This window comes from Onychomys torridus, chromosome 1, assembly GCF_903995425.1.
Source record: "Onychomys torridus chromosome 1, mOncTor1.1, whole genome shotgun sequence".
NCBI lineage: Eukaryota > Metazoa > Chordata > Mammalia > Rodentia > Cricetidae > Onychomys > Onychomys torridus.
This window is the reverse complement of record NC_050443.1, coordinates 1,398,238-1,469,108: the sequence shown is the minus strand read 5'-3', so window position 1 is coordinate 1,469,108 and position 70,871 is coordinate 1,398,238. Positions and strand designations below refer to the sequence as shown.

The 70,871-nt window shown below is 41.7% G+C and overlaps 2 pseudogenes; both read left to right on the top strand.

The window, feature by feature from the left end:
• The first annotated feature begins 10,493 nt into the window (after nucleotides 1-10,493).
• Nucleotides 10,494-25,981, top strand: LOC118590511 (annotated as a pseudogene).
• Nucleotides 25,982-26,065: 84 nt separating this feature from the next.
• Nucleotides 26,066-54,708, top strand: LOC118590421 (annotated as a pseudogene).
• Nucleotides 54,709-70,871: the final 16,163 nt, after the last annotated feature.

The following is a 70,871-nucleotide window of genomic DNA, read 5'->3' as shown; positions in this document are numbered from 1 at the left end:
CAGGAGTCAATAGCTCATGATCAGAGACCCATGAGTCCTTACCTGACCCATAATGGACTGTTGAGAGGGCCAGTATTTTATACATCCAGTGCAGGCTATGTTATTCCTGGAAGTCATTACTTGGTGGCCATTCTCCAAATTTTCTGGTTCTTATAGTCTTTCTTTTTCCTCTTCCATGATGTTAATATACAGCAATATCCACTGCAAATCTACACATCCATGTCATCACTTATCAGGCCAGTTATCCCACCAACAACCTCTATGTTTTGCTTTGTCTTGTCTTCTTATGAGTCCTCCCAATAGAAAGCAAATTCAAACTTTTTTCTTTGAATTCATAGACTTTGTCCAACTCTGATACATTTACTATATGGCTCACAGAGATAAGAAATATTCATTGTTGATGAGGGGTTAGTTCTTATGATTCTTTTAAAATATGTTTTTAATTAAAATAGAATTATATCACTTTTCACTTTCCTCTAGCCCCTCCCAGATACCACTACTCCAACCTCTACCATGATCCCCACTGTCAAGTTGATGACCTTTTTTTATTATTGTTACATATATACACATCATTCCACGTCTATATGAACATGTATGTGCGCAAATACATAAACAAAATCTACTGAGTCAGTCTGATTTTATTTTTTGTATATATATCTATATCTATATATCTATCTATATCTATATCTATATCTATCTATATATAAATAGTTTCAGAGTATTAATTCTGCCTCAAAAAAACCTCTCTTTACAACCAATGGTGATCATCACAGAAATCAACAAGTGGACACAATTCAGTGATCAACAGATCATGGGAGTCCAGCCCCAACAGATATATCTATAACCCACCTCTGGCATCTGGGCCCAGGGAACACCATAGAAAGATTATAAGAGCCAGGAAGTCTTCAGGGAAACAGTTTTTCCTAGAACTATCTAGAGAAATGGTTTGTTTCTAGACTTGAAATAAATATGATCTAAAAAATGCAGTATCAATGAATGTATTCACATGGAAGGAAGAAATTTTCATGGGGTCCAATGCTGAGGCAGAGAACTACAGGAAGAAAGTGACCACTATAAGGAGAATTAGCCTCTCAGTCATGAGCCTCCTTGTTGGCATGAGCACTCCACTACAGAGTGCTCAGTCCTGTAATTCCTCAGACATTACCATCCTATAAATTAGTCATTGTCTTACAATTTCAAGAAAAGACATTCACTCTGAACTCACTCAATTGTATCACCAGTGAAATATTATGTTTTCTCGGTTTATTTCTGGTTTTAAAACAATGGACAAATTAACAGATAGGTGTAATTCTCACCCCGCCATCAAGGAAGCTTCACTTTGCAGGAGCCAGAGACCATTAGAGAAATCTACAGCTGGTCACATTGCAGGTAAAACTGATGGGCCTGCTCAGCCTCAACTGACACATCTGCACCTAAGGTTCTGTGAACACTGAGGAAGCGGAGACAGGAAGACTGTAAGTGCCATAAGAACCAGGCATGGTCTCTGTTCTGGGAGACTGTATCACCTAGGAATGACAGAGAAACTACAGCCATGATGTCCCAACACTATGACTGCCTAAACAAGAGCTGAGCATGCGCAGCACCAGTAGCTATGCTAATGGGTAAGGAGGAAATATCACAGGGCACCTCCCCTAGACAAAGAACAACAGGTAACTAAGGAATGCTAAGAGAGAGAGAATCAGTCTTTCCCCAGAATGGCCTTCAGTTTATCACCAAATGGTGAGCCCTGAAGTCATGTTCAAACAAGCAACACCAAATGGACTCAGTAGGCTGTGTTTATATATTTATGCATACACACACACACACACACACACACACACACACACACACACATAAATAAGTAAAAGAGCCATCAATTTGAGAGGGAGATGGGAGTCATTGGAGGAAGGAAAGTGGATAGGAACAATATCATTATATTAAACTTTGAAAAGTTTCTATTCTATAGGTAGTATTATAATTAGATAAAATAGTTCACAATTAAACTAAAATTTGCAATTAAACAATATTATGCAAATAAAATATGAGGTCTTATAGAATGGTACAATAAAAAAGGAAAGCAAAAAACCCTCTTCCTAATCTTAGATGAAACATGGCTAAATAGAAGTGTATGTGTTTGAGATGTGCAATTTGATGATTTTATACACATCTACCTTATAGATACACTGTCATAATCAATCTAACTAACATGACCATCAACATAGTTTTCCCTTCTGTTCATTTATTTCTTGTAGCAAAAGCATTTATCCCACATCCTCTCTCCAGTGGATTTCACATTTGTGATGTACAGAAAGGGAAGGGTACTGCCTACAGGGGAAACAGTGCTGCTGTGTTGAAGGATGCAATCGCAAAAACTGCACTCCACCATTTCTATAGTTCATAGACCTTGCAGTGCAGGTGTTGGAGGGTCATTTGGGCTTCGGTTAGAGGTGAGTTGAACTGCGAGTCTCATGTGACAGCTTCACCTAGCCCCTATGCCTACCTTTTTGGACTGAATAAAATTTGTGCAGTCAGCAAAACCTGGGACTGTTACCAAGTGTGAACTGGGACTGTGGTGACTACATCCTAGGGTCACATGTTCTAGTAACACCCTACTTATTTGCCAGTTCTCCTCAGCTCTTGCAAGACATCCGAGAAAAACAACAATAACAACAACAACAAAAACAAACAGAAAACCCCCAAACCCAACCAAAAACAACTACTCAGAACAAGCCCTCCTTGAGCACTTGGTCCCCCTAGCACAGACATGTCCTATTAAAAATGTTGAAGAGTCGTCACCTTCATCTGTGAGTCCTGCTGTGGAATCTTCAACAATTCACAAGTTCTGTATTCTCAGCAAGGCTGTTCTAGCTGATGATGCCCACACCTCTTGCTGTGTGCAGCACACAGTGAATGCTTCGAACTGTAGTCACAGCTATTTTGACTGTGATTCATAATTCCTAATGAGTCTGTACCCTGAAGGCCAAGAGTAGATCCTGGGGAAGGTATATGCCACAGTGCTTAAAAAAAAGGGGGGGGGTTGAATCAGATGCTTGAACTCAGTTCATGCCTGTTTTTCTAGTCACTAAAGTCATAAAAAATCAGTATATTAACCAAGCGATCAGGCTTTACTTTCTCATGAAATCTCACCAGCCTTCCTCTCCATTGGCATTTTCCTCTGTGTTCCTGTGATGATTAAACTCAACTGTTGGGAGAATTCCTGCAGAGCTGCAGCTGATTTGACTTCAGAGTGTTAGTACCAGACCTCAATCTGACTTTTGTGATTCCTACTTTTGTTTCTGGGAACCTTCAACGTGAATCTTGTCTGAGAGTCTTCTGAAGGTGCAAAGCCTGCACAAATTTGGTTAAAGAAGAACTCAGAACTTAGTCGATATCTACAGAACATTCCACCCAAACAAAAAGGAATATACCTTCTTCTCAGCACCCCATGGAACCTTGTCTAAAATCGACCACATACTTAACCACAAAGCAAATCTCAACAGATACAAAACAATTGGTATAACCTCCTGTGTTCTATCGGACCACCATGGTTTAAAGTTAGATTTCAACAACAACAACAACAAAAACTACAGAAAACCTACAATCTCATGGAAACTGAATAATGCTCAACTGAATCACCAATGGGTTAAGGAAGAAATAAAGAAAAAAATTAAAGACTTCCTAGAGATCAATGAAAATGAATACACCACATACCCAAACAATGGGACACTATGAAAGCAGTGCTAAGAGGGAAATTTATAGCACTAAATGCCCACATAAAGAAGTTGGAGAAATCTTCTGAAGGTGCAAAGCCTATACAAATTTGGTTAAAGAACTCAGAACACAGCAGGTATTCTTCAGTCCAGAATTTGCATTTGGTATTGTCCCTTTGGGAAGCTTAGGTGACAGGTGTTGGAGTATGAAGATTAACTTGCTAAAAGGTGTAAATTGGAGAAAAATCAAAGGGCCCTTTGCTAAGCTCAGTAGACCAGTCCCTAGAGGTGGATCACCCCCTGCAGCCTGCAGCTGTGAAAGGCTTGAAGTGCCTCTGTCTCTTGATTCCATGGACCCTAGTGAACACCCATACCCTATATACAACACTTGATGTCTAACTTAATTGGAGCTGGAATTGAATAAGAGATTCCTGAGGGCAATTTTGCAAATGCTTTGTTTGTTTGTTTGTTTGTTTGTATGAGACAGGGTTTCTTTGTGTTGTGTTGGCAGTCAGGCTGGCCTTGAACTGGAGGAGATCCACCTGCCTCTGCCTCCCAAGTACTGGGAATTAAGGCTCTCTGCAAGTGCATTTTAATTAAGGAAGAATTAAGCGACACATTTCCCTAGAATTTTCAGCACCTCCATGCAGTGTCTCAGCTGTAAATATGTCGGATGGCAAAGCAGTGCGGATTTTGTTGGTCCACCTTCAGTCCTTGCTGCTGAGTACATACATTCTTTCTGTTTCTTCTTCCTCCTTGTCTCCCTCCTTCCCCTTTTCCCTTTGATCTCCCTCCTCCCCTTCCTCCTCCCATCTTTCTCTCCCATTAAAACCTCCATTCTTCAGCCTTCCCACATGGAGTAAAGATCAGTCACTTTACAAAAGTCACCCAGGCCTTCTGTACCAGACTACAAATGCTGAGACATTCAGCCTCATGAACTGAACAGCTATTGGAATCTCAGTTTCTCATGCATGGAAACAGACATTTGGACTGCCCAGCCTAAGTCATGTAAGCTAATCCAATAAACACCCTTTCTAATATAAGTCACTTTTTCTGTTCTGTTCCTTTACTTAGCTCTTAATAATACAGTTTCCATTTTTATGTATTTTTATTAAACACTGAAGTGATAAGTGCAGAATGAATACTCATAATATACTCTTTAGAACCCCAGAGCCCTTAGCAGGTACCAAGCTATCCTACAACCCATTACTGTTGTGTAGCCATTTCAGGCTGTGCCCCAGATTCACACCCTCATTGTTATTATATTGCTCTTTCTAGTTGCTCAAGTGACTGTAAGAAGCCTAACATACCTTCTCAGGAACATACTAGGGAGTCAACCAGAGGCCATGCCCCTAAAAAACCAGACTGTCTGTCTCCAAAAAGCTATCAGTTGCCAGCATTGCCTCGGCTGTGGGTGAGCCTTCATGCCCAACTACCCTCTCTATGCTCGTATTTGGCCCGACGCGAGCTTGTAAGGGGCTTTACATGCTGCCACCACTGCTGTGAGTTCAGACATGCAGCTGCCTTGCTGTGTTCAGAAAACACTGCCTCCTTGTAGTCATCCACCATTTGTGGCATGGCCCTTGGGCACCAACAAGCCCAGGCTCCTGTGTGGCCTTTGGTGGCAACATGGACCATGAACTTTAACACAGACCCTAGCTTCAGTAGGACCACGTGCCCAGACATGACCTTCAACAGTAGCCTAGGGGGTCATCTGGGCCCCAGGTGGCAGAGCAAACCTCTCTGATCAGTATGGCATAGCTACACTATGGCTTTTGGACACCAACATGGCCTCAGGTTGCAGGCCAGAACCCAGACACCCCCACAGCTTTTGGTGGTAACAGAAGCCAAAGGCATCACCAAAGACCCTGATGGCAATAGGGCCCAGACATCACCATGGCACTAGGTGGCAGTACAGGCCACTCAGGTCAGTATGGCCCATATTCTGGCATGGCTCTCAGAGGCTGGGCATCCTTATGGCCTTTGGTGGCAACGTGGGCCATGAATGCCAACACAGACCCTGGCAGTGGTAGGGCCACAGACAAAAACATGACTCTTGGCAGCAGTCTGGGACCAGATTTCACCATGGCCTTAGGTGTCAAGTAGGCCACCAATATCAGGCTGCTCCTCACTGCCTTCAATTCTTCTGCCTTCTTCCACAACACATGCACCATTCTGCTTCTCTTTCTCTCTCATTTCTCCACCGCACATGTGCTCATCATAATGGCACCCACTCATTTGGTACAACGAGGTGCCAGGTGGGCTGGTTGATGTCTTCAGCTATTCCTGGCTTTGAGGACGCAGGCTGGCCTGTGAGTAGCTTCTATCCACCTGTGACATATGGCATCAGACAGGCCTGAGGATGTCTTCAGCCAGTCCAGACCTTGAGGGCCCAGGCTGGTTAGTGTGGAGTTATTAGAGTTTTCCCAGGGGCCTGCCATGAGAAAATCCTTTCTAGAGTTCTAGGGAAGATGCTACATCCAGCATGGGGTTATCTGAGGGAAAATAATCTATGTACACTAGTTTCTTATGTCCATTTACTTTATTTTTCTCTAACAAACTTCTATCTACACAGGTTCAGTTCCTTTATGACATTCAGTTCCTCTCTGTCCCTCTTTTTCTGTCCTTTCATAGCTCTAGAAATAAATCAGTTCTTATGCTCTTGACCTCATCTTTGTCCTCTGTTCCTTCATTCCCCATCTTTCCTTCTCCTCATCCCCTGACCTGATTCAAATCCACCTACAGTCTGTAAAACTTTTCCTTGCTCCTTACTCCTTCACCTGAGCCAGTGTGCCTGACCATCTACAGAAACTCTGCCTTGTTCCCTTCTCTCTAGCCACATGAATTCTGTCCCAGTCCTTACTGCACCTGGTTATGAAAAACAACAACAACAACAACAACAACAAACCAAACCAAACCAAAACAAAACAAAAAAACAAAAACAAAACCCAAAACAAAACAAAACAAAACAAAACAAAACAACAAAAAAACCCAAACAAAAACCAAAACCAAAAAACTCTTTTTGTCTTGAGCTCTGGCATGCCACTAGGGCTGAAGGAAAGGGATGGTCTGAGCTTCATTTGCACAAGAAACAAAGCTATGCATCTACAGTCTGCCTGTCTCCTTCACTGCCTGTAGGGTGTTACCTAGTAGATTAGCAGTATATCTGAGAAGCTTATACTGTTTGCCATATGGTCTAGTAGCATATGAGCACACAAGAAATTCATAGCAGAAGACAGCTGATATATTAAAGGCTGGATAATACTAAATATTCCCTGATAAATGACTTCTCTCTGGAAAGATTCCTTGACCTTTCTAGGTACAGCTCTATTATATACAGCTGAATCTCTATAATATATTCTGGAGGCTTGCAGCAGGGAGTATCTGCATACCAAAGCAGAATGGTATCAGGCAGTTCTAGGATGTTTTCCCACCAGCCCAAGCCTTAAGGGCCCAAGCTGGCCCATGGGTGGCCAGTATCCACCTGAGTGGAATGGCATCAGGAGGCACATGGTGTCTTCCTGCCAGCTCAGGCCTTGAGTGGCCTCTGTCTTCTTAAAAATTTGCTTTATTTTAAACTATATGTGTAGATGTGATGCATATATGAATGCAGGTGTCCAGAGGCATCTGATCCCCCTAGAGCTGGAGTTATAGCAAACTGTGAGCCATCTGACATGGGTGCTTGGAATTGAACTCAGGTCCCATAGACAAGTGTGTGTACTCTTAATCACAAAGACATCTCTCTATCCTCAAGATCTTTGTCTTTTTTTTTGGCCTGGGTTACTTCACTCAGTATATTTTTTAAAAAAATTTTTCCCTGATGATCATAAACATTTTGAGCAAAGAAGTCACACAATAGACTCCCCAAAAGATATAACACATTATATCAGAAATAACACAAAATGCTCATGGTGGATGCTAGGAACTGAATCTGTGCATTAGTCAAACACATTAAAGACAGCCTCTGAAGAAGGGGGGTCTGTCATTGGTACATAAAATGAATAAAACCACCAGGTTTAAATGAATCCCCAGGGGAATCTTGGCTCTAGAGGAGATAGGAATGGAGGGGAGGGGATGGGGGGAAGGTGAGGACGGGGGCAGGAGGGGGGGAGGAGAGGGGAACCCATGGCTGATTTGTAAAATTAAAACACAAATATAATAAAATAATCTTAATTAAAAAAAGATATGTATCTCAGAAGCATCACCAAAATGTGTCAGTGCTGCGTTAAGGAAGGAAACATTTTTTTCTTAGATTGATTTGACCAAGATGGAGACCAGATTTGAATTCTCTACTTCTCTGCCTGCTCCTTCTGTCTATCTGCAATCATGGTCTCTAACTAGTCTGTCATTCTGTTGTGTGTCTGGCTATGCCTTTGTAGTATCTGATAGTCCTTAACAAAAGGCTTGTTTCTGCATGTATTGAACAACAAAGAAAGCATCACATTAAGAAGGAATAAGGGGTAGTCCACAGAGATTTTATCAGAGTTTCATAAGGGATTATTAATTCACTTATTCTGACTGACCCCAAAGAATTCAGTCCTTCAGTATATGCTTATGAAGTAATATCTGTATGCTGTTTTAAGCAATTATGGTGGGTATTTGTTGTAGAAGATATATTACTCTGGGTTTTGAGAATGTGGAGATTAACTAATCTAAAATTAAAGTTATGAATTAGCATAAATTATAGAAGCTTATTTTGTGGGAAATCCAAGGCAAGAAAGGTCTGTTGATACATTGTCCTCTTAAAGGTTCTCTTAAAGGCATGTTAAACAGGGTGAATAGGAGGCAGGTTATTAAATCTTAAATGACCTCAAAGTGTATTATGAGCTCTAGCTCTGAGGTTCAGTAAAAGATCCTGTCTTTTTGAATGTATAGGATATTTTCATCAAATATCCTCTATAAATAGACAACAAATCAATGTCCTCTATGAGAGTGTTCTTAACTGCTGACCTATCTCCCCAGTCTCTCATTAATGTTTTTTTATTAATTAAATTTGTTCTTTTATCATTTAGTCGTGTACAAAGTACATTCTAAGTGTGCTCTCCCCTCTGCTCTCTGTTGTCTCTTTCATAACCCTCTCAAATCAAATTCTTCCCTATAAATCCTTTTTTACATTCTTTTCTTTCTGTTTTGTTTTGTGACTCTCAGGGTTTAACCAGAGGCATCTATGTCTACACAGGTTTAGAACCCTCCATGGTGAGTTCACTAATGGGTCCACAACTGAAGAAAAAACTCTGCACTTCCTAGAATACGTCAATAGCCAATAGATCAGCAGGAGAGCACATGGTCCTATGAGACCTGCACCCCCATCTTTGGTTGGTTGTTGACGGTCTTATGCTGTGTCAGAACAAGTGACCACAGCTGTTCTAGCTTCATGCTTATAATAGCTGTACCATTCCCAGATGACTGCATTTCACAACCATCCTCCCTATCTTTGGGTACTTGCATCTTTTCTGCTCTTCTTCCCATGGTGTCCCTTGTGGTGCTATAGATGTCTTGTTTATGGCTGATCACCTAACCATTATTTATTCTCAGCATCTTGTGCATCCACAAGGCAAACACCATTTCTGTAAGAAGTGAATACAGGGTCTTGAAGCTGTCCTGGTTAGAGCTCTAGGGAAATGAGAACCAGGCATCTAGGGAGTGAAATGCCCTATCTGGTGGGGCTGTTGTAGTGACAACCACATGACAAGTAGCACCGGCCTCCACCAGCCACATCCTGTGTGCCTGTCCATCCATCCAAGCCTTGTGGCCTCTTGGAGATGTTATGCCTTTACCTTCACAGCCCTGCTCTGTCTCGGTGAGATGTGAAGGTGGGAGGGAACTTTGTGGTCTGGGCGATAAAATAACCCATCAGAAACTGTAGGGGATCCAGGAAGCTCTTGAGAAAAACAAAACTGATCTGCACTTTAGGGACAAACCACTCATAGGACACCCTATTCCAGGGTCGAGTCTGGACTCTGGACCCTGCTACTAATGAGTGAGTGTGTTTCTGGCTGTCCTAGGTTGCTCTTTGCTAACTGGTAACCATGAGCCCCTCCTGGGTAGTTGAGATGGTGGTTAGCAGGTATGGGTTGATCCTGAGAGGCAAGGAAGATCCTTAGGCTGAGGGTTGGCAGGGACCTTCTCTAAACCCATGCTCATAGCTGAGCCAAGCTCTGTGGTTCTCTGGGGGACTCGATTGACAATCATGGAGAGGGCAATAGGATCTCAGGAATGCCATCTCTGTAAAGATGGAAGCCCAGATCCATGGTGCAGACAGACCCTACTGGAACCCAGTAGCAATGCTGAATTTCCTATTCTATCTATTGAATGGCACCATGTAGGGAGATAGCTCTGTGACTATTAGACCTGTACTAGCTGGTCCATGCTCAGTCATTCCCTGGATCTGGTGGTGACGGGTGAGAGAGCACCCATGGTTCCCAGCCCCAGCATCTACCTTTAGAGAAAGGGTCTTCTCTGAGGAGTGTCCAACTATCACATCCTAACACTGACTGGCAATGTATAAGATGCATGCCCATTTAACCCACTGTCTCTTTTCCTCTTATGTATCTACTACAGAGAACTCAGCATGTCAGCCCTTTTTAGCTTTGCTGTGACTACAAGAGGGAATGTGTTTCTTTACCGTGCCTCACAATAAGCACATGATAATTCATTCAAAACAAGAAAGGAAAACAGGAGTTCTCCTGGACCCTGAACTCACAGTATTTATACACTAGGGAGTCCAGGAGCCTATTCCCTACAGGGCTGTGATCCTCAGCCAGAGATGAACATTCAGATGTTATGGCTAATGCAGGAGAAACCCGTAAGTATGGTCAGAGCCCAGTGAGATCCTATAGCTCCTGGTGTCAGGTAAGGAAGCCGAAGCATTTTTGTAAATAATGGTGAGCCTTATGCAAGTTTTCAGTGCATGGCAGGTGAGGGGAGCCAGACTCCTAAGCGTATTGACTTGGAGCATGAGAAACCATTGAACACAAGATACAGAAATTAAAGTATGGCTTTGAAATGAGACCCTGGGATATTCTGGAGAAAATAGATCTGCTAGTCAAAATCAGGTTACATGTCTTCTCTGAGTGTAGCCTTCTCTGTGCCACTGTGTTGTTTGAGTCTTAAACAGTCTTATTAATAGTTAAAAAAAAAACCTGAGTCAGATATTGGGGTAAAAGCTGAAAGATCATAGAAGCAAAGCAAGCCACAGCCAACCTCACCTTGCCAACTCCTCAGCTGATCCTGAAAGCCTCTGAGTCCTCACCTGAAAGGCCTCAGCCAAAAAGAGCCTTTAGTTCCTGTCTCCTCATACCTTATGTACCTTGCCATATTACTTCCTGGGATTAAAGGCATGTGTGCTTCCTAAGCAAAGGCAAGAAATCTCAAGTGCTGGGATTAAAGATGTGTGCCACCACTGCCTGACCTCTATGTCTAATCTATTGGCTGGCTCTGTCCTCTGACCCTCAGGCAAGCTTTATTAAGGTACACAATATATTACCACAGCACTGTTCAAACACACCAACCTCCTTACCTGCTTGCTTTCAGATATCCTTCCCATACCCACCATCACGGCTGAGCCAGGCTCTGTGATCAGCTCAGGGAATCCAGTGGCAATATAGTGTCAGGGGACCATGGAAACCCAAATATATAATCTGCAACAAGAGGTAAAACCAGAACCTTGGGACAGATAGACTCCACTGGAAATCAGGAACAAGGCCAGGTTCTCTATAACATCTATGACATGTCAGCAAACAGGAAAATATCACTGTTACTTTTATAGCCCTGATGGCTGGTCAGAGTACAGTGACACCCTGGAGCTGGTGGTGACATGTGAGAACACCCTCAGGGATCCCAGCCCAAGACTTTTCCCTCAGAAATGGGTCTTCTGTTAGTGATGTTCCCTTCTCACAGACAGCCCTGAGGGACAAGTGGGCTATGTGACCCTACTGAACATATTCTCACCTCCTCTCCTCGGATTCTGCAGCATACATAGCCTATCAATCCAGCAAATCCCTGTGGTGAGTAATGGAGATGATATGATACAACAGCATTTCTCACAGCTGAGGCAATGATGGAATTTCTCCGATGAAGGAAAGAGAACAGGAGACCTCTTCAGCCTTAGACTCACAGGAGACATCCTTTGGGTAGTTCCAGGCCCTGTTTTCTATAGGCTTTGTGACACCCTTAGTTGTCTGGGAACATTCAATTGTTGTGACTACTGCAAGAGAAACCCACAGGTATGGTCAGAATCCAGTTAACCCTCCCCCCAATATACATCTATGGTGAGGAAGCCCCATCATTCACTATCATTTTCTGAGTTGTTTAAACCCTTTCAATGAGCTTTGTTCGCAGTGTCCAGGTAAGTATGTGGCAGAGGGGAGTTCCAACCCTGAGCTAGAGAGTGCCAGAGTGTGAGAGGAAATGACACCTGCAGGCTGAATAGGAAAGGACAGAAATTTGGAAGGAACAATGTCTTCAACAGACAGCCCGACTTCCCTCTAGGATTGTGCAAAAAGTCACTGGAGAGCAGCTGACCCTTCAATATTGATATTACATCAGCTGTGATAGATTCACTCTGCTCAAACAAAAAAGATATGTCCTTTTCCAGAGACCCAACTGACAGCTTCAAATCAGATTCTCTAATACCGACTTGGTCATGAGCCCTATGAGTGGCTCTTATATTGACCAATACAAATGCTAAGGTGTTCATGCCTCTCCTGTAAGTGACTGGTTCCCAGTGACCAGCAGGAGCAGTTACAGGAGAGAAGCCCAAGAGTTCCAGTCAAGGACCCAGCCTCTTCAACGCCCTGTTGTCAGAAGGCAGGGCTTGTGATGACCATTTCATCCGTACACAAGGAGAGGAGCGCAGAGAAAGAGTAGAGGAGCTGGACCTTGCCCATGTCTTCAGGATAGGCCCTGTGAGGTGTCAGCTCAGAACAAAGTTGGCATCCTTCACCTGCGCTCTCTAGAGATACCTGAATATCTTTAGGCATGTTACCTAGCTGCTCCAGTAATGGAATCTGGTAGATACTACCTCTGTCCAAAGAGGAAGCATCTGATCCTCATTTCATCTAAGAGCAGAATACTAAACTCTGCTTATGAGGCTGAGATGTAGGACCTCAAAGGGACCAACATACACTATATATAGTTTTCAAGGTTCACCCCCAAACTGACTTTCATATCCTAGTTCCACGGTGTCTTAGTCAGGGCTTACGTTACTGTGAATAGACATCATGACCATGGCAACTCTTTAAAAAGCCATTTCATTGGGGTGGGTCACTCACAGTTCCAAAGGTTCAGTTCATTATCATCATGGAGGGGAGCATGCAGGCAGACATAGTGCTGAAGAAGTGGCCCAGTCCCACGTCTTGCAGGCAACACAAAATGGTCTGAGACACTGGTGAGTATCTTGAGTATAGCAAACCTCAAAATTCTCCCCACAGTGACACACTTCCTGCAACAAGGCCCTACCTGCTCCAATAAAGCCGTACCTTCTAATAGTGTCACTCCTTATGAGATTATGAAGGCCAGCTGCATCCAGACTAGCACTACACAAAGCTAATTGTGTCTCAAAAAGTTCCTTGTCTTGCCCTTTCTGAACTCAGTATTCTTCCCACAGAGAAATTTTCTTCACGAGTGAGTGAATGATACTCTCTAAGGAGTGGTATTCACCCTTCACGGAAGTAGAGGCCCAAAATGTTGCCTTCAGAAATACTCTTTCCAACCCCTACACTTTGATCCAGAAAATTCCAGGTGACTATTGTTTGGAGCACAAAAGTCCTTGCTCTTACAGATTGCATTAGATAAACCAGGTATGTTGTACATGCAGGGTTGTCTTTTCAAGAAAAAAAGATGAATAACCTGTTTTTCCACCCAGAATGCTGGGGATGGAGGTGGATAATAACCTGGTGATTTATGCTATTTGTGGTCAGGCCATGTCAAGCTCCCACAGGCTGGACTGAGGTGGCTAATAGTCCAGGTGACCTTTGTGTTGTCTGAATAGGCAGTGGCACCCCAAAATCCCACAACTAAGACCCAAGGTGGCTAATAATTCAAGTGATCTCTGTATTATCTGTATGACTGAGTCCACACCAGATCCTTCCCTAGGCATTAAGATAATACATTTACCCTATCTCTAGAACCTATCTTCTTAGAAGAAGTGATTTGTACTTTGAATTGAGTTCCAACATAGTTATGCTTTCTTTTGTACAGGAGATTATATTATACCAGACAAATTTTTTTCAATTTGTACTGTGCTTAAATATGTTTACAATAAATTGCTCAGGCTCAGATTCCAGAAGTTTGAACCAACACTGGATACCCAAACCTTGCTAATCCAGATTTCCTTCTTACCTCATGACAATTGATCAGAGAAGGACCCTATTTGGAGTTAGAGGTGAACAGAAGAGAGAGCAGTAGACCCTTTATGGTGACAGAGGCTGAGAAATAAATCTGAGTATCTCATGTGTTTCTGTTAGAAAATATAGTACCTGTATTAGGGAATTGTTGTCAAAGAGTATCCAGACAGTAGATGTGTTTGTACAAGGTCCATCTTCTAATAGTCAGTGAACAGAGAAGTAAATCACAATGACCAAGTATTCTAGATTTAAATTGCACAGCAGTGTACTCTCACATACACCAGGCATACACTTATAGACACGAAGTTGTATAACTAAATATATTTTAAATTACACATAAAACTGAAGGAAATGGTTAAATTAAAGGCCAAAATAAAAATTCTGCTACAAAAATTTCTGAATAATTTATAATTTAAATCTTTATCACCATAAAGAAATTTTTTGAGAAAGGTAGACATAAGGTAACAACATTAGCATAAATGATAATTTGGAGAAAAAGGAAAACATTGTGGTTCTTAGAGTTACAGAACTTACACAATAGATTTCTTCTTCTATCTCTGTCTCTGTTTCTCTCTGTGTGTCTGTGTTTCTGTCTGTCTCTCTCTGTGTGTGTGTGTGTGTGTCTGTCTGTCTGTCTCTCTCTCTCTCTCTCTCTCTCTCTCTATATATATATATATATATATATATATATATATATATATTATATGTATATTTGAATTTATTGGAATGACTTACAGGCTGCATGCAGTACAGCTAATCTAATGGCTATTTGTGAACAGAATGTCCAAGGATCTAGTAGTTGCTCAGTCCCACAAAGCTCTGTGTTTCATCTTGTCTTCTGTCTTTGCTAGAATCCTGAAGAAGTAGACTTCAATGCCAGTGAAGAAAATGGATGTCCTGACAAGGTGAGGGCAAGCACGCAAAGAACAAACACAACTCTTATTTCTTCTTTATCTTTCTAGCAGAAGTTGTGGCCCAGATTAAAGGTGTGTCATTCAGCCTCAAGATCCTGATAAAAGGCATGTTGTCTTCTTGCTTCAAGATCCAGCAATCCATTTCTGGATTATAGTTCATTCCACATATAGTCAAGTTGACAACCAAGAATAGCTGTCACACATTATTTATCTATAAAATTTGTACTTGAAAACATAGTAAAAAAATTAATGCCTAAAGATGAGTGTTGTGTGCAGATATTGATTCCCTGCACTTGGCTGATGAAACAAGGGGATTCTGAGTTTGTGGCCAACCTGGACTATGTGAGGAATTTCAGGGCAGCCTGTGGGACAAAGAGAGTTCAGATCAGCTTATGGAACTCAGAGAGACCTTGTGCCAAATAAAATTTTAAAACAGTTTGTGGATACAGTGTAAAGAAAGTATGGAAAGACATGACCAATGTCCTCTATGAATATGTGGAATTCTTATAGTGATTTCTATTCATTTGCACACCAAAGAGGTCTTAATTATAATAATGGTGGTGTGGCGGTTTGAAAGAAAATGGCCCCCAAAGAGAGTAGCACTTTTGGAGGCATGGCTTTGTTGGACTGAGTACAGCCTTGTTAGAGGATATGTGTTACTATGCAGGTGGGTTTTGAGGTTTCCTATGCTCTGGATAACACCTAATGTCTCATTTGACTTTCTGTTGCCTGCAAGATGTAGGCCTCTTAGGTACTAGTCCAGCACCATACCTGGCTGCATGCTGCCATGCTCCCCACCATGATGATAATGGACTGAACCTCTGAAACTGTAAGCCAGCCCCAATTAAATGCTCTCCTTTATAAGAGTTGCCAAGTTGGTCATGATATCTCTTCATAGCAATAAAAACCCTAATTAAGATAAAAGATTATGTAACGCTGGTAATGTTTATCAGAAAAAGACAAACTGAAAGGAAACATATTATCTCAGGACCAAAAGACGAATTTCTCAGATGAAGTTCTCAGCACAAAGGAGATTTATTTTCCCCAGAGGGACAGAGGGCAGGGATAATGGACAAAGACAGGAGATAGAGGATGAGGGAAAGGGGGAAGGGAGATTTATCCTGGAGGAAGAGGACTGCCTCCCGATATGGAGAGGACACAGATGTGGCACATAGGAAAATGGTAGTTTATAAAGATACAGAGGAAACCCTTGAGGTGGTTAATTTTAACTGGGCATGTTAATTAGGTGAGCCAAAGGGGGCTTTTGATTGCTGGATTTTAATACTTTGATAGCTGGACTTTGGTAGTCAGCCCCAGGATGAGGGATTAGCCAAATAAGGAAAAGGACCTTGGTGGCTTGCTCTAGGAATGTAATCTAACAGGTTTTAGCAAGGCAGAGGAAACTGGGGAGAAGGGCAAGGCCAGCCTGAGCCACATGCACCTGTGGGCTAGTGTCCCTTCACCCCCAACTTTTTGTTTTATTTTTGGGTGGCCGGGTGTTGGGTAAGTGGGCATCATTCTCTCTGGCTGCTTCCTGCTGGCATTGAGGCGGCATACTTTTTATTGGACTCAAGGAAGCTGGAGCATTGTTTAAGACTGGGAGGAGCATGATGTCCAGGTTCTGTCGGGGATCTGAGTATGGGAAGTATAGTACACGAGGCTGGACCAGGATATAGATTCCTAGGAGACAGCTGAAGTTAGTGCTGGAATTTTTGGAGCAGTCTGTAGTTGACTTGAAATGTTTGGGACAGAAGACTAGGTATAGAGGTGAAGTTAAGGAGTTTAGAAAAAACTTGTTCATGGATGTATATTTGAAACTGTTAGGTTTAAATGTTACTGTTCATGGTCCTGGTAGTTGTGAAGAAGAGTCCAAATACCAGGGCAAGTGGAAGAGATCTCATCTTTAGGAATAGGCAATGCAGGAAAACTTTGGGTATTAGTTGACAGAAGTATTTGTCTGGAGTCAGTCTGCAAGTTCTTGAGAGGAGCCAGGAAAATTTAGATTGGCTATATAAGGTTAATTTGAGAAAGATTGCTATATGAAAGCAGGGTGTGGCTGTGTTGGGGAGAGGGCCAGTGTGTAAAAGGTTTGGGGGGTTGCTCTGGGAAACTTGAGAGAACATAGCTTTGGTTTCCAAAAGGGGAGTTGGGTGGTGAAGGGGACAAGCAGTCAGTAGTGTGGATGGGGCGTTGGCAGCTGGAGCATTGGTGGTGAGAGGGTTTGTGATTAACTCAGGGTACTGAAGAGAGGTGAAAGGAAAACAGTGAGAGGCACTGAAGTAGGTATCAGGGAAGTTTGCATGACCTTGACCAAGGGACGGTTTGCCATGAATGGGTGTGTGTGTGTGTGTGTGTGTGTGTGTGTGTGTGTGTGTGTGTATGTGTTGGAGAGGATATAGCTTGGGTTTAGTTATGTTTTGTAATTGGGAATGTAGGATTTGTTCAGTGTTTGATGTCTGGACAGTTAAAGAATTTAGGGGAGTCAGTTGGTGGTGGAGGCTTAGCAATCATTTGGACAGAGGAGAAGTAGGAATATGAGAGGAGAGATGAGATTTGTGGAGAGTGGGTGATCTTGAGGGAATAGGAAATGGAGGATGAACGTGAATACACTAAGCAGGAGTTGCCAGTGTCCTGTGCTGAAGGAGGGCCGGGTATTTGGATTATCTCATTATCTTGGTTATGTAGTAAGAGGGAAGTGGGTGAGTCATGAATGTAGAGTGAATTGTAAAAATGGGGTGGCGGCTTGACAGGCTGTCATTTTGGTTGTGGCTATTGTCTTTACTGATAATGGAGGGGTCAATCTGATGTGGCCAACTGACAGGAAGGAGCTGCTATCCACGTAAGAAGCATAAGCAGAAATGTAGGCTTGAAGACCTTCTTGTGTATGAAAGGGATGGAGTAGGAGATTTTGAGATCTTTGGACAGGAGTGTACAGAAACTGGAGAATGTGAGGCAAAGGGACAAGTATGGAGGGATTGAGGGGGGACAAGTAAGGAATGTGAATGATGAATTTTTGATAAAAGAAGTTTGGAGAGATTGAATCCAAGATAGTGGAAAAGATGTAGGAGTTGAGGGGGATATTGGTGTGAATAGATTGTGATAGGGAATCAATAGATTGTGAGAAGGGATCCCACAGTAAACTTGTTAGATTCATACAAGGAGGTCAGCCATGAATGGTGTTATATAGTTCTGGAGGGGTGGGTGGCAGGGGCAAAGGTCAGTTAGGAAGTGTAGGATGTAAAGGTTTGCATAGATCTGGGAGGTGGAGAGCTGGAATAGAAAGGAGAACATTTAAAGTTTAAGTAGTTTTTTTGTGGATGGGAGGAAGGAGGATGTGTAGGAGCAGCTTTGTACAGGGAATGTACCAGGGTTATCCAGAATTATGAGTGCAAGATACTGGCTATAAAGGCCAGAAATAAGGAGTGGAAATGGGCAAGGTGATTTAAAGTGAGGTGTCTAGAGCTTGGCATGAGAGAGGATTTAAGATAGGTGACTTTGGGGAGTTGAGCTTTGGAAGGTGAAAAACAGTAACTTCTGGAACTGAGTAAACTGAGAAGTGAAACAATGTCAGATTGTCTATCACAGAGGGAAGAATTGTAAAGGGGGAAGTTATCTATATAATGAAGTGGGTGGGAGAGAAAAAAGGGGAGGGAGGTCAAGTCTGTAGTGGGTGTCTGGCCAAAAAGGATGGGAACTGTCTTTGAATCCCCAGGGAAGGACAGTCCAGACCAGTTGTTGAGATTGCTGAGAATCAGGGACCCTCTATGTGAAGACAAAACAGTCTTGGGAGTGGACACCCAGGAGTACTGAGAGAAAGTGTCTAAGATTTTGAACTGAAAAATGAGTGACGTTGTCATGGATAATAAAGATGACAACTTATGAGTTAGAGACTTAAGGGTGTACATGGACAATAGTTAATGAAGTGAAGGTCCTTGGACTAGGTGGAAGGTTCCTTTGAAGTTTTTTGACTGTTACTAGAAGAGTATTATTGGGAGAGAAAATGTGGTATAAAACTGATAGGTTTCAGGTCCAGGTATAGGCTGGTTAGGGGAGGGAGTATTGGGGTTTGGAGGTATAGGCAGAAGGGGTTTTAAGTGTACTAGAGAGAGATGTATAATGTGCAGCAAAAGAATCAGAGATGGTACCTCATACAGTGAGATGGACTAGAGAAGGAGGCAAAGGACATGAGAGGTTTGGGGATTTTTGAGGAAAGGAAGAGGAGGGATGCAGGAGTATCATGGGAGTGGTTGTCAGGGTGAAAGGCAAAATATAAATCAATCCTGGAAAGGACACCCTTTTCCAGTAAGGCAATAGGACATGAGGGATTAAGGAGAAAAAAATAAAACCTTGAAAGGAGCAAGAGAGGAATATGGATGGAGGACTTATTGTATATTCTGACTGGGTGAGGGAGAGGGGTTAGCATAGAGACAAGGAAAGAAACCTGAAACAACTTCTTATGCATCTTAAATTACTTTCTCAGGCCCATAAGTGACTCATTCAAACCTTTGTGATTCACTTCAACTTTCATATCTTTGAATCTTGACTCATACTATCATAACTTCAGTCCTGTCTTAGACCTCCTTATCTTGTATCATTCATTTTTCCTGACCTACATAACTTACCTGTTTTTCATAACTTTTACAATTCAACTCTTTCTCAGTGTGAAGCCTGTCAGCAAGGTAAAAATTGTACATATACAGTGGACTGTTTTTTTTTTATTGTTAAAGCTACAGTTAGTCATCAATGTCATCAGAGACCTGGGAAGGATAAATTTATATAGGAAGTACAATTTAAATGGTTTTGTATCAATTAAAATGACAGAGACTTACCGGCTTCCTGGACAGTCACCCTAGGTTCTTCTGTGGTCACTAGGGGCAGAGGTCCCAAGGCAGCATCAGTCATTGGCTACCAGGACCAGAAGATCTGACATACTTTCCTGTGAAGTAGGAACTTGGAGGGTAACTGGCAAAGTGAGGCAATCAATCCCCTGTAGATGTAACCATCTTGTTAAATAAGAAACACAGCCAATTGCAGAGTTAAAAGCCAAGAGGTCAGAGCAATAGCTGAGAGCTGAAAACCTTACCCTTCACTGCTGCTCTGTTTTTCCTCTCCGCAAGAGGCCTACCATGTCCTGTCTTTTATATAGACTTTCTGTTCTGCCTTCTCATTGGTTGTAAACCCAGCCACATGACCTCCTCGTCACTGCCTGTCTGTACAGACCTCCAGGTCTACTATGGTTGGTATTGAGATTAAAGGTGTGTGTCTCCATGCTGGCTGTATCCTTGTACACACAGAGATCCTGCCTAGCTCTGCCTCCCAAGTGCTGGGATTAAAGGTGTGCACCACCACTGCCCAGCTTCTGCTATGGCTTGCTCTGACCCCAAGGCAACTTTACTAATATACAAATAAAATCACATTTCAGTACAAATAAAATATCACAACCCCCCACTCCTGCTTGTCCACAGTCTGGAACAGGGTTATGGCAGCAGTAAGGTGAAGGGCAATTTTTTTACCCAGTGGCCAGCTTTGCCCCATTTAAAGCAAGCTCCAGGTGGAGGTCCTTTTGTGCACTATTGTATTCTTTAGAGGAGATTAGGGATGCTGCCAGGAGCTAGCATGTCTTTCTATCAGGAAAAGACTTTTTAATGAAACATTTTAACTGTCATATTCAGCAGATCTCTGAAGAGTATGAGGAGCAAGTATCTATTAAGTGTATCTGATACACAGGAGGCTAAATAAAACTTGTTTCTGTAAGCTTTTATCATTACAGAATATGATAGTTTGTTTTGTATGACTGAGTTTAAGTTGTAGGCAGTGTCAGAACAGGAAAGGGTTAGTGAGTTGGGAAAGAGGCCAGGGCCTTGGAGGAGGGAGGTGTGAAATGAAGGCCACAAAGCAATCAAAAGTGGAGAACTTGGCTTTAGGAAGGGAGGAGGGAGGAGTTGGTGGCTGTAACAGTGTGACAGTGGAGGCTGAGCAAGTGTGGACAGAGCATGAGTGGGGAATTGGGTTTGGGGACAGGAGGCGGCGGGCAGCACCTGGATGGGGGCTCTTTGGAGTGAATGCAGTGAGGAGTCCGCTAGGCTGTTGGAGACAGTTTAACGAGGAGAGAGGGTGGGAAATGAAATGTTGTTGAAGTTTAGAAAGTGTTGGACAGAGTTAAGATTTAAGAGATTTTGGGGATGCTGTGTTTGTGTGAGTTGCAGAAGGAGTTTCAGGACAGGAAATGATTAAACTGATAAAGTGGCAGGAGCTAGTTTTGGTTGGCCTTGACAGCAGAGATTGGCTGGCAGGGAGTCAGTGGCCAAGAGCTGGGGATGGACTGGGAAAGGACAGAGGTAGGGGGCTACAGCAGACAGGGAGGTGGCTGGTGGATTTGTTTGGGTTTCGGGTTGTTCAGGAGAGTTGTGAGGGGGAAGGGGGAGGCAGTTTAGGAGAGAGCTCCTAAAAGGACAGCCATCTGGTTTCAGAGCAGAGGGATAAATAGGGGCTGCTGTTAACAGCTGTAAGCCTCAGTGAAGTTTTTTGTCAGCAGCCAAGAGGGCTTCTGTAACTGGGTGAGGGTGGGTGGCCTGTGGTGGAAGCTGCTGGGAGCCCTGGGGCCTGAGGAGCACTGTGGCTCTGGTGCCTGGGGGAAGGAGGGGTGTGGCCACACAGCTACAGAGGAAGTGGTTGGCTTGGTCAGGAGGCAGAGCTAGGAGGATCTCTGTGAGTTCGAGGCCAGCCTGGTCTAAAGAGCGAGATCCAGGACAGGCACTAAAACTACACAGAGAAACACTGTCTCAAAAAAAAAAAACCCAATAAAAATAAAAACAAAAATAAAATAGTAGATGAAACTTTCCCAGGCTTACTCGGGTTTCAACCAGAACCTCAGTATCTCCTTTCACAAGAGGACCAGGACAGCTCAGAACCTCAGAAGACATTATAGATAATATAGATAATCATTCACTGCAAGTGGATTTATAAAGAATCTGTCAAAAATCTTCTTCTGTTGCACAAAGTGACATATTTACCCTAGAAATGTAGAACGGCATCAGTATTTTCTATTTCACATGTGTACCCCACATTGCCCTAGGCAAGTTCGTGAAGGTATAAAGACAACAATGGTAGTAGTAGTGGTGCAGGTCACAATTCAATTAAGGAGCTATAACTATTAAGGATATTGTGAGAAAAAAGTCTTTACAAAGAGCTTAATAGTATAATTAGAAATTCTACGGGAACTTTTACAAGGAAAATAATGAGTGTATCACAGTCACTAGAAGTACAGTAGAGGACAGTTGTAGTTGCAAGTCACATAGGGTACAAAAGTTTAGTCCAAGACCAATTGTCCTGTCAAGTTTCCATGCTTCCTAGGGTGCTAAGGGAACATACAGAGAAACACTGTGCTTCATTGAGGGAAGGCACATTGGGTCCCAGGGTGCCATGGACTCTAACCTGAAGAACCTATGGCACATGACTCTCAAGGCTTCTAGACCAAGCCAACACCATGGTTCCCTGCATTATAAAGAATTAGTGTCTTTTGTTCAATCCACATTGGAAAAGCATATTCTTGGACTAGATGGGAATTAACACAAAGCCCCACAACTTGACAATGAGCACAGAGAGTGAGATTTTAGTGCACTTAGTCTTAAATGGGATATCTTCATCAGATCTCTCCCATCAAGGCTAAGAGCTTTGAGTAGAAGAGAAATTTGAAAGGTTATAACTGCGCAGGTGATGGATGACTCCAAGGAAACAGTGTCTTCCTGACATAAGAGGACTGATGCACATCTGAACTCTCAGAGACTTTGGCAGCATGCATAGGGCCTGAATTTCTCCTTTGTCTCCCATCCAGGACTTCTTTCCATATGACCTTCCCATTATTCACCCCACTCAATTACATCAACAGGAACACTTCACTATGAAACACACAACTGTCCTAATTGTATAGAGTACATTATAATGGACAGAGTTCTAGTATGATGAAATTTGATATGTATTTTTTTCAAGTTTCATATAATAAAGTTGTGTAAAAAATAAAATATGATGAAGTTAAAAAAGAAGTACAATATATGAAAATGTATTTAATTTTTAAAAATCACTCAAAAGAACTTATCATCTGAGCCATTTGTGAATGCCAGAAATATATCATGAGAATGGAAAAGCCCTAATCTACTAGAGAAGAGTCATGAGCCTCTCTACCTCATTTCCAGGTGATGTCCACTGTGGTTCCAAGAAAGGTAGATTTTTTTTTTAAGTCACTGACAATGCAGGAGTGTTCAGGAAGTTGTCATGGGCTAAGAAGCCTACACCAATACCTTACAAGGCCTACAACCTCAGAGACTTCTCATTATTTACACCAAAACCATTTGAAATCTGAACCCTCTGGGAAATGAATAGGAAATCGCTCACTGTCCTAAGCAGCCAACTCACACAAAGTACTGAGTGTGTGCTACCAAGGGAAGAGTCACACAAACATCAAAAAAAAAAAAAAAAAAACAAAAACAAAAACAAATTAAAGACCTAGATACACAGATCCTGCCCAACATCAAGACTGAGTCTAGCAAGGGAGACTCTTTCTTCCCATCATGAGCAGTAAGAGCTGTCCCCAGCTGGTTGGACACTAGTGGATACCTACGGTTGTAGGATTAACCAGCAGATTTCATCCAGCTATGTCTTAAGTGACTATAATTCATGAAGAATCAACCAGGAATGAGGTGTCCATGAAGCAATGATTGGGGGATAAATGTGGAATCAGGTTTCTGAGGAGTTGCTTTCTCATTAGGAATATGTTGCTTCTGCTGTGGTTGAATTTCTGGGGTGTTGGCATCAGAGAAAGCAGATGAGATGTCATCTGTTGAGGCCACAAGTCACCTGAAGGAAGTTCTGTGAAGATGGTCTGGCTGAAAAGGTGAAGGAGATCCAGTGGGGAGGCTTTGAGAAGGAATGACCAGCCACAGACAACTCTCGGCTAGAAAATTACTGCTCAGGAAGACTCTAAGACTATTTATTGCTAAGTTCTGGCCATTGATGACATAAAAATAATTTAGACAGATATAGGGAGATTCTGTGAGATTGAGGCCTCTATAAGGAAAGAAGCTCATCACTGACCTATAATCCCAGGAGACTGGGGGATGGGGATCATGAGTTTGAGTACTGCATGGGCTTCATGAGAATCTTTCTCTAAAAATATAGAGACTCCATATCCTTTTTGTGCCACATCACTGGAGAAACCAAAGACAGTTGACTGGAGAGGCAGTTCCTCTTCCTGTGAGGCCACTGAAATGACAGCATTATGATAAGATAGAGAACCCAACATAAAAGGCCACACCCTGTGTGTCTTCCCATCTGGCTAGGCATTGTCACCAACCATCTACAAGGGTGCAACCACAGGAGGAGATGCCATGACTGGAACACTCACACCTTTTGTCTACCTTGGTGAGATGTGAAGAAGGGGAGAGAACATTCTCCTGTGGGGGCGGGGGCTTTACACTGCAGCCAGGCATTGTTCTATCAGGACATCTCAGGAACCCAGAAGGTAACTGTGGAAGGGAGGGTGCACTCCAGCCTCAGAGACAGATCTCTCACAGGGAACTCTCTTTCAGGACTGACTCTGGGCCTCAGGAACCTAGTAGCTGCATGTAAGTGTGTCCTCGGGTGCCTCAGGTCCTGACTGAAGACAGGGGAGCATCTCTGGGCAGTGAGCATGGAGAACAGCAGATGTGGGCTGATGCTGTGAAACTGAAAAGGATACTGGGGCAGAGGGTTGGGATCTAAAACTTGATGTCCTATGGCATAGCTATTGATTCCCTTGCAGTGATACTTCCAAAGCCTGCCATCAGGGCTGAGCCAGGATCTGTGGTTGCCAATGGATCTCAGGTGACCATCTTATGTGAGGGAAGCTCAGAGGCTCGGGTTTACTATCTTTACCATCATGGAAAAGTAGGTTCTGTGCACAGAATGACCCCGATGAAGCCTGGAAACAAGGCCAAATTCCTCATCCCACTTATTAAATGGTCCCATGCCGGGCAGTATTTCTGTTTTTGTTACAAGTCTTCTAGTTGGCCAGAGAAGAGTGATATCCTGGAGTTGGTGGTGACAGGTAAGGGTTCAAGCCTAAGTTTCTACATTCAGGACAGGGGTCTGTCTGTTCTCAAGAGTGTTTGCCTCCCACATCTCAACCCCGAGGGACAATGTGGGCTGTGTGAGCCCATGTAATGTGTTACCTTCTTCTGCCTAGGGTATTTCTCCACAAAACCTACACTATCAGCCCTGACAAGCCTTCTGGTTACTTCAGGAGAGAACACAACCCTCCAGTGTGTCTCACGGGAGAGATATGACAGTTTTATTCTGACCAAGGAAGATGAGAAGTTCTCCAAGCCCCAGGACTCACAGCACATAAACTCTACTGGGGAGTTCCAGGCTCTTTTCCATATAGGTCCTGTGACAGTCAGTCATAGAGGAAGAATTAGATGTTATGGCTTCAAGAATAGTACCTATGTGTGGTCTAAGCCCAGTGACCCCCTGGAAATACACATCCCAGGTGAGGTAGCCCCAGCAACTGTCGAATCATCTTTTGAGATCCATGGTCTCTGCTCTCTAAGGAATCCCGTGTAGGAAGGTGCTGACAGAAACTCCTAGCTCTTGAACTAGAGTTTTAGAATGTTAAGGAAGTGGTATCTACAGGACATAATGGGAAGGGGCAGAAATATTATAGGAATCATCTTTCTTCCTTCCAAGGCTGTCCCGGAAGCCCACCTTCCTGACCCAGCATGGCCCTATCCTGGCTCCTGGGGAGGCACTAAGCCGTCAGTGTTTCTTTGATATCAGCTTCAATGGGCTTGCTCTGTCCAGGGAAGGGGAGGAGGAACTGACCTCTCCTGGCACTCTGGCCAACAACCCCAGATGGGTACTTGGGCTGACTTTCTCCCTGAGCCCCATGAGGGGCTCCTATTGGGCAAGTAAAGATGGCATGGTATACACAGATTCTCTTCCGAGGGACTATACTCCAGAGGCATTCTGGACACCTTGATCACAAGTTAGGAGCCTAGCCAGTCCAATCAGAGACCCTTACTGGAGAGCGTGGGCTGCAGAAGTCCAGGTTGTGAAGGTCAAAATGAGGGGTGTGGTACAGTTGCAGAGAAAAGGTGACTCAGTGAGACCCAAGTCTTTAGAGACTAGTGCTGGTGAAGTATCATCTCAGATCAAGGTGAGGCACCCCTCATCTATCCCTCTTCTCTTCAGGACAGCTTTTGGTCACACCTACCCTGTCAGTGTACCCAGATGCCAGAGTGTCCTCTGGAGAGAATGTTACCCTGCTGTGTCAATCATGGTATCAAATGGGCAGTTTCCTTCTGTCTAAAGAGGGGACTGCACACCCACTTCAGCATTTAAGATCAGTGTTGCAAGCTGAGATATACCAGGCAAAATTCTTCATAAGCAATGTGACCTTTATCCATGGGGGCATCTACAAGTGCTACAGCTCAGAAGACATATTCTCCTACTTATTGTCACATCCCAGTAACCCTGTGGAGCTTGTGGTCTCAGGTAAGCAGTCTTTGGCCTCTCTGTGCTAAAAGGGTAACTCATGATCCTACAGTGGGAAGAGCACTTAGCTAGAACATGAGGGGAAATAGAGAGGGTGGACCCCATGGGGATTCACCACCCAAAGTTGTAGAACCTAACATCAGTCCTTCAAAGAATTCCCATCTCACCTCTTTATTGAAATCCCAAAAGTTCTAAGTGGACAGCAGGAGAGTCTTATGTAGCTTCAAGGCAGATGTGAAAAGACAGTGAGAGATGAAGCCTCCAGGGTCAGCCTCTCCCCTTCACACTTCACTTCTGTTCTTATAAGGATCCCCTGAAGACTCCAACTCCTCATCCCAAGAGCCCATTCCAGCATCTGGTGAGTGTCACTGACTTCTTTCTTGGGAGTTTGCTCCATCACCAGGCTGCCTACAAATGCTCAGCACATCTATCTGGTTCCTCTGTCATCTCAGTTTGTGTCCAAGGACCCAGAGGCTGAGCTGAGATCTCAGCTGTGTCTGCAGCATCCCAGAGACATAGAGCGTGTGATGCATAAGGGAACATCCAGATAGAGATGTTAGGGCTCAGACTGGGAGGTGCAGGTGGGCAGTGTGGAGAACAGAGTACCAAGCCCCCCATCTGTACATCACTCTCCAGCATGCTCTGGAAACCAGGCTGATAACCATGAAAATCCAGGCCTTGGGAATAGTGACAGTAGTGTTGAGATGAAGACCCCAGGGGGAGAGAAACTTATGAGATTGGTGCAGCCTCCCCCCACCCTTTTGAGATTCTAACTTAAACTTTTGCTCTGGGCTTCTGTTTTTCCAGCTATAAAAGGGAGTAGCATAGTCCACATTTTTAAGTTCCTTTCATCAGTGACCTAAGCTGGGACCTCTCTTGACATAGGAGAGAGACTTCCAGAACCTAATTCTGCAGTGTACCTGTCCCCTCTGCCAGAGTCATAGTGGCACATGAAAGGGTGTAGAACAGGACCACAACAGGGAATTCAGGCCACTTCCCTCTAGCTCATGGGATTCATGCTTGGGGAAGGGGCAATGCCAGAGGGTAGATCCCCTGGTTTCAAGCCACAGATTTACCACTTCCAGCCAGGTGATCCAGGGTAAATGGGGGAGGGGAATGAACCCTGGTTGTATGATTATGGGAAGGGCAGATAATGAGTGCAAAGACCCAGCATGGGTATTGCACCCAGTAGGTATTCAGGCAGGTAGCATGGGTCCTTATTCATGATGTCCCCTTTCCCTAGCACTTGAAAGGTACCTGAAGGTTCTCTTTGGGATATCTGTGGCCTTCCTTCTGTTGCTTTTTCTTCTCACCCTCCTCCTTCTCCACCTGAAGCATCAAGATAAACACAGGAAAAAGGGTGAGTGGATTTGGATAGAGGTGACCAGGGTCTCAGAAGGTAGTGGGGTCCTCTATGTTCCATCCAATCAGGGTTCAGGACACAAAGATCAGGAAAACCATCCAGATTGGGACAGATGAACTTAAAAATGCTCTGGTGAAATCTCAGATGAGAAAATGTGATCTCAGTACATGTGCAGATGGCAGGTAGTCTGTGTAATTTTCTGTTCCTGGAATGTATCCTGTGAGCTGTAAAGGTTCCAACCTTTCGTTGTAGATGCCTGGGCATAAGGGGGCTCCATCCTCCTGTTTAACAATCTTTCCCCCTTTTCAGCCCAGAGAGAAGCTGTGGAGCCAGTGACTAGGTACAGAAGTCCCCAGAAGAGGTAACTCTGGCCCAGAGACACAAACTCCTATCTGTCTGACAGGGCTCACTTCCAAAATAAATCATTCTCTTTCCACAGTTCTGTTTCAGCTGCTGCCATCCATGAAGAAAACTTGTGTGAGAGAAAGAAGACCCTGGGGAGAGAGATGGATAAGGTCTCAGTTCACAGGGATGCTAAGGAGGTTCTGGTGTCCAGACTCTGAGGAACTAAAGCCTGGCTGTAGACCACACTTCCTGCTTTTCTCTCCGTCTTATGCTTCACACATAGGCTGAGTACTATGTGGAGCTGAACAGTTGGATGAGGTACCTCTCTCCATCTGCAGTGCTAATAACTACAGCCCAAAATAGCCTAGAGGGCCTTTTTTGTTCTCTCTCTATTGGGTCTCAGCAATATCCAGAGTTGATCTCTCCCTTCTGCAAGCACCTGCCTCCTGTGTGCTATGGTCTCACTCTCTCTGGGTTTTTCTCAAATCACGTAGCTCCTACCCCTTCTCCTTTCTGGCTTCTTGGCTTCTTTCTGGGTTGTTAATATGCTCTTGGGTATCTCTGAAGGTCATATGAATAAATGAGGCCAGATGCTCTCAATATCTCCATTCACTCACTCGCCCAGCTATCACAAGAAACACCCTCTAGACCAGGCTCTCTGCAGGGGTTACAATTAGAGCAAAGCCCAAACTCCCTAACCATGATGAGACAACATGCCAATGAGTACACAGTGTATGGAAACAAAGCAGAGAAAGGGGTGGAGTATGTGGGGACAGTGAAGGCCTTATGAATGACAAGGGGTGACTGAAAGGTGTCATCTGAGGGGAAGAGTGGATGTAAAGGCCCACAGAGACATCTAGTAGACCAGAACCTGTAGTCAGGGGACACAGCAGGGGCCAAGAACTGGAGTAGGAAGATAGGCTGTGTGACTGGAGGCAAGACAGCAAGGGTAAGAATGTCAGGATTAAAGATCATGTGGTAGGGGTTCCCAAGATCCAAGAAGAAAAACAGGAAACAGCCTCGAAGCTGGCCAATGTCTTGACTGTATGTTCAACCCTACCATTTCTCTTCTGCAAACACATTACCTTTCCTTCCCTCCCCCATTCCAGCTTTTAAACCCTCACTTCACAGTAAAATAGTCAATCAGAATGTAATTCACTTTATGTGGGAGACAAAGAAGATAAAGATGTATAAACATTCTGTTCTGGATATTTGCATCTCTGTTTTTTAGAAGCAACCCTGGAGAGATTGTGCTAGCACACAATAAAAAGTACTTCATATAAAAGATCATCAGGGTCCTATTTCTCTATTCAGAAATATTCTACATTTCTTAGGAGTTCTATCCAGAGATGGTAAATGTGCGTGTGTGTGTATGTGTGTGTGTGTGTGTGTGTGTGTGTGTGTGTGTGTGTGTGTGCGTGTGTGTAGAGATATAGATATAGATAGATATATACCTTGTCCCTGGGATGAAGGACTCTCCTGAGTGCCACAAGTGGTGAGTCACCTGGTGCCAGAAGACTCATTAATCCATAGGAAATTAATCTTCCTGGCATTCTCATCCAACAACCACAGAAGGACAACAGAACCCAGTGAGTCTCAGGAACCATTTCTGGGGGTGCTGCATTTCTGATTGTTGAGAACCTAGGTTTATTTTAGTTTTGGTCAGCATATCTAAGAGGGTAGAAGTGAAGTTTTATCTCTTTCTCATGGGTAGGAGTGATATGGAACTGTACAGACTCCAGGGTGCTGAATGGAATGGGAAAGACATTGATGCATACAAGTACATAACTGTTCAACTGTTCACACCCCTCTCTTTCGTATTCTATATGGTTGTTATCTTTTAGTAGTAGCAAATGTTTAGACAACAAAGTAAATTACTTCCTCAGACCAAAAGTGAAATAAAAACTGGTTATTTGGGAGATTGCAATAGTACGATGTCTTCCAGAAACCTCTGGACAGTCTGTGGAATAGATTGGGCATCTTTTTGGTGGGATAGTCTTCTGAGGGATCATTCAATAAGGATGTATATTAGTTATTTTTTTGTTGTTGTGATAAAACACCATCGTCAAAAACAACTTGGGAGAAGGGGGTTGGGGATTTAGCTCAGTGGTAGAGTGCTTGCCTAGCAAGTGTAAGGCCCTGGGCTCAGTCCTCAGCTTTGGGAAAAAAAACAACTTGGGAAAGAAAGGGTTTGTTTCATTTTACAACTTGTAGCCCAGCATCCAGGGACAGGAGGGCAGGAACTAAAGGCAGGAGGTCTGGAAAGATGGCTCATTGGTTAAGGACACGCACGGACTACTCTTCTAAGGGGGCCTGAGTTTGGTTTTCAGCTTCCACATCAGGGAACTCACTGCCACCTGTAACTCAGCACCAGAGATATCTGCACCTCTAGTCTCAGAGGGTGACTGCACTCATATGCACATATCCACACCCGCATGTGTAACCATAAATAATAAAAAAAATAAAAATAACAGCAGAATACTATGAAGAATTTCATAGCAACATACAAGGAGATGTAGATAAAATATGTAGATGTCTCAATGTTACTGAAAGTTATTTTTCTTGAATAATAAATTAATATCTGAATTGCTTTCCACACACTGGACACACTGCCACTAGAAAAGTTTTCCATTTGGAAGTTCTATTTTTAGAAGCTTTGCTAATTACTTCTTCCAAACATTTGTGCATTTATAAGATAAAATTTTTTGAAACTAGAGAAAGAGGAAGCACAGCCCAACATAATTTATCAGACTAGGAAGCAAAGTGATAAACTTTGCAAGGAAACAAGAAAATGAGGAAGAAAAAAGATATCTCACACCATCTTAGATGTTATCCCTTTAAAAAATGGTTTAACTGACATGGGACTTGAAAGAATCTATCTGAGCTGGATGGAATCTGACAGCCTCCATTCTGCAGTCTAGCTTTCTTTTTTAGTTTTAAATTAAAAATACATTTTTTCTCATATAATATATCATGATTATACTTTCCCATCCCTCCACTCATCCCAGCTCCTCCCCACATTCCCTCCCAACCAGATTCACTCCCTTTATCTCTCATGAGAAAAGAACAGGCTTCTAAGAGACGTCAACCAAACATGAAAAAATAAAATATAATAAGATGAAGCATCAACTTTCATACTGAATTTGGACCTGGCAACCCAACAGGAGGGAAGGAGTCCTAAGAGCAGGCACAAGAATGAAAGATGCACCCATTCTCAGAGTCAGGAGTTCCGTGAAACTACTAAGCTAATGGCTGTGATATACATGCAGAGAACCTGGTGTAGACCCACATGGCCCCGTTCTCACTGTTTTAGTCTCTATGAGCTCATATAAGCCTTGCTCAGTTGATATAGAAGGCTGTGTTCTCTTAGCAAGCTCCATCCCCTCTGACTATTACAATTTTTCTGCATCCTCTTCTGTGGGCTTTCCTTAGCTCTGAGGGAAGGGAATTCATGGAGACCTACCTCCAACTTAGACTCTCTTTCTACGTAATGTCTGTCTGTGGGTCTCTGCATCTGTTCCCATCTGCTTCCAGAGGATAAGACAGTGATCTTCTGGGCATATGCCTTAGCAGTTGACAGGTTCAAGAGAGGAGTCAAGGAGTAGATGAGAGAGGATGGAGTTGGGCCATTGGTGGTTGGGAGAATCTACAGCCTTATTGACTGGTAGTCAGAGTGTTTGTTTATTTATACAGAACTCAGTAAGCAGGGAGAGTTCATGTTGTTTCAAGACATAGATCATATCATTTCTGTCCCAGGGCATATGTTTAACCTCCTCTTGAACATCTGGGGGTTATAAGTTTAGTCATCATCGATAAACCGTGACAGAAAAGAGCTATCTTTTACAGTCATTTTTCCTCATCAACCCCATAGCCCAACTTTTAAGAATCTAGAGACATATTTTGCCAAAGCATGAGAGCCTGTTCTCAGGCTTGGAGCTCTTGCAGTTTCAAGGACATTAGAGAGAAAGAAAATCTCCAAGCCACCCAGGCAGATTGCTAAGTCCTAAGCAGTATATTATTAACTCTCATTTATCAGAGTGTCAGCTAGCAGTAGGCTCAAGGAAAATCCCCAGGCCAAAGCTGCTGCAGTTATTATTCAATTTCTGGCATTAAAAAATGCTTACATTTTATATCTTTATAGAATTTATTTATATGTCTAATCCTGGCATTCTTTTGTTCCTTGGTCATACCACACCACAGTGTCTCTGTAGCAGGAATCTTAAAGAGTCTTATTAATAAAATCAAACCTGAGTCTAGGCATTAGGGTGAATTCTGGAAGATCAGAGAAGCAGAACAGCTACCTCACCTCACCAGTTCCTCAGCTGATCCTGTTTCCTCAGACTGGAAGCCTCTGAGTACTCATCCAGAATGAATCTCAGCTGAACTGTTGCTCAAAAGCCTAAAAGCTTAACCAGCCAAATGCTCCTAGTTTCTGGTCTCCATGCCTTATAAATCTTTCTGTTTTTGCCATTACTCCCTGAGATTAAAGGCTCACTTCTTGTGATTAAAGGTGTGTGTCACCATGCCTGGCTGTTTCCAATGTGGCCTTACACTCACAGAGATCCAGATGGATTTCTGCCTCTAGAATGCTAGGATTAAAGGTGTGTGCTACCACTGCCTAACCTCTAAGTTTAATATTGTGGCTGGTCTGTCTGTGACCCCAGATAAGTTTATTAGGGTGCACAATATTTTGGGGAACACAATACTACCACATGGCTCTGCACAAGTTATCTTTTCTAAGAAAGGGAGGTCCTGATATCTCATTCTTTTGTCATTTTTCTATGTCATTTTGTCCATCAATATAAGTCTTTGTGTAGGATGGAGGTAACTCCAGCCAACCTAACTTTGTTGTTGTATCTTTCCCTCAAGGGGAATACCATATGTGACCCTCAATCTTATCTGCCATGCAATCACCTGAGTGTATAGCAAGATGAGGCTTGTAATCTGATCTCTCTAGCCCACCAAATTTTGTTTACTTTGCACTGACTATAATTGTTCCTCAGACAGAACAGGGACAGATGTTCTAAGACTATCCTGGAGCCAAAGCCTCACAAAAAGATCTCTGCCATCTTTATGTGGGTTACAACCTCCAGGGCATAAAGAAGACCTTCAAGTAGAGCCAGATAAGAATATCTTCCTAAAAGAGGGACTGCTAGTATGCTCAGAACTTTCCAGGGGAAGCTTAGAAGCAGTACTACTGGGAGAAGGCATAAATGAATCATAAGAATTTCCCATCAACCCACTGTCCCTAAGTTGTGCAAATATAAAAGCCCCCTAAGCATGCAACATGCAGAGATCAAAAACAAAATGGGCAAGGCAGTGATCCTTAGGCTCAGTTTTACTGGATCTTTGTCAAAAGCTGTAGTGGATGTGTGACTTTTGCTGTTCTCATCAGATATGGCTGTGCCACTGACATATGAGTGTAGAAGAATATCGTTAGGAACCACTTCATTGATTTTTTTTAGACCAGTAATGTTTGGTTTTATTCTAAGTCCCTAGGCTATCTAGTCTGGTTCTTGATTACCTAAGTAGTGTGTGCTATGGTTCCATCTTGTGGAGTGGCCCTTATGTCAAATCAGACCTTGGTTGGCTACTCCCACAAGTTCTGTGCCACCATTGCTATAGAACATTTTGCTGGCAGGACAGATTGTAGGTCAAAGGTCTTGTGACTGGGTTGGTGTCCACGTTTCTCTTTCAGTATTCTGCAGAGTACCTTTCCACACCAAAGCGACTAGAACATAGGGGTGAAGGCTCCATTTAGGTGCCAGATCAATGTTCAATGATATGTGGGGCTATTGTCTTTGGCAATGGGGCTCCATGTAATTTTGAAGAGATCAACCCTTAGTCTTAGCAATACCCTAGGTTGTTTGGAGTTTGCCATGGATGCAACCCAGTCTTGTATGATGGCTATTCTTGGTTGTCAACTTGGTTATATCTGGAATGAACTCTAATCCTGTAATGAAGGGCGCACTTGTAATCTGGATCTTGAAGCAGGAAGACAGAGGTTTTTGATGTGGATCTTGAAGTGAGAAGATACACACTTTTAATCTATATCTTGAGGTAGGAAGGTACACCTTTAATTTGGACCATTCATTCTACTGGAAGCTTATAGGGACAATGGAAAAAGAAAGGGATTGTTTGTTCTTTGCTTTTTTTGCCCTCACCTTGTCAGCACATCTGTTCCTTTGCTGGCATTGAAGCCTATTTCATCAGGATTCCAGCATATACAGAAGACCGACTGAGATAACCAGTCTCATGGAACCAAGCAATGACTAGATTCTTGGACTTTCCATTCATAGCTAGTTGTTGTGGGACTGCAGCCTGTAAGTCATTCTGATAAATTCATATATATATATATATATATATATATTCATTCCATAACTTTTGTGACTCTAGCGAACCCTGACTAATACACCCTGTATGGCTAAGAGACAGCTAGTTGAGACTCTATTTCTCCCATTACAAGGAGTCCTCATTAGGATAACCTTCATAGATTCCAGGAAGTTTCTACTACACTGTGTTTCCATACTGCCCTCAAACTCCCTTCAATTCCAGTCAACTCTCCATGTACTTTCTTTCTCCATCCCATCTAACACCACACTTGATCTCTCCTGTTCCTGTCACCACCCACCCCCAGTCCACCCATAAATCTATTCTATTTCCCCTTCCCAGGGAGATCCATGCTTCCCCTCTAGACTGCCCCTCTTTACCTAACATCTTTGGGTCTATGATTGTAGCTTGATTATCATTTAATTAACAGCTGATATCCATTTACAAAAATGAATGCATACCATACTTGTCTTTCTGCATATGGGTTACCTTACTCAGGATGATTTTTTTCCCTAGTTGGATCAATGCAAATTTCATGTCATGTTTTTCTTATAGGTGTTTATGGTGTTTATAAAGTGGTAATTTGAATAAATATGTCTTTGTCTAGAGTATTAAGACTATAAGTGAAATGAAAAAAATATGAGGCAAACACCATATAGACAGGTGTTTTGTTACATGGTTTGTAAAAAGGCCTAACTATATCTGCCTTGACAGCAAATAATGATAATGATACTTTTTAACACTTGTTCTAGAACATCATCAGCTGAATGAGGCCACCAGAAATGCTGTGTATTTATTCTAGTGTTGTCTCCTTTGGTTATAAGATTTTAAACTTCCTCTCTGAAAATGGACTTTCATGGTTAAGTCATGCTCTGAGTAAAAACATTACTCTGATTACTTTATAACTGCTGCTCGCGTTAGATTGAGAAATGTATCTTTAATTAGACTTTTCTGAGTTAAATCTATCCCAAAGAGTGCTGATTGGCAGTTATTAAAGCTTTCAAATTCTTTGCTTTATTTGTTTTAAAACTAAATGGTAAGTAAGGTTAAAAAATTGTGTTCAAGTACTAAACTATCTAAAATAAGTGTTCTTCTTTCTCAGATGGTTATTTTGGACAAAATGATACTAATTTGATGTTGTAAATTCTGCTGCCTTCATTGAAAAGTCAATTATTTTAAAGGTATCTCTACATTCTCCATTAAGTCAATTCATTAATAAATATAATCTGAAATCACAGTGAAATTTATGTTTCTAAAAAAGTTCAAGATAACTTTTTCACTATCCTGAAAATTAGCTGAAGACTGACAACATGGAAGGAAAACATGGAATTTCTGAAAGAATGATTTTTGTGGAATTTTAATTTGCCTTATTTCCACCCCTTTCTCCTTAGGTTCTTAGTGACCTTATTAATCAATGTCCTGCAACCATAGTATCTGTATAATTGTCAGGGTTCACAAAAATAAATACATAGTATAGAAGAGGGTTTAGCCTTTCTTACATGATAGGGGTTGGGAAGTCCAATGGCCATTTGGAAACTGGAGAGGCTGAGTACTTGGTAGTTGCTCAGTCCATGAAGCTGGATGCTTCAGCAGTCCCACTTTGGCATAGAAGGTCTGGAAATCTGGAGGACTCCTGGAGAGTTGCTGGCCTCGGGAAGACTAAAGAAACTGGGTTCTGATGGCAGTGTCAGTAGCAATAGCAATGAAGAGGTTGATGCACTCGCTATCAAGAAATGAAGGTGGGTAAGCAGTGTTGCTTTCTCCTTGGACCTCTTTGTGTCTGGGCTGTTGCTGGAAAGTGTCAACCACCCTGGGGAAGTGTCTTCCTCTCTCAGTTAATTCTTACTGGAAATCCCCTCAAGGATCCACCCAGTGGCTTGTCTTAGCTGATTCTACATCCACTGAAGTTGACTCAAGAGTTGACTCGTCAAACTGTGACGGAAGCATGTGAGCAGCCCTAGAGAATATAAAATGGCTTTATAATTTTCCCATTTCCATAAAGTAATAATCATAAAATCATGCCTGTTGGCTTAGGTAACTGTAACTTGCCACTCAAAAGTGCAGTGTAAAATGGGAGAACTTCAGAAATAGGAGTACTGTATTACCAAGTTTCTTAGGTCTGACTGCAATGTGCAAATAAAAAGAGGGGGGAAAACAAATTAGGTTCCACCAGGAGTAAGAAGCTTGTTTTTTTCACATGATACCACCAAGACAGTGAAATGACAGCCCATGAAATGGAAGATAAAAATTAGTATACTTTCTTTTGGGGGGGGGGTTTCTTTTTCTATTTATTCTTTTCTTACATATTACATCCCAACCACAGTTTAGCCTCCCTCCTCTCTTCCCAGTCCATCTCCCTACCTTTCCCATGTCCACTCCTCCCCCTTTTCCCTTCAGAAAAGGTCAGGCCTCCCAGGGATATCAGCCAACATAACAAAACAAGTTACAATAAGGCTGGACACATAGCCTCATGTCAAGGCTGGATGAGGCAGCCCAGTAGGAGCAAAAGGGTCCCCAAAGCAGGCAAAAGTGTCAGAGTCAATCCCTGTTCCCACTGTTAGGAGTCCCACAAGAGCACTAAGCTGCACAACCATAACATACATATAGTTTAGACCTACACAGGCTCCCTGATTGTCAGTGAAGGCTCTGTGAGCCCCAATGAGCTCTGGTGAGTTGATTCTATAGGCTGTGTTCTTGTGGTATCCTTGAGCCTTCTGTCTCCCACAATTCTTCATTCCTCTCTTCTGCAAGATTCCCTGAGCTCTGCCTAATGTTTGTCTGTGGGTCTTTGCTCCTATCTGTTCCTATCAGTTGCTGGATGAAGCCTCTCTGATGATGACTGTGCTAGGCTCCTGCCTATGATTATAGGAGAATAACATTAGGAATCATTTCATTGACTTTTCCCCCCCAATCTTGTTTGGTGCTACCCTAGGTCTCTGGGCTAGCCAACTTCTGATTCCTGGTCCTCCAGACAGTGTCAGGCATGGGCTCCCTCTAGTGGCATGGGCCTCAACTTTGACCAGTCACTGGTTGGCCACTCCCACAAGTTGTGCCATTGTTACTCCAGTACATCTTGCAGGCAGGACAAATTGTAGGTCAAAGGTTTTGTGGCTGAGTTGGTGTACCATTCCTTCCACTGGAAGCCTTGCCTGGTTACAGAAGATGGCATGTTCAGGCTCAATATTCCCCAATACTAGGAACCTTTGCTAGGTCACCTTTATAGATTCCAGAGAGTTTCCATTGCACTAGGTTTCTGCCTTGTCCTCAATTGCCCCCCAATTCCAGTCAGGTCTTCCAGTAATCTCTCCATCCACACTCCCCCAATCTCTCCTGTTTCTATCCCCACCTGCCCACAATCCACTCAAAACATCTATTCTATTTCCTCCTCCTAGGCAGATCTTTGCGTCCTATCTTGAGCCTTCCTTATTACTTAGCCTCTCTGGGTCTGTGGATTGTAGCATGATTATCTCTTAATTTACAACTAATATTCACTTATGAGTACAAACCATGTTTGTCTTTCTAGGTCTGGACTATGTCACTCAGGATGATTTTTTTTCTCTAGTTCCATCCACTTGCCTTCAAGTTTTACATTATGTTTTTAACAGCTGAGTCATACTCCATTGTGTAAATGTAAACTTAGCTTACATTTTTTTGCCAGAAATTGCTATGTATGCTGACAAAAGAGGAAAGCATAGTGACCAGCTGTCACTATGAAGTATAACGATGTCCAACATGGTAAGATAACTTTAAAGGTACAATAGTAGCACTTACACTTGAGTGGTACCCAACGACTCCCTAGTTAGACTTAAAACTCACTTAACAGGAGGTAAATCATGTCTTGTACTAAAAATCTAGCTAAGTACCCTGGGCTAGCAAGGTAATACATGTAAGAGGAACCTTATACTTTGCCATTATTAAACCAGCAGAATTCTCATCTGTGTTCTAAAATGTGTCTTTGCATTCACAGATAAGTGGAACTCTTACCCCTTATCAAATAACCTTCTCTTTGTAGCAAACAAGAAACCATTTCAGAAAACTACCATGAGCCATAATACACAAATCAGTTGATCATGAGAAGCCCAGCCTCAATGTGTCATGTATAACACAAATTCTGTACCCAAGCCTCAGAGAAAATCATGAGAGGAAAGGGCAGAAAGATTATAAGAGCCAGAGGTCTAAGAAATTTGTTGGAAGATTGTGTCTCTTAGAAATGACAGGGAGGCTACACTCATATACCTCACAAATATGCCTAAAGAAGTTCTCAACAATGAAAATAGCAAGAGACAAATCTAAAGGGGACAATTTCATGGGGCCTTAGTTAGGGTTTCTTTTGTTTTGACAAAAAAAGTGACCAGAGATTCACATTTTCCTCCAGTCTTCCAAAGCCATTCCTCTAGTCTTATCCCCAGCTCTTCAGCACAGCACCTGTAATGGCCTTCCCACACCTCATCTCTAGTGGAATCCACAGATCTTCTCATTATAACCTCTCTACCCACCCTGTCAGCCTGGATGAGACCTTAGTTCACAGCAGAAATATGAACCTATCATGCTGATCATGTCTTCAGCTTGCACTAGTTAAACTAGTCACAAGATTTGGTACCCTTGAACTCCATCCCAGAAGTAAATGTTGCAGCACTGTACAAGCCATCTAACTATAGCACTACTGTTCTATGTCTGATTTCCATAACATTTTCCTGTGTTGATTATATGGAGAATCCCTATACACTGTGAATACTGATAGAAGTCATAGTTGGTCCATATATACCTTGTGTCCTGGCAGCTATGCCTACAGTACACATCTCATAGAACAAAAATTCAACTTCATAAGGAAATAGATCATAGTGCTTAGAAAATAAAGTTTTGGAGTCAGATGACTGGGTCTATTCACACCTTTATTATTATATTCACTAAATAATGAACAGTTAACTTACTCAACTTTATACAAGACTAGTGGTATACCCCACACACTCTTATGTAGTTGAAAGTTTTCCTGTGTCCCAGTACTGCAGTTGCTCAGACCCAAATAAACACATAGGGTTTATATCAATTATGAATTGCACAGCCATAGCCTATGGCTCAATTTTCTTGCTAGTTCACTCTTATAACTAAACTCAGCCCATTCTTATTAATTTATATGTCACCACATGTTCCATGGCTTTACCTATGTACCATTACATGCTGCTCCCTGAATAGCAGGATGGGGTCTCCTCCACCTCTGCCTTTCTTCTTCAAGTCTCTCTCCTGGATGTCCCCACCTGGCTCCATTCTTCCCTGCCATAGGCCAATGCAACTTTATTTAACAACCAATGTATTTAACAAGCAATACATTGTCACTGCATACATAAAGACATCCCACAGCATTCTTTGCTAGTCTTATCCTAGTGAAAGTCCTGTCATCATCAGAGTGGATACAGCTGTAGACACTGTATCTGTCTCTTCCAACTCATCTCTTCTGTCCTGATCCTCCTCACCTTTTCCACAAGAACCAGTTTTGCTTCCTACCAATCATGCCAAGATCACAACCTTATGTAACTAGAAACCCACAATCTCTGACATCCTCTGATGAGTGCTATAGACACACCTGTACATATGTAGTATGTGCATGCACACAGAAACACAGTCATATATACATATACATGTACATACATATGTATATGTAAAATAAAAATTTAAACTAAATATAATGCAGATATGATGGTGTCATGATACCTAGTTGATGTCATGAGTCTATTGTCCAGAAGACTCTTACTTAAGATAATTTGTGGGGCTTCTGGTATGCATATTGGACTCTGGGAACCATGCCTTTTCTTTAACTGACCAATCATTCACACTTGCCTTTCAGCTACAAAGAGGATGGAAACCTACAGAAGGAGACAGCTAGTAAAAGAAAATTAGCTGTAAAACACAGGTGTGTCTGAGAGATATAGTGAAAAGTTTATTGAATTCCATGATGATTCAAGCATAATAATCTGAGACATATCCTTGCTTCATTCTGATGTTGAAGGAAGAAACTGCAGGAGCCTTCCAAAGGAATCCCCCTCATTTTCTATCCCATAGATCTTCTAATAAGACAGAGTCCAAAGAAAAACAAAGGATGGATGGGAGATGACATCTCCTGGCTCACACCTCATCCACATTGGCTAAACCTATAAATCTAATGGTTCTTCATTCATGGTTCTTCATTCATGGTTCTTCATTATGTTTATGTCCCTCATACCCCTCTTCTAAGGACCTGGTAGCCATGAACACATCAAATGTGATGTACTAGTGAGATCATCAGATGCTCACAGGGAGAATTTACTCAAATTACTCTGTGGTTCAAGGATTTCTAAGATAAATTTATCAACTCTAGGAACTCATCATCCATTTAGAACACCCTGGGGTATCCTCAGTCAACCTGGGTTCTGAGCTCACAGTACACCCCAGTCATCACATGGATCTTGGGAGGATTTTCCACAAAGTTATTCTCCTTCTCAAACCATCTGGACATCTTCAAAATTGCAACAAAACAATGAATACTTGTAGCACCATCTTTAAGCACCATATACTCTTGATAAACACCTAGATGTAGAATGCTGTAAGAGGATTCTACACCTGCCTGTACTTCCTGGAGGCCCTGTCTCAAAAAAAAGTTAACAACAACAACAACAACAACAAAAGACACAGATGTCCCATTTATGGGTGAGCATTCTACAGTCATTTTTGCTCTGAACTTTTGCTCTGAAAAGTTGTTTTTCTTGGCGTTGACTTATACACGTTGAAAAATTGAAAATGAAGTCCTAAAAGCCTTACAGATATATAGACATGGAGATGAATATGCAGGTTGACACAATATTTAGTTAAGTAATATTAATAGATTCCCCCATAAAGTTTATAAACTCCTCAGCTATGAGTTCTTGTCCAGATTTATAGTACTAGGTATGAGTTTTTTCCTGTGAAGCTGGCCTTAAATCCAATCAGAAAGCATTTGGTTACACTAATAACTTGCATGTCAGCATTGCATCAATGGCCATATCCTGCCAACCTGAGCCAAGGAAAAAGAAACAAACCCATCTAGGATGTTGGAATCCCAGGAGACATCCACTGGGGAGTACTCGACCCTATTCCTGTGGGATCTGTGACCCTCACCTGTAGGGGTACATTCAACTGTGATGGCTAGTACAATACAAACCCAGAGGTATGGTCAGCACCCATTGACTCTTTGGAAATCTCAGGTAAGGATTCCTGATTATTGACAAAACCATTTTTGAGACCCTAATCCTTTTGCCATGGGCCCTGATCCCAGTGAAGTTTCAGGATGGTGGGTTTCTGTAAGAACCCCAGTGTGGGAGAGAGACAATGAAGCATGTAATACAGAATTAGAGTGGGCAAATGAATGGCAGGAACCAATTCCTAAGTCATTGGCATCTCTTCCCTGTAGAGCTGTTCAGGAAGCCCTCCCTACTAACCCATCATGGTCCTATCCTGGTCCTCTGAGATAACCTGACCACCAGTGTTGATCACTCTGACATAGGCTACATTCAATTCATTATGTTTAAAGATGGGGGATAGACTTTTCCTAATACCCTGGCCAGAATCTCCACTCTAGCCTCTCTCAGGCTGACGTTTTCCTAGACTAAGCTATGTTATGGACAGATGCACTACTAGGAGGTGTGGCCTTTTTGGAGTGGATATGGCATTGTCAGAGGAAGTATGTCACTGAGGGTGGGCTTTGAGGTATTAGAAGCTAAGCCAGGCCTAGTGGCTTATAGTATCTTCCTGTTGCCTGCAGATTCAGATGTACAGCTCTCAGTTACCTCTCCAGCACCATGCCTGACTGCATGTTTCCATGCTTTTCTCCATGACAATAACGGATTAAACCTCTGAAGCTATAAACCATCCCCAGTTAAATGTTTTCCTTTAAAAGAGTTGCTATGGTTATGGTGTATCTTCCCATAGAAATCCTAACTGAGGGAGAAATCAGCACCAGGAACTGGGGTATTTTTGTGATAGGCCAGACCATAGAAATTTTGTTTTCTTTTTCTTTTTTTTTTGAGCAATGTGGATGTTTGGTTAGAAAAGTGCTATGCTCAGGTCACAGAGACCCCTAGAAGACCACCACAAAGACCGAGTCCCATATGTAAAAGCAAAGAGCCTTTATTTCAAACTCGAGTTTGGTCTCTCTGTCCATCCAACACAACAGTGAGAGCAGACAGCCCTGAGCCTTGGCAGGGTGGGGTTTTTCTTATAGCAGAGGTTGTGGTGAGGGGATTTCTAGGGTTCAGAATGCTGATTGGCTGACGTTTGTCTAGGGATATCTATAAAAGTGTAATAGGTATATGCTAGGCTCAGGGACATCTGGCAATCTTATCTAATCTTATCTGATGGTGGGAATATTTGGGATGTCAAGTTCTTCCCCTTAGATGCTGGCCCATCCCTGAGTGGATCCCTGGGTGGTGTCAGCTTATGGCTTTTCCTGAATCTGAGTGTTATCTGCCAGTAAGCCTGTCATGGCAGCTGTGTGGTCAAGCTGTTTTGGGTCCCTCCACAGAAAGCAGTGAAATACTTTCAGTGTATCTAGTACTAGTAGGAGCATGGAAGAGAACAATGCTGGGGTGACTGAACTGTGGAGGTCTGGCTCAAGAGGTTTCAGAGAAGAATGTTAATATGTGGTCTAGAGACTGTTTTGTGATAATTTGGTGAAGAGCATGGGTGCTTTCTGTCCAAAATATCTGCCTGAGGGTAAATTGTAGAATTATTGAGTAACAGCTTTAGCAGAGGAATTTCCAGACAGCCTAATATTGATTGTATTTCTTGGTTATTAGTAGCCATAATTATGCAGATTTGTAATGAAAAGGAAGAAGATGAGCAAAGAAAAATATAAAATGTACCATTTGAGGAGAAAGGGGCACCAAGAAGTGTAAACTGATTGAAGAAAAACTTGAAGCTAACTGGAATAAAGGGAGTTGTGATCTCAATACAAGACCCTATCCTGTTAAGATTCCAATTTGTGAAAAGGAATTAGAGAAAAGTAAAAACTTTATATGAGGCCACAAGATCAATGTCTAAGATCAATTGTCCTGTCAAGCTTCCATGATTCTTTGACTTCTAAGGGAACATACAGAGAAACACAAAGTGGCCTGAATACTTCACTGCCTGAGGGAGTACATCAGTCTCTCAGGAATTGAAAAGCACACAGTACCCCAGGAGCCACGGACTCTAACCTGACAATCCTATGAAGCATAATTCTCAAGGCAACTAGGCCAGGCCAATTTCAGATTTCTCTTTGGGATGGGCATTGAGTCCTCAGATGATCAAACCAAGCCCAGTGTGACACTCTTTTTCTGCTGCCTACCAATCCAGATGTAGAATTCTCACCCACTTCTCTAGTACTACATCTGCCTGTAAGCTACCATGCTTCCCACCATGATGATAATGGACTAAACCTCTGAGCTATAAGCTAGCTCCAATTAAGTGCTTTCTTTTATAGGTGCTGCCATTATCACTGAATCTCTTCACAGCAATAAAACCCTAACTAAAACAATGTGCTATTGTCTTTCTGAGTTGGATTTACTTGGCTTAATTCAGTGATCTTTGGTTGTATCTGTTTTTCTGCACATCTTGTTTTTTGCTTAAATTTGTGTCTGTAATTACCTATATAGCATGTGAAACATACACATGTTCTCCTACAAATTAAACAAATATATTTATAACATTTCATATTACAAAATCTCATCCAAATCATCATATCAAGCTAACATGTTTTGAAATGTTTATTATTTACCATTTTTATTGATATATATTACTCCATTCTTTAAGATAAAACATTTTTCTGTGTTATGAGTGTATTTGTGTGTCTTTGTGAGTCACATTTCTTTTAGGCATTTTAGTTAATGGATGATGAAGCACCAAGGGAGATAGCTGGGGGTCAGGAGACAAAGTCCCCATTGTCACACCCATGTTTTCCTGACATTGAGGATCCACTTAGACATTTGCAGATTGTCCCTCCTTCCTTCTCCATGCACAACACAAAGGATTGATTTCCTGCTCCATCAATGAGGTTTGGGGCTTCACCTCTTCACACCTCTGCTTGGCCTTATTTCCATGAAGCATTTTCCTTTATTTGATCTCATTTTGGTTTTTCTAGACAGGGTTTCTCTGTGTAGCCCCAGCTATCCTAGTACTCAATCTGTAGACCAGGGCAGCCTTAACCTTAGACATTTGCCTGTCTCTGTCTCACAAGTGCTGGTATTAAAATAAAGGCCTTTGTCCCATGCCTGGCTCCCTTCATTTTAAATTACCACATTGACCTTCTGCATTATGAAATCTACCTTTTTTTAAACCCAAAACAAGGAATTTGACTCAAATAACAAAATTTATGAATAAAAACAATATTCTGAATTGTAAAATATCTGTGTGAAGATGACATCTCAAAGTGCTCTCTGGGGCACTCAAACTCTCCAGTCTTAATCAAATGTTATTTGTGGATTTTTCCTGAAATAGAAAGACATCCTTATAATACATTTGTTTTGAAGAAACTATCTGTGGACCTGGCTTTGAAAATATTTTCTTCAAAGTCATGATTTTGGATATTTTCTGATATTATCTGTATTTTCTTCATCTTTCCCTCTTAATTTCAGTGAAATATCACATGTGAGAAGTGTGGAAGTCATACAGGAAACAGATGTACATTTAATGTCAAATTTCATTGTCTATTACTGGTATACACAAAAGCAATTCACAAGCATGTTACTAGATCTTGTTCTGTGTTCTAACCACTTGCATGTTCTAGAGGATTAGTTTCATAAAGTTATATTTGTAAACTAATTCAGAATTTCTATATCAATACACATGTTATCTGAAAAGAGCAAAATTCTTGTTCTTTAAATATATGAACCTTGTATTTACTTTACTAATCTTGCTACATTAGTTAGAACTTCAAGTACCATGATGAAAATTCATGAAGAGAGGAGAAACTGCTGTGTTGCTCCTATTTTAATGGGAAGTTTCTGATTACTCAGCATTAAATGTGAAGTTAATTTCAGTTTTCTCTACACATAATCTTATTCTGACTAAGATTTTCTCTGTTACTAATTTACTATGAGTGCTCATGATGAATGGGTGTGGGGTTCTGACAAATGCTGTTTCTTCAGCTACACAAATGCCTCCATCACGCATATCTTAAAATTTACATTGCTGCTGTGATGAGTGAGTAAATCCCACTTCTTTGTAGTATATGAAAATTTTTATATAACATTTGAAAAATGGGTATTACTAGCAACATTATCTGTTCTGATAATTGAACATTTAGGCAATACTTTATTAAGCAAATATCCCACAATGTTCTTATACAAAGTCACAGATAATGTGATCTTCTGTGATCATCATTATATATGTGGTTATATGGCAAAAATTAAACTTGTGGGGGACTTTACATCTGTGCTCAAGATATGCTTGTTCACACATGTTCTCTTACATTGCCTTTGTCAGATGTGGTGTTTGGATGATGCTGGTCTTGTAGCTTGGGTAAAATTGCATGGCTCATTTTCAGGACCTGCGTTTTAGCTGCCAAGGAAAGTTTTACTTTTCCTCTAGCATTTAAACAGGTCTGTCTATGAGTAAGAGACCCCCCCAATATTCTCCCACAACCCCCTTCCCAGGCATGTGGAAAGGGATCTTCTCAAATTCTGTCATGACATCATCAGTGTCAGAATGATAAATGCTTTGACCTCAAAGATAGAGGAGCATTTGTGTAGTCCTCTGAACTAGGGTCTAGCAAAATCTGAATATCCTGGAGTTCTGAAAATTACCTTCCTGGAAAGTTTATGCCAAGGAATGAAGTGGGTCTTTGATTCCACATGAAATCTTCCCAACCCAGGGGAAATGGTTCCTTGAGATTTCATTCATACTGTTTCTGGAAACATAATCAATCCATGCTGGATCTCAATACCTAAGAATTTAGGAAGAGAAACCTGACTTTAAACAGACCAAGTTGTTCCTGACTCTTCATTGGTGGTCTCTCTTTATTCCATTGGCACATGTAAAAAGAATGCCTAAAGTATGGAGCTGAGTTCTTAAGAGAAATCTATTATGTCTGAAAAGAGAAATGTGACCACTGTAGAGGCTGAGTTGGCAAATAGTTGTTTTACTTCCTATAAAAACTTCCGTATTGAAAACAGGGAAGACATATACAGCATTGTCTCAAGCAATGTAACCTCTGTGCTCTTTGCTCTCATCCCCTAACACAATGGTGTAGGCAGAAAAAATGTTAGGATCCCTGAAACTTACCACTCAGTGCCCACTTTATGAGAAAGGACGATGGGTCACATTTTTCTTCTTGCTTTGAACTTTCAGGAGAGTCTTCATGGTTTAATATAATATTGCCTCTTAATTACTAACATATTACTAAACTATGTTTTAATAATTATTTTAAACTAAAAATTAGTTGTAGGAAAACCCAGCCTTGGTGTATGATGACCAGCTGCTAGTCTCCATGAAACCAAAGAAAGAATCAGGATTAACCTGGGCTGCATAAAGTATGGGCTTTCTTTCCTGCAGTTCAAAAGTCTGAGCTCACAGGCTTGCACAAAGCGGGTGGGTACTCAACCACTGAGCTGTATACCCATCTTCGACTAAGTGGCATTTTGGGGGAACTTGCTGACAGATATATAGCTATGAGTAACATGAGACCAGCAGACCAGCAGACTCCATTGGTTTTTTGCTTGTTTTTTTTTTTTTTTTTTTTTTTTTGTTCAGATGATCAGATGAGGGGGCTTGCATAGTGGTAAGAATACAAGGTAATTTCATCAAAGGTAAATGAACCTGATTTATCTCTAGAAACATCAAAGATGTCAGTCAAATTCCTGACCACAATGGGCATGTATTCCAGACATAAAGCTACATGGATTTCCCTCATGCATCTCTTTATGAAGAGAGTCTGCAAAGAAAAGAGGCTATGGCCATTTAAGAAGTAATTGTGGGGTTGGGGATTTAGCTCAGTGGTAGAGTGCTTGCCTAGCAAGCACAAGGCCCTGGGTTTGATCCTCAGCTCAAAAAAAAAAAAAAAAAAAGAAGTAATTGTATTTATAATAGCAGTCAAGGTGAGTGCCAACCACATTTTCAGACTCATCAACAATCACCAATTTCAATACTAAAGCAAAAGCCTGGTAATTAGTCCTCTTTGGGGTTTTTGGCCAGTGTTTTTCTCATAAACATGTGTTTCTACTAAGGCACTATTGATAGTTTGATCCATTTAATCCTTTGGTATTAGTAATTTATGTGTATTTGCCCATGTATTTTCCCTCCTATGCTGGATCAATGTGAGTGGAACTGGTGATTTGTGTCAGCAAGGAGAAAGATGTAACTTATGGTCAACATGAAATTTTGTTTTGTAATTTCTTCTGAATGTCTACAGAAGCTTAATGATATAGTCTGAGGTGGGCTTCCTTCCTTGTAAAGCACAATCATTTATTTCTTAAAAGGAAGTATATGGTTTGCTGTGAATACACTCATAAGATTGTTTTGAAATGTATGATTAATCACTTCCTTGGAAATCTTGGCTGCCATAATCTTCTTTGTTGAATATTCTTAAAGGCAACATGTCTCCTGTATATTTTTTTCAATACTTATTATATGATTTGGTCAAATACCTTATATTTTCTCTTCTAGAGACCTCAGAACTATTGTGGCTTTAGATGTCCAGACAGCATGGAGATGTGAGAAATGGTTTTTTATTCTATTAAATATAGCCACCTCACCAAGTGCCACTATTCCTCACTTTGCAAATCTTTTGTGTAAAGGAGTTCAAGTATTTTAATCACCTGACCTGATAAGGCCTCCCACTGCATTTTTATAATCCAGGTCCCTTCACTTTTCCTTTATTTCCTGATAGTGGTTGTGACAGCATGCACAAGTCTAGTGTAAGCTCAAACATTATCAAGTCCTAGCATGGGAGGTGAGGTGGGCATGTTTTTTAATTTCTTCAGAATGTCTACAGAAGCATCATGACATAGTCTGAGGTGGGCTTCCTAGCTGGGGAGATACTGGGAGAAGGAGAGTCAGTTTTATTTGAGAGTGGGCCCTGATTGATTATCCAATACTTGGTGGTCAGCCCTGAAATCATATATATGCAAGTAACAAAATATATATGCAGATGTAAATGTACATATTTATGTAACAACTACTAAAGAAGTAGAGGCTCTGAATTGGAGAGAAAACAAGGAAGAGTACATGGGAAGAGTTGAAGGGAGGAAAAAGGAAAACGTTGTAATTATATTTTAATTTCAGAATATTAAAAAAGGAGAGTCTAGCTCTTATTATGTCAACCATGCTCCAGCCATGCTCTGAGATCACACATCCAGGAATATAGGAACAGGAGAAGTTGAACTTGATGGCTGAAAAAAATAGAAGACACAAAGTTGGATGAGTAGAGAAGGGTTTAGTGTACCTGGGTGGAGTTGGGAGAGGTGTGAATATGGCCAAAATACACTGTATAAAATTCTCAAAAGATAAAAAGAACTAAAAAAAATCACATATTTTAAACAATCTTGCATCAAGAGAGAAACAAAAGTGACAATCAGTTTGGAGACCAGCAAGACAGAAGCCAAGGAAGGAGGAAAAGTGGAGCACACAAAAATCATTTAATTAAATGTACATAGAGAAGTGTCACAATGGAACTCACAAACACCAAAAAAGACAGGGGAAGAAAGAAAAGTATGAAACAAACGAAAGTAAGTATTGTTTGTTGAGACAAAGTTGAAAATACAACAAATTGAATCATGGCATAAAACAGAGGTAAGGTGGGGCTCAGTGATAGAGCACTTGCTTAGATGGGCATGGTGGCACACACCACTATTCACAGCAGTCCAGAGTTGGATGCAGATTTCTGTGATTTCGAGGCTATCCTGCTCTATATAGCAACTCCTGGGGCAGCCAGGGTTTCATAGTAAGACCCTGTCTCCAAAACAAAAGCAAAGCAGGGCAGTGGTGGCACATACCTTAATACAGCACTAGGAGGCACAGGCAGGTGAGTTTTTGAGTTCAAGGCCAGATTGATCTACAGAGTGAGTTCCAGGATAGCCAGAGCTACACAGAGAAACACTATCTCAAAAAAACCAAACAACCAAACAACAACTACAACCACCACAACAAAAAACCCAACCAAACAAACACCCCATATTGTTCAACAACAACATCCACAACAACGGAATGAAAATGCTAGAGGCCCTGGGTTCCATTCCCAGAACAGGACAGAAGGTAATAGCAAATCTTTCTTTAAAAAAAAAAAAACAACTAGTTTTTTGATCATTCAAACTGTGTTTTGATACTATTCACCCTTTCCCTAAGTTATCTGTGAAATGGATCTTTCTCCATTCAGAGGTTTTCTGATTCTCTTTTCCTACCCATGACCATGATGATCTGCAGATTTCATGCATATTATAACAGACCAACCATGAACACTCAGAGCAGAGAAGGACATTCAACAGGCACCTACGTTATGGAACACCATGAACCTCCCATGCTCCAAACCCAAGATTCATTTTGGTCTGAAAACCAGAGGTGGCTTTAGAGATGATTACTCCATAAACTGATGAATGAAGTGCTCATGATGGACTCCAAACAAGGAACCTCAGAGATAAAATGCTCAAGGTGGCATGGCTAGTGACTGGTATGTAGGAATTATACAGGAACTCTCTCAGATTCCAGCAAGGAGAATTCTTCCCCAAGGTACAGAAACACAGAAGAGGCAAGATGGCACTGAAGGTTGATTGCAGGGAGATGAGGATGGATGAGGTTGCTAAGAATAAAAAGGGGGTGGGGGGGAGTTCCCTGTAGGAGAATGTGCGCCAGTCTCAAGAACATGAGAACTATAGTATTTTCTTCTGCCTCTATTCTTCCTCTGTTCTTATCTCCAAGATCAATCTCCATATGAACCTCACAGTCGGGTGTTCAGTTTGTCTCTGCTGCTCTGTGTTCACTCTGAAGCATTAACACCTATGTGGTCCAATACACCTCCAGAACTGGAGAGACAATTGGTTCTCATAAGGATCCCGTACTGCTGTACAGCTGGATTGGCTGAAGACATGAAAGAGATTTCATAAGGAGATTCAGTGAGGGAAGATGACCACTCAGCCACCCGAATGTGGAAATGCAGAGCTAGGGAACTCATTGATATTTCCTCATTGACATCAGTGTGATGAGGACCAGCTGGATAGAGATGGGTGAGTTGGGAGAGAACACCATCTTTGAAGAAATGACTACAGAGTGTCTGGAGCCTGTCCAAGTCACAGCATTGGGGAAATGAGAGACAGGCCCTTGGAAAGGACAGTTTCCCTTTCTGTGGAGATCCTGAAGTGTAACCATTTGATGGAGAACATTCACTCTCCAAAAATCATACCATGTGTTCCAGTCCATCTGGCCAGGCACTGTGGCCCTCTACATATGCACAGTTGGAGTCACAGAGAAGAGATGGAATGGCTTTCACCATCACAGTCCTGATCTGTCTGGGTGAGATATGAAGAGTAGGAAGAAACACTGTGATCCAGAAGGGACCACCTCACACAGCCCAAGACTTTTCCCGCAGAAAGTTAGAGGGGCATGGGAGGTTCTCTGGAGGAGAGATCTTTCTGAGAGCTCATGGAGAAATGCTGAGTAGGGAACTCTCTTCTAGGACTGAGTCTGAAACCCAGGATCCAAGTGCTGGCAGGTAAGCCATCCCTCCTCACTCTAGACAGTAAGGATGAAGAGAAATGGGCTAATCATTGAGATATGGGGAGTGTACAGGACTGAGGACTAGATCCAATGGAGTATGTCCCAGGACACTTGTTTAGTGATTCTTTGTAGGAGTCTTACCAAAGCTGACCATCAAGGCTGAGCCATGCTCGCTGGATACTAGGGGAATACAAGTGAACATCTCATGTGTAGGGACTTCAGATGCACATAAGTACCTTCTTTTTATTAAGAAATTCAAACAAGTCCAGCATAAACAAAACTCAACAAAACATGGGGAGAAAGCTGTGTTCCCCATAAGCTCAATTGGAGAGTATGATGGAGGCCAATATTACTGTGTCTATGAAACTACTTCAGGCTGGTCCGAACACAGTGACAAACTTGAGCTGGTAGTGAAAGGCAAGAGGATAGATACTAAGAGGCATCATCCCAGACTCTAACTTCAAGAAGAAGGGACTGTTCTCATAATGTCCCTTTCTTGCAGCCCAGCCTTGCTTGACAAGGTGGGCTTTATGAGCATGTTTAAAACTCTGTCTGTTTCTCTCCAAGGAATCTTTGACAATAAACCCTTCCTATCAGTCCTGCCTGGACCTGTGGTGACATCAGGAGACAATGTGACCCTCAGGTGTTTCTCACAGGAGAAATATTACAGGTTCATCATGATCAAGGATGGAGAACAGAAGCACTCTATGGTCACAGAGTCACAGAAGACATCTTCTGGGCAGTTCCAGGCCCTGTTCTCTGTGGGCCCTGTGACTCCCAGCAGTGGTGGGACATTCAAACGTTACAGCTACTTCAAGGCAAACCCACAGGTTTGGTCAGAACCTGGTGATCACTTGGAAATACATGTCTCAGGTGAGGCCGCCCCACCATTGACCCAGTTATACTTTAAAACCCTACTCTTTCTTTGAACTCTGCTGGTTGAGGAGAATTTCTGGATCCTGAGACAGAGTCCCAGAGTGTGAGAGGCAGTAGCACCAGGTAGGTAAGCTGGAAGGAAGAAAAGGCTTGGCAGGAACCAGCTCCTTAACCACCTGCTTATGTTTCTGTCCAAGAAGCCCACCCTGCAGACTCAGCAAAACCATATCCTGCCCCCATAGAGACACTGATCATTCACTATTGTTCTGGTGCTGGCTATGACAAACTTGTCCCGGCCAAGGAAGGGGGAACTTACCTCTCCCAGCATCATGGCCTACATATCCAGGCTGGGCTCTCTCAGGCTAATTTCATCCTGGGCCCTGTGAGTAGTTTCCATGAGTGCCAGTGCAGATGCTAGGGTATATAGGATCTCTCCTGTAAGTGGTCAGCACCTAGTGGCCCCATAGATTCACAAGGGAGAAGCCCTGGAAACCAGTCTGAGGACTCAGACATTATAGCACCTTCTGAGAAAATCTAAGAGATGATAGACAGGATGAGAATAGAGTGTCTCAGAGAGAAATAGACTCCTGAGACAAGAGGTGGAGGGAGGAACAGGGTCAGAAAAAAAAGCCAGAAAGAGACCAGGCTCTCACAGACAACACAGAACACAGTGGATAGCTCCTCATCTACCACTCTCTCTAGCAAATTCCCCCATTGCACCGTCCCTCTCAGTGTAGCCTGACTCCACAGTACCCCCAGGAGAGAATGTCACCCTGGTGCATCGGTCAATAAACACAGTGGGCATTTTTCATTATGGACAAGATGGGAGCAGTCCATCCATCCCTGCATCTAAGACCAAAATTCTGAGCTTATCAGTTCCAGGTAGAGTACTGCATGAGTGATGTGTCCTCAGCACTTGAGGGTATCTAGAGATGCTACAATTCTCAAGGGTTGTTGCCCTAACTATTGTTATACCCTAATGCCTCTGTGGAACTCCAGGTTTCAAGTGAAGAAATCCAGAACTCCATGAGCTGAAAGGGTCATTTAGGATCTTGAATTAGAAGAATTCTGGACTAGGATCAAAATGAGAGACTCTAGGGGGGTGATTAGTCAGTGTGATAGTCACCCTGCACGAGGGTAGAGGCCAACAGGGAGGTCCATCAGGGAATGCTCACCAATCTTCCCCACTTCCCAATGAAATCCAGAAGGTCCCAGGTACTCAAAGGAGTTATTGGTAGCCATAGGGCAGAGAGTGAAAACAGTTCCAGCTCCCGCCCAGGTCTTCAGGTCTTTTGCTGAAAGTTACCACTGCACAACATTCTACATGACACTGCCCCACATATTGATCTTATATTTCCATTGTTAAAGTATGAGAAGAAAAAGGATGGAGAACAATCTATGTCAGATGGAGAGAGAGAGAGAGAGAGAGAGAGAGAGAGAGAGAGAGAGAGAGAGAGAGAGAGAAATTTCCAGGTGCATCCATTTCTTTTTCCTGCATACCAATTTTTTCTTGCTTCAGATATATGTCAGATATTATATATATTATACACATCTATACACATGCTTCTAATATATATATATGGGTATGTTTACATGTCTTTATATTAACAAGACTTCAATCCATTACTATTGCCTTACTAGTATTTTTGGAGGTTTATTTTTTGCTGTGTAGATTCACAGCACTACATTTTACAACATGTATGCATGGTACATGGACAATTTGAGTCTTGGTGGGTCTCACTGTAGGTGTTTCTAATGATATGGTAAAAAATTAGTAGGATATCAAACAAATATATAGCACCTAGAAAGCTAGTTGTGGTATGTACAGAGGAGGATGATCCAGAATGTCAGCTCTATGTGCTATAGACTTTTAATAGCCTATTATATGCAGATTTTATCTTGGGATCTTGGATATTCAACAGACAAAAGGAAAACCCCATTTCATGGGATTGTGTTGACATGACACTGTCTGGTAGTTTGAGCAGAGTGTTCAGGAGACTTTCCTTTATTCTGAACTGTGAATGGTAATTTTTCTCCCTAATCCTGATCCCTTTTGATTTCAGATTAATTGTTGTTCTGAAGTGACTTAGTCATTTGTTTTGACTGCAAAGAGCACAGTAAGGCTGAGATTTTCATAAGAATACCAGAGGGGTTCATCAAGAGAAAGACTCATCAAAGACCTTCATGAGATTATATAATGAGAATGGCGGGCATTTACAGGAAATGGGAATGTGGATCTCAGAGGAAACACTTGGGTCTGCTAAGCATTTCACAATCATATACCTCTTTGGTTCTTAGGTTCAGCTAAGAACATCAGTCAGAATATGTGCAAACCTAAGACAGATAAATAAGGAGAATTCAAAATGTAGTACTGGGCACAGAAGGTCCATGACCTTTCCAGGGAAGGCAGGTTATTGTGGGGGAAATTTTGGTCTTTCCTAATGTCTGTGACTTCTTTACCCCAAACTACAGCCTCAGACACCAAGGATTACACAGTGGAAAATCTCATCAGGATGAGGCTGGCTGGCTTGTTCCTCATAATTCTTGGGATTCTGCTGTTTGAGTCTTGGTACAGCCAGAGATGGACCTACCATGAAGCTGGGGAGTAATCAGAAGAGAAAGAAGTACATCTTTCAAGGTCCCAGCATCTGAGAAACAAATATGATAATCCCACATTTTTCTGTTAAGAAATCTAATTCCTTTTGTTGAGGAATTGTTCTGAGAAGGTCCAAGGAACAAATGTGTTTTGGGTGCAGGAGAAGATGTGGGTGTTATGATGAGATCATCTTTTGGCAAATGAATTTCTGTCCCTCTACCTACTGTGGACATTTTCTGACTGAGAAAACTCTATTCTGAATCTGTAGCATGAGGGAACATCCTATCTCATATGTCTCGGTCATGTCCTCATTTCTGTATATCCTCTGTTTTCTATCTCTTTCATGTGACATATTCCATTATAAATTACCACATTCATTATGGCAATAGCCTCTGTGTGTTGGGTTAGAAATACCTAAATTAAAAATAATGAATAAAATCAAAGTCCAGACTGCAATGTCTTTCTATGAAGCCTATGCTGATCCAAATCCCACTGCATTCACTTCAAACATGTCAATCCCAAGATCAGAAGATGACTGTATGTTCCCTCAGTGGACCCCTTACTCTATCACCATGTGAAGGTGTTCCTGAGCCTGTCATACCTTTATCAGAGTCTGGAAAGTCTATGGATACAGGAGACATCTCCTGATCCTGATCTGTGCTATCTAGACTGAATTATTCAGCTTGAAGCTCTGACATTGGCACAGAATGTCAATGCAATTGCCATATGCTGTCACTCGCTCAAAGGGCTTTAGAGTCTTCTCCTCTATGTGCTCACTAGGGCTCAGGATGTCATGCAAAATATTGTAATTGGCAGTAGGTGAAAGGAAATGTGAGCAGAACTCACTGTCCTTCCATCAAGAAATAGTGTCCTCCTGACATTACTCATTGCCAATATTTCCCTATGCCCCAGAGTGTGGTGATATTTTATTTGTGCTGAAATGTGGTGATACTTTATTTGTATGTAAATAAATAAAGTTTGCCTATAGATCAGAGGACATAGACAGCCATAAACAAAAGTTAGGCAGTGGTAACACACGCCCTTAATCCGATCACATGGCAAGCAGAGTCTCTGTGTGTTCAAGGACACACTAGGGAACAGCGAAGTGTGGTGACACATGCCTTTAATCCCAGTACCAACCATAGAGACCTGGAGGTTTGCACAGACAAGCAGTGACAAGGAAGCAAGGTAGTTGGGCTAAGAGCCAATGAGCGTGCAGAACAGCAAGACAGTAAAAGCCTGGGTAGACAGGAAGTAGTCCTCTTGGGAAGCTATGGTGGTATGGTGAGCTAGAGTTAGCTGGTGGCTCTCACTATTTCCTGATCTTAACAGCATTCACCCAGATATTTGGCTCAGTGTTCCTTATTTAATAAGACTGTTTAGAAATCTGTCTACACCAGAGGCTGCTGCTGAAGCTCCTGAAGCTGTGAAAGAAAAGATGGGGAACATCAAAGGGAACCAGGAAAGGAAGGGCTGGATGTATCCAGCTAAGATATTCAGGATTCTGGAAGCCCCAGACCCACCCCCTGTAACCTAGATCAGCTAACTACATGCTGGAATAGAAGGATGACAGTGCCATGTATCCCAGGAGCCCTGCCATGTTCTCTGTTATGTAGCCGAGGCAGCACCATTTACTGAGGTCTCTTTGTGTCATTGATTAAAAAATACCCCACACTGTCCTACAAGTATAACAGATAGAGGCAATTTCTCAGTGGATATTCCCTCTTCCCTGGTGACTCTAGCTTGTGTTCAGTTGTAAAAAACTAAGCAACACACTCTTCTTAAGCTCAGGAATTATAAACTAGAGTCCATGGACCTGATCTGATCATCACACTAACCCTGAAAGGAAGGTCATTATCATTGTCTTTACATTGTACTGATATCTTATATGGAATCATGTGAATTTCCTTCCTTAAGCATTTGTGTCAAGGGCATTGAGACATAACATGAAAAGTCAGATTGAAGATGTGGGAAGAAGAGGACAGAGGCTGGGGAAAGGGAATTCCTAAAAAAGTTTAGATGCTGAGATGGCAGGGGGAGGGACTTCTCCTTGTAGCAACTAAGGAATTCAGAAGAAAATTAACAGTTAAGAAAGTACAAACCCAGGATGGAAGGAAGATGAGCTTCTCTCAGGGCATCATCTACAGCATTAGAACTCTCCCTAGACTTTCTTTGGTACTGGCTGTGTGGCCACGTTTGATCTTATAATCAACCCAGGCAATGAGGAGGCATCCTCAGTTTCTCCTCCTTCTCCTCACATTCTGACATTAACTCCAAACTTTCCTGACCTGATTTACTCCTATTGCTGTCCTCTGGGCTTTGGTCCAGTCAAGGCTCAATGAAGACTCTATGCATATATACTGTCACACCATCCATCTCCTTCAGCACTCAAGGCTCCTGACCTAGTTACTCCCACTACGTTGAACACTTTAGATACTGTTCTAACAATCTACTCTTGTCCATACCCTCCTCCATTCTGCAGGGTTCTGCTTCCTTCATTATCACAGAGAATCTCCCCCACCCCCAATGTTCACAGTCAACAGACAATCTCTCCTCCACCAAACCCACATTTTCCTACAAAGCAAACTCATTCCAGGAAACAAGCTACCTCTACCAAGCATGCACACACACACACACACACACACACACACACACACACACACCACAAAGCGAGATAGAGCAAGAGAGATATATAGAAAGACAGAGAGAGACAAAGAGAGAGAAAGAGAAGGAAGAATCAGTTCCTAAAACATCTGTGCCACTCATAGTTGCTTCCCAGAGACAATAGAGAACAGAAGACTCACTTCACCTCCTTACTCTTATAAGACTAGAGAAATATCCTTAATTTAACCTTCTGAACTATAAATTCATCCATGAATTCAGTTCTGTACTGTGGAATCTGGAAACTCACATGTACAACTTACCATTCTGTTGGGAGCATTGTTTAGGTTCAGATTACTACTGGAAATTTATTGGTTTTCTATCAATAAGATCTTCTTATATCATCATTCCATAACAGTAGTCTCCCTAGAGCAGCAACATAGTCGTATCTTCCTTTGCCTAGAGCTTTCCCATTGTTTAGAGATGAAGGCTCACAGCACCTTCATTGTGAAGGGTGAGATGAGTTCACAATACCCTGGGAGAGTTTCACTTCTCAGAAGAGCTGCTGCTGTTTCTCCTCGATGAGCAAGCATTAATAAGTCTGTCTCATCCTCTGCCCAAGTCATTAGCTGACCTTCCTTCAGTGCGGCATCAACTCAGAACTCATCAGATTTCCAGGTTTGGGGTGACTAAACATTCCCTTTTCTGCAGCTCCTGAAAGTGCACAAAGCTGCAGCTGATTTACTCATCATTTCCAACTTTGTAAGTGTGCGTCTTCCTCAATCCATGGAATGAACCTGTTAGTAAGGCAGTAACTTTCTGGCCTGGCAACAAATGGATGTGACTTGGGCTCAGTGGGCAGTCATAGCTGTCTGGCTGATGGAAGGAATAATTCTTGCACTGAAAATGTCCTGGGAGAAAGGACTTGGCACCGTAGGATCTGCCGTCAAGTGCTCAGTGTGCCTTGCTGCTTTGCAAGCTCCCTGCATGGTTGGGCTCCACTTTCCCTCCACAAATCTTTAAGGATAGAAAGATAACCAGTTATGCAATAAACTAAGTACCCAGAAGGAGGTTTGAGAGAGCAGGAACCACCCTCACTTATATTCACAGGGAAGTGACTGGCTTAGGAAGAAAGAAGTTCTATGTGTAGCTATTTCTAGACATAGAGAAATGAGAAAGATGATGTATGGGTTGTAGTGAGACCTTGTTACTCTCTGTGATGTCAGTAAAGGCCTGGTGTTTGTCTCAGCCACTATGCAGAGTAAATAAAAGCCTGTGTTCTGAAGAAATTCCCTGTTTGAGCAAATAGTCCCATGATACGGAACAAGTATGAATACATTAGGTAGGATGAACAGGAGTCAGTGTCGAGACATGAAATGGAAATGCTGCTTCTGTTCTGGCTTATTGTGGAAGAAGAGAAGCTGAGACTTTTATCAATAGGACCTATTATCAGCATATTACCCTTTTCCTGAGAGACTATCAGCACACCTTCTCAATTACTCTGGGGTCTTTAAGTTCCTTCAGATCAGGGAAGGAGACACTTGGTTCAGAGTGGGTTTTAACTGTGGGAATGTCTGGAACTGCCTTAGTCCTTACCTGCTTCAAAATAAGTCAGAGTGAGTTGGTACTGAGTTTCTGTGCTCAGGATACTTTATTTTGACTTTGGATTACACCAGTACAATTTATATTTGTTAGAAAAGAACACCATATAGGCTAACTTCAGATGTTTACCTTTCTCATCATTCTTCCAAGACCAATCCCCCAGTCTCATCCCCAGCTCTCTAGAAGACCTTTGGCTGTGCCTCACTCCCTAGCCTCATTCCAAAGGGATTAGCAAAGCAAAAGCAGAGCCTGGTGAAACAGCCAGCTTTCCACTCTACAATGCTCACAAATGCCACCAGCTCATCTCCATTTCTAAGTGTCAGCTCCCAATACCCAGAGACACATTTTACCTGAACTTCCCCATGGCCACACCTCTCAAGATCCCAGAAGATTTTCCTACAATTAATATATAGCCATCACACTCTCCTAAGAACCAGAGAGGAAACAGAAACCAAGAAACAAAACATTGACCCAACAAAAACAGGACCAGATATCAGTACCTAGAATTACAAACTTCTCAATCCTAGATGCCCAGAAGCCATCATAGAAAGCCAATCCATAACAGCCAGAACAATATGTCTCCACTAGCACCCAGCAACCCTCCCACAATAGGCTCTGAATATAACAGTGTAGTTGAAGCACAAACAAAAAACCTTAAAAGGGCCATTATGAACATAACAAAGTACTTTAAAGAGGAAATAAAAAATCCCCTAAATAAACATATGAAAACACAAATAAACAGTGAAATGAAGTGAATAAAACTGATTAAGACCTGAAAGTGGTTGTAGAGTCAGTAAAGAACAATGAAGTTGAGGGAAATCTGGAATTGAAAATTTTAGGAATTTGAACAGGAACATCAAAGGCAAGTATCATATAATAACATATAAGACATGGGATAGAGAATCTTGGGCATTGAAGACACAATAGAAGAAATGGAGAAACCAGTCACAGAAAATGTTAAACCTAAAACTCTTGAGAAAAATTATAAAGAATATCTGGGACACCCTGAAAAGACTAAATATAAGAATAATAGGAGGAGAGGAAGAAGAAGAAATGCAGGTCAGATGCCCCCAATTTTTTTTTAACAAAATCATAGAAGAAAATTTTCCTAAAGAAGGAGACGCTTATCAAATTACAAGAAGCATACAGAACACCAAATAGAATGGACCAGAAAAAAATCCCCTTGGCACATAATAATGAAAACACTAAATGTACAGAACAAAGAATGAATATTAAGAGCCGCAAGAGAAATAGACCAAATAGCATATAAAGGAAGACCATTATGATCACACCTGACTTCTCATGAACACTTTAAAAGCCAAAGAAACTAGACAGATGTGTTAGAGACTCTAGGAGATCACAAATGCCAGCCCAGGCTATACCATACACAGCAAAACTTTCAATCACAATACGTGGAGAAAGTTAAGACATTCCATGGTGCAACCAAATTCAGGCAATATCTGTCTACAAATTCAGCCTTGCAGAAGGTTATAGAAGGTAAACTCCAACATAAAGAGATAACTATGTAGAAGAAAACATGGAATAAACAATCACAGACAAGTATGCTCAAAAGAAGATAAACACACATACACCACCACTACCACCACAATCACCAAAATAACAGGAATCAAGGGTAATTGGTCAATGATATCTTTTAACTGGAACTGTCCCAATTTGTGAAAAAAAACCCCAAACAACCCAACAGACTAACAGAGTGCAAAACAGAATCCATCCATCTCTAGAATTCAAGAAACACACCTTACTATCAAGGATACACATCATCTCTGGGTAAAAATTTAGAAAAATATACTCCAACCAAATGGTCCTAAGAAATAAGTTGGTGTAGCCATTTTACTGTCTGACACAAAATAGACTTCAAATCCAAAGACATCAGAAAAGTTAGGGAAGGAAACTACATAGTCTTTGAAAGAAATATCCATCAAGAGGACATTTCAATTCTTAACACCTATGTTCCCAAAACAAGTGCACCAAAGTGTATAAAAGAAACATTTCTACAGGTTAAATTACAATTTGTTTTCACACACTGATAGTGGGAGATTTCAGTACCTTTCTCTCACCAATAGACAGGTCATCCAGACAACAACTTAACAGAAAAATGATTGGAGTTCATTGAAGTTATAAAAAAAGAGCCTAACAACATTTCACCCAAATACAAGAGAATATACCTTTTTCTTACCACGTAACTTTTTTCAAAACAGACCACATACTTGGACACAAAGAAGTCCTAACAGATATAAGAAAATCAAAATAACATTCTGCAACCTGTAATAATCTCCCATGCTCATGGATTGGCAGGATTAACATAGTAAAAATAGCCATCCTACCAAAAGCAATGTAATCCCCATTAAAATTCCAACCTAATTCTTCACAGTTTTTGGAAGGACAATGGTTCAGCAACACGTGGAAACACAAAAAATACAGGGTAGCTAAAACAATTGTGAATAATAAAAGAACTTCTGGAGACATCACCATCCCTTATTTCATGTTGTAGTATAAAACTATAGTATTAAGAACAGTGTGGCATTGGCAGAAAAATATACATATTGAACAGTGGTTTTGAATTGAATAGCAAGAGATAATTCCACACTTCTATGGACACCTGATTTTTTTTTATAAAGAAATCAAAATGCACAATGGAAAAAAGACAGAATCTTCTAAAACTGGTGCTGGTTAAACTGGATTGATGTACCTTAAGGTCCCGGTATACTATTCTTTAGCATATACTCAAAGGATGCTTCATCTTATTGCAGAGGATGTTCATTGCTGCTAATAACAAGCAGAAATTGTCAACAACCTAAATGTCCCACAATAGAAGAATGGCTAAAGAAAATGTGATTTACACAATGGAATACTACTCACCTGTTTAAAAAAATAACATGAAATTTGCAGACAAACTGTTGGAACTGGAAAAAAATCATCCTGAGTGGAGTATCTCAGACCCAGAAAGACAAATATAGTATGTATTCATTTACATGTAGAATATTAGCTGTTAAGTCAGCGATATCAGTCAAAGCTACAATTCATAGAATCTCAGAGGGCAGGTATAGGGTAAGGGACTAGAGGGAGCAGATAGAACTTATTAGGAAAGAGAAATAGAATATACATTTATGGATGAATGAGCGGAGGAGTGAGTGGGGGTGAGAAATGGAGGAGGGGTAGTGGGAGGAAATATGGGGAATGACAGCTAAAATTAAGGGGCATTTTAGGGGTTGTATGGAAACCTCTCAGTAGAGGAAACTCAAATGGCTAAGAAACACTCATATGTTCAGCATCCTTGACCCTCAGGGAAATGCAAATCAAAATTACTTGAGATTCCATCTTATACCTGTCATCAGACTAAGGTCAATAACACAAGTGATAGCTCATGATGATGAGGATATAAAGAAAGGGGAACCACCTCCAGTGCTGGTAGGAGTACAAACTTATACAAAAACTATAAAAATTTGTATAAGATGGGAATAGGCATACCTTAGGACCCAGCTATATAACTTCTGACTAAGGCCCATAGCCATGATAGTGTTCCTGGAGGCCAATGTGGTCCTAAGAACCCAAGGGAAGACACTGCCCACTGCCTGCTATCTCTTCTTGAAGTCCCAGACTTCACACCCTCCCCTGGGCTTCATATCCTCATATCCCAGCCTACAAGTTCTGAAGAAGACTTTGACTTTGCCAGAGGCCAGGTTGGATCTAGGGATCCCAGGAAAGATACCTTCTACAACCTGCTAACACTCCTTAAAACCTACCTAACACCCCCAGATTGTACACTCTCCCATGGCTCCACACTAGGGTCCACAGCCCCAGCAGCTTTACCAGAGGCAAAAATGGTCCTAGGGACCCCAGAGAAGACACTGCCCACTACCCTCTAACACTCCTTAAAACCTGCTCAACAACCCCAGACTACACTCTCTCCCCTAGGTTCCATATCCTGACCTATAACTTTGGAAGAAGACTTCTGTTTTATCAGAGGCCAGGCTGGATCTAGGGACCCCAGACTTCTGTTTTACCAGAGGCCAGGCCAAATCTATGTACCCTAGACTGTACCTCCCTGCCTTGGGCATCATACCCTGGTATAAAACTTTGGAAGAAGACTTAAGCTTTACCAGAGGCCAAGCTGGATATAGGGACCCTTATCCCCCAAGACATCAGTGAGGACACCCTACTGTACCTGAATACATGCTAGTCACCAGAACCCTTGGCTATATTTAGGACAGAAGAACAGAGAGGAAAGAGAAACCAAGGAATGAAACACCCATCCAACAAAAACAAACACAGGAATCAATACCTAGACCTATAATCAGCCCAAATCTAAATGCCTAAATGCCAGTGTATGAAGACAGTCAGTAACAGAAGGTGCAATAAGGCACCACCAGAACCCAGCTATTCTATGACAAAAAAATCTGAACAATCTGGTACTGCTGAAGCATAAGCACATGAACATAAAATGACTTTTTGAAGATGATAGAGGTCCTCAAAGAGGACCAACCTAAAGAAGGCCATGCTTCTAAATGTATAAGAAGCTTACAACACACCAAATAGATTGGCTCAGAAAAGAAAATGCAAAAGCCAAAAAAGTCATAACACAAAATGTCCAGGAAATCTGAGATATTGTGAAAAGATCACACCTAAGAATAATAGGGATAGAAGAAGGAAAGACTACCAGCTCAAAGGAACAGAGAATATATTCAACAAAATTACAGAAGAAAACTTTCCAAATTTAAAGAAGGAAATGCCTATGAAGATACAAGAAGCTTACAGAACACCAAATAGACTGGATCCCTGCCCCCTAAAAAAATTCCCCTTGCCATATAATAATCAAACCACTAAACATACAAAATAAAGAGTATTAAGAGCTGCAAATGAAAAAGGCCACGTAACATATAAAGCAGACCCACCAGAATAACACTTGACTTCTCAATGGAGACTCTAAAAGCCAGAAGGTCCTGGACAGACATTATGCAGACACTGAGACCATGGATGCCAGGCCAGACTATTATACCCAGCTTTACTCTCAATCAACATAGACAGGGAGAAAAAAATTATTCCATGACAAAAACCAGATTTAAACAATACCTATCCACAAACCCAACCCTACAGAAAGCATTAGAATGAAAAATCCAACCTAAGGAAGTTAGATGCACTAATGAAAATACAGGTAGTTGATAATCCCACACCAACATACCCCAAGAAAGGAAACACACAACATGACCCCAAAATGTAACAGGAATTAACAATCACCTATAGGATTATCTCTCTAGGAAGAGGAAATAACATAGATAGTTATGGATTGATGGAAGGGGTAGGTAACTGATATAGGATGATCATATAGGTAGAGGATAGGAGGACAGGGTAAGGAAAGGAATACAGGGAGGGACAGATAAACTTAAGGACCATTTAATGGGTAGTGTGGAAACCTAATACAGTAGAAGCTTCCAAAAATATGAACATGCATGAAAGAAATCTAAATGAAATCAGCAAATAATGAGGGAGACAAAGCCCCAACTGGACATCTAATGAAATATTCAGTGTCAAGAAAGATCTAATTGAGGTGTTGATCACCAGGGCTCCATGGAAAGCCCCTAAACAATCTAGGCTATTGAAAGTCTATTGGTTACTCAACCACAAACTGGTTGCTGTGGATGTGTTGCTCTGATGGGTTAATAAATAAAATGCTGATTGGCCAGTAGCCAGGCAGGAAGTATAGGAGGGAGAAACAGAGAAGAGAGTTCTGGGAAGAGTCAGGAATCACTAGCCAGACACAGAGGAAGCAAGATGTGAAGGCAGAACTGAGAAAAGGTACCAAGCCACATAGCTAAACATCATAAGAATTATGGGTTAATTTAAGTGTAAGAACTAGTCAATAGTAAATCTGAGCTAATGGCCAAGCAGTTTTAATTAATATAAGCTTCTGAGTGGTTATTTTATAAGCACCTGCAGGGTCTGTGGGGCTGGGCAGGACCAGAGAAAACTTCAGCTATAGATGGTAATGCCCTATTGTTGAAGACAATACCTACATATTTCATTGAACACAGAGAAGTCAAGCCGGTGCACACCTAGCAACTTCACCCCTTCTGACTAGTGTTTATAGTCTTTGAAGATGCTTTGCATGCTACCAGTGGAGAAAATTAAACACAAACCAGGCTACAAACATATCATTCTACAATGGTCACCTTCCTGCAAGATGCACTGGTGTAATAGTGGCACAAGTTGTAGAAGTAACCTACCACTATCTGCTTGGATTTAAGGCTCATCCCATGAGATGGAACCCATCCACGACACTGCTCTAGCATCAGAGAACCTAAGATGAAATCATCCATGCATCTATACTAGTTTGGCTAAAGGAACATAGCATCAAAATGATACTTAGACACAACCATCATCAGAGAAACTTCCTCCTGTAGGAGATACGAACTAATACAGAGACAATATACAGAGAGTGATAGACCTTAGAACATTTAGTCCTTAATGGAATGTCTCCATCAAATTCTTTCTGGGCTCAGGGAACTCTGAGTAACAGGAGGTCGAAAGATTGTAAGAGGCTGACAGGATAGACCACAGCAAGGTAACAGTGTCTGTCAGATGCAATAGGATGATGAAAATCTAGACTCACAGAGACTATGGAAGAATGCATAGAGCCTGTTTAGGTGTAAGACAAATGTGTTCCCAATGCTTACAGGATACATGGACAGGGGCCTCTATCTCTGACTCACAAATTTTCTGCAATTGGTAACTACTTGCAAAAGAAAAAATTAGTTTTCTCCAACAGTGTTGCTGAAAGTCTGTGTCCAGCTAGCAACTCCCAAATACCTAGCAGCTTCTTCCCAAATAATTGACCCAGAGGCTTAATATTACTTATAAATGCTTGGCCATTAGCTCAGGCTTATTACTAACTAGTTCTTACACTTAAATTAACCCATAATTCTTATCTATGTTTAGCCACATGCCTTTCTCAGTACAACATTTTCATCTTGCTTCCTCTGAGTCTGACTGGTGACTCCTGACTCTGCCCTTCCTCTTTCCAGAATTCTCCTAGTCTGGTTGCCCATCCTATACTTCCTTCCTGGCTACTGACCAATCAGCACCAAACCAATTCAAGTGACAAATCTTTACAGTGTACAAGAGAATTATTCCACAGCACAAGAATCTTACTGGGTATACAAACCATACATAAGGACAGGCCTAATGCTGAGTACTAGATGGCCAACAAAATGGTATTTTTGGAGGACTTTTTCTCATAATGCTTGCCTGGGCAATTTTTAAAATTCTTACATATATTTCAATTTCAAATATATATATATATATATATATATATATATATATATATGTGTGTGTGTGTGTGTGTGTGTGTGTGTGTGTGTGTGTGTGTGTGTTTCATGGGATATCTGTGTGTGAATGTGTATGTCTATGCATCTATATGTATTTCATATGATTTTTCTTTGTCTAAATTTTCTGTTTGTTTTTTGTGCTATTCTGGTTTGTTTGTTTTTATTTTATCTTCCTTTGTTTTAATTATTTTAGTTTTTACTTGACTATTTTCTAATGAGAGAAAGACAGGATCTGGATTTGGGTGAATGGATAGGTGTGGAGGATCTTGGAGGAGTTGGGAGAAGAGGAAACTTTACCCAGAATATAATGTATAAGAAAAATCTAGACAGGTCAGCCCCATACCTCCTGGGTGGCAGTAGCCAGCAACAGGCTCACCTGGCACCCTGCAGCCCAAGTGTGTGGGCTCCATTATTATGAACAGGTATGTGGTGGAGAAATGAGAGAGAAAGAGAAGCTGAGTGGTTTGTGTACTGTGGGGAGAAGCAGAACTGAAGACATGATGGCAGTGAGGAACAGGCTGATATGGTTGGCATATGCTGCCTCCTTGGACCATGTGATATCCAGACCTGGGCTGTCACCAAGGGCCATGTCTTGGTCCATGGCCATACTGCAGCTGGGGTCTGTGTTGATATTCATGGCCCATGTTACCATGATCCAAGGCTCATAGTCTGGGTCCCCACCTGAGAACATGTCATGTTTAATATCCTACATTGCTCATTGATTGTCCTTGACCCTTTTATATGCACTCTCCTGTAAGATATTACCATCTCTGGAGTTCCTCTTTAACTATTAAAAACTAGTAATAGAAAAGTCTGATGCAATAACTCCCTTATAAAATTTCATCTTGGCATGACACACCAATGCTGCAAAGATAATCTGAACATTTCACTGTGAGACCCAGGTGTCAGGACATCTCAATTGTTTTAGGAAAGAGGCTGAACCCTCATTATCCCTTCATGGAGACATGCATATGAATATAGAGACTTGTCCTAAGCCCCAAGGAACAGAACCCTCTTGTCTCCTGCCCCTCAGCTTAGAAGGAATTCCCAAAGAAGCTACATGCCTGCATCTCAAGATCTGAATCCATTTGGAGAAGGACAGAAAATCACTCACTGCACAAATCAAAAAAACCCAGATACAGTGTGGCTGCCAAGGTAGTCACACAAACACAAAGCTCACACTCACTCAAGACCCAGCCATATAGATCCTTCCTATGACTGAGGCTGACTGAAGTCAGAGACTCTCCTACATCCTACCATGATCCTGTTCCTGAGCAGCACCAGGAACCATACTCTGGTGGATATACTCAAATGGACACATAGGATTGCTGGAATAAGTCAGCAGGGTCCATCTCACCATTTTGTGAAAGTCTTTTTAAAAATATATATTCATAGCTGTCTCAATTTATGTCAATTATGTGCAGTTGTCCATTGTGTCCAGAAGAGGGCATTGATCCCTTGTAACTGAGTTCAGGTGGTTATGAAACACACAATGTAGGTGCTGGGATATGAACTAACTTCCTCATCAAGAGCAGTATGTGCTTATAATGAGTCAGTCATCTCTCCAGCCTCCTGACATTCATATGTTAAAAATAGCATCATGGTACCTGGAAGATTTCTTATTAGTTAAGAACACAACTGCTATTCAGAGTTTGGTTTCCACATCCACCTTTAATTCAGCACAAGGGATATCTAAGACCCGTGGCCTCAGAGAGTGCCTGAACTCACCTGCACTTATCCATACACATATATAAATTGAAAATAATAAAATAGATAATTTTAAAAATAACAGAATATATGAATATAATTAACAAGAACAGCTCTCTTGATGTTAATGAAAGTTATTTTTGCTGCATAATAAATACAAAATCTATATTGGTTCTCATATATTGAATACACTATCACTAGAAGTGTTTCCCCTTTGGAGATTATATTTACAGAAGCTTTGCTGGTGGCTTCTTCCAAACATTTATGCATATATAAGATTTAGATTTTCTGCAGCTAGAGAAAGAGGAAGCACAGCCCAACATAGTTTATGAGACAAGAAAACAGACAGATGACAAATTTTGACAAGGAGACCAGAAAAACGAAAAAAAAAGGGAGATCTCTCACATCAATTTAGATATTATCACTCTAAAAGCATTAATGTAACAAACATGTGACTTGGAAGATTCTAGAGGAATTGAAATTGACATACTCCTTTCTGTAGTTTAGCCTTCATAATGTCAGAAGTAGTTATGAATGCCACTAAGCGAAGCAAGGAATCAATAGTCCTACACAACAATGACCAGCATGGCAAGATACTACTAAAGGTAAAATGAAAACACTCATATCTGAGTGGTAGCCAACAACTGCCTAATTGTACTTAAATTCCACTTAATAGGAGGAAAATTATGCCTGATGCTAGCAATCTACATAACTACCTAGGGCTAGCAAGGTCATGGATGTTAGAGAACCTATATCACCAATTTATTAAACCAGTATAATTCCTAGTGACATTCTAAAACGTATCCTTATATCCACAGATAAGTATAGTTAATACCCCTTATCAAAGAAGCTTTTTTTTGTAGCAAACAAAAAACCATTGCAGAAAAACAAAACCAGTCATAATGCATAGATCATCTAAACATGAGGAGCCTAGCCTCAGTAGACATCAATACAACATCACTTCTGCCCCCTTTCGCTCGGCTAAAATCATGAAAATAAAGGAAAGAAAGATTACAGTAGCCAGAGGATTAGGATGCAGACTATGAGATTGTGTCTCTTAGAAATGAGAGGGAAGCTACATCCATGACATCCTAGACAATATGGCCACTTAAACAAGACCTGAACAATGAAAATACCAATAAACATTCTAACTCTAAAGGAGAGCTGTGTTATCCCTGCCCCCAAATCCAGCAGATCTTCCTGGGAATGCAGTTGCCACTCTGGCCAGGTAAGCAAGTCTGCCAGCTGCAGGCTTTCACCTCTCTTTCTGGTCCTCCATCTCAAATCTCCAGGCTCATCCCCCTCCTCTGCAACCAAACACCTGCTGCACTCTCCCTTCCCACCCAGTACCCATCTCCAGTGGATCCTACAGATCTTCCTCTGCAAACATCTCTCTCCCCCACTCTTGTTTTGTTCCAGCACCCAATGCTAGCAATCACTCATTGGGAACCACAGATGAATCTAGTCATAGAAACCTGCAGGCTAAGAGCAGATCTTCACCCCTCCCTTCATTCCCACAAATTCTATCTCCTAGACTCACCCACAAATATGTTTTAGAATACCTGTGGAGGCATTTCTTTACTCCTGCCTCACCCCCACCATTTCCAACAGACCACAGAGATCTTCCCCTCCTAATCTCCCTCCCTCCACTGCTTGCTTTATCCTGCTCCTCAACTCTAGCCCTATGAACACACGGGCAGCTCCAGTCAGGGATGCCAGTGGGCTAACTGTAAATCTTCCCCTCTACCCCATTCCTCTATGTCCAATACCCTAGTCTCATCCCTAGCTCTCTACTAGGCCTTCTGCCTTGGCCTCTCCTCAGTCTATGTCCTCATTACAAGGGGACTAAGTAAGTACAACCAGTTGGAACACCTTTCTTTCTTCCCTGTTGTGAAGTGAATCCACTGCCCCCAGCAGATCTGCATACATACATGTTCTGTCCACCTGAGAAACATTTTCCCGGGAACCCTCAGTGCCAACACCCATAAGAACCCCAGCATATTTTTCTACCAGGCAACACACAGTCACCACACTTTCCTAAGGACCAGAGAGGAAACAGAACAGGGAAAAAACACCAGCACAACAAAATCAAAACCAGATACCAGCACCTAGAATAACAATCTTCCCAATCCCAGACGCCTAGTTTCCAGTATCAAAATAGTAATTAGAGTCAGAACAATATGTCTCCATTGCAGCCCAGTAAATCTTGCCACAGCAGGTTCCAAATATTTTAACATAGTTGAAAAACAAATAAAAGACCTTAAAATGGCCTCTATGCATATGGTAGATGTCCTTAAAAAGGAAGTGAATAAATGCCTTAAAGAAATCTATGAAAACATAATCAAACAGTGGAAGAAAAAGAATAAAACTGTTGAAGATCTGAAAGTTGATACATAATCAATAAATGAAACAAAACTGGAAGAAATCTGGAAATGAAAAATTTAGGAAATTGAGCAAGAACTACAGGGGCAAGATTCATCAACAGAATACAAGAGACTAAAGAGAGGATCTCAGACATTGAAGACATGTTAGAAGAAATGGATACATTGTTTAAAGAAAATGCTTAATCTAAAAAACACCTAACAGAAACATGAAAAGATATAATCTAAATATAATAGGAATAATGGAAAGTGAAGAAACACAGGTAGTCATTCAGGAAGAAAATTTCCTGAAACTAAAAAAAGAGATGCCTATCAAAGTACAAGAAGCACACAGACTGTGCAAGAAAAAATGTCTACACAGCCCATTATAATTAAACACTAAAGACGTTGAACAAAGAAGGAATGTTAATCACTTCCAGGGAAATTACCCAAGTACCAAATAAAGGCAGATCTATTAGAATTATATATGACTTCTCAATGAAGACTCTAAAAGCTAGAACAACATGGACAGATGTGAAGAACTGTGTGAGATCACCAGACTT